General features: G+C 39.6%; 2 protein-coding genes across 2 annotated transcripts; one reads left to right on the top strand and one right to left on the bottom strand.

Annotated features, from left to right (window-relative positions):
* Nucleotides 1-26,685: 26,685 nt before the first annotated feature.
* PDZK1 (PDZ domain containing 1) lies at nt 26,686-46,509 on the top strand (the record flags this gene model as incomplete). Its single annotated transcript, XM_081952483.1, has 8 exons — nt 26,686-26,892; nt 27,832-28,078; nt 35,119-35,255; nt 35,905-36,100; nt 36,524-36,720; nt 40,670-40,855; nt 43,197-43,499; nt 43,869-46,509. The coding sequence occupies 8 exons, from the start codon at nt 26,686-26,688 to the stop codon at nt 43,905-43,907; spliced, it is 1,512 nt and encodes a 503-aa protein (XP_081808609.1). The 3' UTR covers nt 43,908-46,509.
* A 141-nt stretch (nt 46,510-46,650) lies between these two features.
* Nucleotides 46,651-65,335, bottom strand: GPR89B (G protein-coupled receptor 89B). Its single transcript, XM_081952484.1, has 14 exons — nt 65,180-65,335; nt 61,297-61,356; nt 60,516-60,619; nt 59,551-59,657; nt 59,342-59,443; nt 54,821-54,941; nt 54,283-54,363; nt 53,490-53,599; nt 50,660-50,748; nt 50,089-50,181; nt 49,705-49,800; nt 48,818-48,907; nt 47,298-47,363; nt 46,651-47,197 (listed from the first exon to the last, which is right to left on the bottom strand). The coding sequence occupies exons 1-14, from the start codon at nt 65,219-65,221 to the stop codon at nt 46,991-46,993; spliced, it is 1,368 nt and encodes a 455-aa protein (XP_081808610.1). The 5' UTR covers nt 65,222-65,335; the 3' UTR covers nt 46,651-46,990.
* Nucleotides 65,336-72,089: the final 6,754 nt, after the last annotated feature.

Genomic DNA, 72,089 nt, shown 5'->3' with positions numbered 1-72,089 from the left:
AACCGACACTGCCATTGGATTCAGAGCCCATTGGTATGGTTAGGAGGGGGGACGCCTTTTGAGCCTGCCTTATGTACATTTCCTTGCAAAATACATGGGAAAATCCCATTGGGGAAGATTCCACTTAGGGTTAGGGTTAGCTCCCCATGAATTCGTAGAGCAAAACCGACACTGCCATTAGATTCAGAGCCCATTGGTATGGTTATGAGGGGGGATGGCTTTTGAGCCTGCTTTATGTACATTTCCTGGCAAAATACATGGGAAAATCCCATTGGGGAAAATTCCACTTAGGGTTAGGGTTAGCTCCCCATGAATTCGTAGAGCAAAACCGACACTGCCATTGGATTCAGAGCCCATCGGTATGGTTAGGAGGGGGGACGCCTTTTGAGCCTGCCTTATGTACATTTCCTGGCAAAATACATGGGAAAATCCCATTGGGGAAAATTCCACTTAGGGTTAGGGTTAGCTCCACATGAATTCGTAGAGCAAAACCGACACTGCCATTGGATTCAGAGCCCATCGGTATGGTTATGAGGGGGGATGGCTTTTGAGCCTGCCTTATGTACATTTCCTGGCAAAATACATGGGAAAATCCCATTGGGGAAAATTCCACTAAGGGTTAGGGTTAGCTCCCCATGAATTCGTAGAGCAAAACCGACACTGCCATTGGATTCAGAGGCCATCGGTATGGTTAGGAGGGGGGACACCTTTTGAGCCTGCCTTATGTACATTTCCTGGCAAAATACATGGGAAAATCCCATTGGGGAAAATTCCACTTAGGGTTAGGGTTAGCTCCCCATGAATTCACAGAGCAAAACCGACACTGCCATTGGATTCAGAGCCCATCGGTATGGTTAGGAGGGGGGACTCCTTTTGAGCCTGCCTTATGTACATTTCCTGGCAAAATACATGGGAAAATCCCATTGGGGAAAATTCCACTTAGGGTTAGGGTTAGCTCCCCATGAATTCACAGAGCAAAACCGACACTGCCATTGGATTCAGAGCCCATCGGTATGGTTAGGAGGGGGAACGCCTTTTGAGCCTGCCTTATGTACATTTCCTGGCAAAATACATGGGAAAATCCCATTGGGGAAAATTCCACTTAGGGTTAGGGTTAGCTCCCCATGAATTCACAGAGCAAAACCGACACTGCCATTGGATTCAGAGCCCATCGGTATGGTTAGGAGGGGGGACTCCTTTTGAGCCGGCCTTATGTACAATTTCTGGCAAAATACATGGGAAAATCCCATTGGGGAAAATTCCACTAAGGGTTAGGGTTAGCTCCCCATGAATTCGTAGAGCAAAACCGACACTGCCATTGGATTCAGAGCCCATTAGTATGGTTAGGAGGGGGGACGCCTTTTAAGCCTGCCTTATGTACATTTCCTGGCAAAATACAATGGAAAATCCCATTGGGGAAAATTCCACTTAGGGTTAGGGTTAGCTCCCCATGAATTCACAGAGCAAAACCGACACTGCCATTGGATTCAGAGCCCATCGGTATGGTTAGGAGTGGGAACGCCTTTTGAGCCGGCCTTATGTACATTTCCTGGCAAAATACATGGGAAAATCCCATTGGGGAAAATTCCACTAAGGGTTAGGGTTAGCTCCCCATGAATTCGTAGAGCAAAACCGACACTGCCATTGGATTCAGAGCCCATCGGTATGGTTAGGAGGGGGGACGCCTTTTGAGCCTGCCTTATGTACATTTCCTGGCAAAATACATGGGAAAATCCCATTGGGGAAAATTCCACTTAGGGTTAGGGTTAGCTCCCCATGAATTCGTAGAGCAAAACCGACACTGCCATTGGATTCAGAGCCCATCGGTATGGTTAGGAGGGGGGACGCCTTTTGAGCCTGCCTTATGTACATTTCCTGGCAAAATACATGGGAAAATCCCATTGGGGAAAATTCCACTTAGGGTTAGGGTTAGCTCCCCATGAATTCACAGAGGAAAACCGACACTGCCATTGGATTCAGAGCCCATCGGTATGGTTAGGAGGGGGAACGCCTTTTGAGCCGGCCTTATGTACATTTCCTGGCAAAATACATGGGAAAATCCCATTGGGGAAAATTCCACTAAGGGTTAGGGTTAGCTCCCCATGAATTCATAGAGCAAAACCGACACTGCCATTGGATTCAGAGCCCATTGGTATGGTTAGGAGGGGGGACGCCTTTTGAGCCTGCCTTATGTACATTTCCTGGCAAAATAAATGGGAAAATCCCATTGCGCAAAATTCCACTAAGGGTTAGGGTTAGCTCCCCATGAATTCGTAGAGCAAAACCGACACTGCCATTGGATTCAGAGCCCATTGGTATGGTTAGGAGGGGGGACGCCTTTTGAGCCTGCCTTATGTACATTTCCTTGCAAAATACATAGGAAAATCCCATTGGGGAAAATTCCACTTAGGGTTAGGGTTAGCTCCCCATGAATTCACAGAGTAAAACCGACACTGCCATTGGATTCAGAGCCCATCGGTATGGTTAGGAGGGGGAACGCCTTTTGAGCTGGCCTTATGTACATTTCCTGGCAAAATACATGGGAAAATCCCATTGGGGAAAATTCCACTAAGGGTTAGGGTTAGCTCCCCATGAATTCACACTGCAAAACCGACACTGCCATTGGATTTAGAGCCCATCGGTATGGTTAGGAGGGGGGACGCCTTTGGAGCCTGCCTTATGTACATTTCCTGGCAAAATACATGGGAAAATCCCATTGGGGAAAATTCCACTAAGGGTTAGGGTTAGCTCCCCATGAATTCGTAGAGCAAAGCCGAGACTGCCATTGGATTCAGAGCCCATCGGTATGGTTAGGAGGGGGGATGCCTTTTGAGCCTGCCTTATGTACATTTCCTGGCAAGATACATGAGAAAATCCCATTGGGGAAAATTCCACTTAGGGTTAGGGTTAGCTCCCCATGAATTTACAGAGCAAAACCGACACTGCCATTGGATTTAGAGCCCATCGGTATGGTTAGGAGGGGGGACGCCTTTTGAGCCTGCCTTATGTACATTTCCTGGCAAAATACATGGGAAAATCCCATTGGGGAAAATTCCACTAAGGGTTAGGGTTAGCTCCCCATGAATTCGTAGAGCAAAACCGAGACTGCCATTGGATTCAGAGGCCATCGGTATGGTTAGGAGGGGGGACGTCTTTTGAGCCTGCCTTATGTACATTTCCTGGCAAGATACATGGGAAAATCCTATTGGGGAAAATTCCACTTAGGTTTAGGGTTAGGTCCACATGAATTCATAGAGCAAAACCGACACTGCCATTGGATTCAGAGCCCATCGGTATGATTAGGAGGGGGGATGGCTTTTGAGCCTGCCTTATGTACATTTCCTGGCAAAATACATGAGAAAATCCCATTGGGGAAAATTCCCCTAAGGGTAAGGGTTAGCTCCCCATGAATTCACAGAGCAAAACCGACACTGCCATTGGATTCAGAGCCCATCGGTATGGTTAGGAGGGGGAACGCCTTTTGAGCCTGCCTTATGTACATTTCCTGGCAAAATACATGAGAAAATCCCATTGGGGAAAATTCCCCTAAGGGTAAGGGTTAGCTCCCCATGAATTCACAGAGCCAAACCGACACTGCCATTGGATTCAGAGCCCATCGGTATGGTTAGGAGGGGGGACGCCTTTTGAGCCTGCCTTATGTACATTTCCTGGCAAAATACATGGGAAAATCCCATTGGGGAAAATTCCACTAAGGGTTAGGGTTAGCTCCCCATGAATTCGTAGAGCAAAACCGACACTGCCATTGGATTCAGAGGCCATCGGTATGGTTAGGAGGGGGGACGCCTTTTGAGCCTGCCTTATGTACATTTCCTGGCAAAATACATGGGAAAATCCCATTGGGGAAAATTCCACTTAGGATTAGGGCAGTGCTTCTCAAATAGTGGGGCGGGCCCCCCAGGGGGGGCGCGAGGCTCCGTAAAGGGGGGCTCAGCTCAAATTATTTTATATATTTTTGTTTTGCAGGTTAAAGTTTTTTTTTAATATTGTGTTCCTTTAAATCCTGTGCTCCTTTAAATCTTTTCTGCTATAGTTAATAAAGCTATTCTTTGTTGTAAATTGATCCACATTTCTTTCTTTTTTTATTCTCTTATACGTTAATAAGGATACAGTGTTATGCAGAGGTGTACTTATAACAATTTTATAGACAAATGATACTATTTACAGTTGCGCGGGGCGCGTGAAATGTTTTCTTCTTCCTAGGGGGGGCATGACAGAAAATAATTGAGAAGCACTGCTTTAAAGACAGCTGCTTTGCAAATAATATACCATATCTTTTCAAACAAGCCAAACAAGCATTCATAATCCTATTTCAGAATCAAATAAAAGAGCTTCTAACAATGGTAAAAGTCTCTTCTGTTGATCTAAATAACTAGGCTGGTCCATGCCAGGTGAGTAGAACCTTCAACAGACAACACCTAAACTTCAAAAGTCAACACTAGAACCTTAAATTTTGCCAACCGGTAGACGTTTTTTGGTCCAAGCACCTTTCATTTTGCACTTGATAGCAACCTGACCGCTACCATTTTTCGCCAATTGATTTTGGTAAAAATATTCAAATTGACTGAAATATGTCTTCAATGTGAGGCTGAGTTATAGAAAAGTCATTTAGAGTATGTTTTGGCTATGTTTGGCCATGTTTTATTCATAGAGAACTACCTGCATAGAGTTCCCTAAATTAGGCAGTAGCCAGAGGCTTTCGAATCTGGCACAAATATTGCAAGCCTAAAGTCCTTGAAATAAAAAAAATAAAAAAACCTTCCCCTACAACCTTAACAACCCACAGATTTAGGTGGAGGAAAAAGGCAAGTGCTTCTGGTATTTGTTGGCAGAAATAGCTGGTCCATATGACTACATTATGAATTACCGTGGTACATTTCAGCAATAGATTGGACCAGAGTATTTCACTCTACTATCAGCATACAGCAGGGATGCAGAATCTTTAAGACATCGCTAGCTGGCTGTGTCATTGATCTGGATCCTGTTTCTCATAATTATTAAGGAAGCTGGAGCTTTCGGTAGTTGTAGCACAACTGGATCAGTACAGCAGTCAAGCTTTAAGTGGCGTACTAATTCTATGATAATGTTCTCCTTCACACCTGATATGAAATTCCTAAGGTATGCTTCTTATTATCTCACGCAGATAATTTACCATAGTCACTGATACTGGCATATTAGATATGAACTTGTGACTAGCTGCATATCAGCAAATTTTTTATTATTGAAAATTGAGTCACATATCATGCTAATAATGGCTTGCTTATCCATGATTTATTAAACGCATTATAACTAGCTGAGTTCATACAACGTACTAATCCATAAACCAAAAGTTACAAATCACAATAGGTTTATTCACGAAAGTAAGAAACTACATTACAGTTAAGTATTATATGTGAACCTGACTAGAAATTAGGGATAAGATCCTAAACTTCTTTAATTCTTTAATGGGACACAACAATTATTACTAGGATTACAACATTTATGTTAATTTTGCCTAAACTATTTGCTCGTGAACCAGGATGACTACAGATAAAATGTCCAGAAGTAAATGTGACTGGATTAAAATAGGATCTATGGTTAGCAAATGTTGACAGTTTAATAAGTTACTTGACAGTGCTAATTCATGCATTTATCTCTTTATGTCTAATTAAGGAGTTTGTGGCTGATTTGCATTGGTTAAGGATGGCTATAATTTAAAAGCTTTAATTTCCTTCTGCTTTTTGACCTTGTAGTGGCACTGTTCTAAAATTAACTGTATTTTAAGAATGTCATTAATAGAAGGGCCATAGTTTGAAACAAGTTCTGATAATTAAAGTATAAAGTATATTTTCCAAGGCACCTGAGGGTAGAACAAGAAGCAATGGGTGGAAACTAATCAAGGAGAGAAGCAACTTAGAACTGAGGAGAAACTTCCTGACAGTTAGAACAATTAATCAGTGGAACAGCTTGCCTCCAGAAGTTGTGAATGCCCCAACACTGGAAGTCTTTAAGAAGATGTTGGATAGCCATTTGTCTGAAACGGTATAGGGTTTCCTGCCTAGGCAGGGGGTTGGACTAGACGACCTCCAAGGCCCCTTTCAACTCTGCTATTGTATTGTATTGTATTGTATATTCACTAATGACAAGTGTTTTAATGTGGAAAGTAAGTTAAGCTAAGCTTTTGTGACCTGCATCACACTATCAATTCATGAAAGAGTATGCCTTTTAATAGCTTTTGCTAGCCAGAAAAGGAGCTAATAAAATGGACTAACACAGCTCTCCTCACAGATGAGAACAGCTCTGTATCTATTAATTGTATGCTCCACTTGAGGGTCAAATTACAGCAGCCTATCCCAACTTGGTACCATCCAACATGCTGACCTACAATTCCCACAACTGCAATCCGCTCAAGAATTCTCTCGTCTTCATTATTGCTATGACAACTGGTCTCGACTTCTTTCTGTTAATAAAAAGCTTTGGAAACAAGTGTCCAATGAGAAAAAGCACAGTGCCTAAAATATTGGCCAGTGAGTAATGTCTGCAGCCTCCCTAAGCAATCTATTTCCATCTTCATTGGCCATTATAAAAAATGATGAAACTATAAACTTGAAAATTTCTTAATGACTTGGGGCTTTTTTTTCTTTTCCCAACTTTTTTGCTTCTACCCTGAGCTTTTTAGACTGAAATCCCAAATTCAGGGACTGCCTGCTTTTCATATTTTACAAACCATTCTGGAAGCCCTGCATCTTTGTACAAATGTTTTTAATAGATCTGTCTGCAGAAGGCTAAGGAAGGCTAAATGTTGTGTTGTATTAATGATACAGAATGTAGTTCCATACATTCATTACCTTATTCTTGGGTCCAAACAGCTGATGTGTCTGCTGCGTGGAACAGGTACTCCTCGACTTACAATAGTTCATTTAGTGACCATTTAAAGTTACAATGACAATGAAAAAAGTGACTTCTGATCATTTTTCACACGTTTTTGCAGCAGCATCCTTTTTTGCAGCATCCCCATGATTATGTGATCCAAATTCAGATTTTGTATTTTTTCTTGGTTTTTTTTCTATTTTTTTTTCTTTTCTTACTTGTGGTTTTTTAAACTTTAAAATGTTCAATACATTTTTTAAAAAAAAAAATTCAGATGCTTGGCAATAGGTTCATATTTATGACCATTGCTGTGTCCCAATTTCATGTGATCACCTTTTGCGACCTTCTGACAAGCAAAGTCAATGGGGAAGCCAGATTCACTTAACAACCGGGTTATTAACTTATCAACTGCAGTGATTCACTTAACAATGCTGGTAAGAAAGGCCATACAATGAGGCAAAACTCACTTGACAATTGTCTCACTTAATAACAGAGGTTTTGGGCTCAATTGTGGTCATAAGTCAAGGACTACCTGTAATCATTTTCATTGCTGCGTCCATAAGTTATATCAAAACCATGAAATTAATAGCATTTTTTGAAGCATCTCATTTTTTTTCCAAGGAAGAAGCAGTGAGGTAGAGTGGGGGGAAATTAAAAATTTTAAGTGCTGTAGCCCAATCTGGACAGGGGCCTCGTTCAGTTTTAAGGAATAAAAAATCTCTAGAGTATAGTACATTTTGCATTGAGTGCACCTAATGTAATAAAATTGACCCTGATTGAATCAGCTGGTCTATTCATCTTTACACAGACTTTGGACACTTTGTTTATATCATCTCCAACAGGGAACAAGGAGCAGTCATTTACCATTAACAGGAAAATCTGATAAGCAATCTTTGCTGATTTTCCACTTTATGTAAGCTAATTAGTTGCAAGATCTGTAACCAATATTGCATTCCTCTAGGCTCTTCAGATGAATCTCAGAAGTCTATTGGTTAAATTAATTTAACAGGCTCCATTCTTACCATTACTGAGGGAATAGAAATCCAAATAGTAATGAAACGCAACCTCATAATACTGTTACATATTTTTGAGGGATGTCTCTTTAGTATCTATGGGAATTTGTGATAAGTAAATGACCCTATGTGGTTTCTGAGGCTGAATATGTTCTGTAACTCTTGTATGGCAGCTCTTGCATAGCTCTCCCTCTTTTTAAAAATATAATGAATACAGTTAGATATTATATTTTAAAACATAGAGGGAGCATTCATTTATTTCACCACATAACAGCATAGAACAATATTAAGCATCTTAAGCATGTTCAAAACCTTGCATTACTTTAAATACATTGTCTAAACATTTAGAGTATAGTTTGGCATACCTATGATCCTTCAGATCTCCACTTCCTATTGATCACAAAATGAAGCTCTTATTCAAGAATATCTCAGAGCAAAGTGGCTCATGAGGTTAGAGTGCTGGGCTGATGATTTGCAAGCTTGCATTGCACCCTGTTACTATGGCAGGGTGGCATGGGCTCCTATCACATGCTTTAGCTCTTGCCAACCCAGCAGTTCAAAAGGAGGTGACCATGAGTAGATAAATGGGTATCGCTTTGGTGGACAATTTAACAGAAACATAAAGGAGCCCACAAATGGATGTCCTCTGGGCAACAGTGATGCCACTGCTCAATTCTTTCAACTCAGAAGTGCTTCAGTGCTCCTGACATGAATGTAGTAGTATTCAAGAATATAAGAAGCAGAATGAGTTTCCCAAACTTACTTTTTAAACATTTTTATAATGTTTTCGATAATCTTCCCATCTGCAATCAGAGAATAATAGTACTAAACTATTACTGATAGATACTCATTTCATACACACTGGATATAGTTCAGCAAATTAATGATAGATCCTCCAGTAGCTTGTATAGTAAAATGGCAAAAATATATAAAAAAACACAAGGCACGACTATGGGATCACCTATATCTGGCCTTATAGCAGAAGCAATAATGCAGAAATGTGAACGCACAGTCCTGCCAACCATCCAGCCAAAATTTTGGGTGCATTACATGAATGACACTTTTGCCATCATGAAACGCACCAGACTAGAAGAAACACACCATCTCCTCAACAACATATTTACTGGGATCAATTTTACACGTGAGGAATAAAAAGAACAATGATTCCCCTTCCTGGATATTGACATAAGAAGGCAACATAATGGCAAACTTACAGTCTGCATATACCTAAAATCCACACGCAAAGACCAAACTCTAAATTTCACAAGCAACCACTCCACTGCACACAAGAGGAGCTGCATCCAGACCCTTTTCAAAAGAGTCAAAACACACTGCAGTCATTAAGAAAAGCAGAAGAGAAACACCTTTTCAATGTTTTCCTCCGCAATGGCTATCCAAACAATTTCATAATATGATGCTTGTCATCCAAACCCCGATAAAATACACAGCCAACCACAAAACAAAAGCAAGTCCTGCCATACATCAAAGGAAGATCCGAAATGGCTGCCAGAATACTGCAACCCCTAGGAATAATGATAGCTCAAAAACTCACATTTACACTCAGAAAAGAGCTATCTATAATCAAAGACAAAATACAGAAGAAGACAACCTGGTATAACAATAACAATTGCAACAATTGTAAACAGTTCTACGGGGGACAAACAGGAAAGCAATTGAGAACAAAGGTTTGTAAACATCAACCAGCAGAAAAACGGCACAACCAAAAATCTCTGATCTTAAACCACATTGATAACGAACAACACCAGTTTGATTGGGACTGGGGGGAAAAAACATTGGCCTGGTAGCACCCATCATGCATGTGAATCTATTGAGGTCTGGTATTTTACCAAAGGAGCAATTAACAAGCATATTGACCTAGATCCAGCATATGGATATATAAGAAACCAGACCATTCAAACAACCTATCAATAAAAGAACCAATCAGCTGCTCAGAATTTAATTATCGCTCCAAACGAACAACCAATCAAACGACCAACTGACCACACTGGTACAGAAGACCTTTATAAGCTAAGAAGAATAGGACAAGACAATCCTGCTGATGATGGTACATAGTCTGGTAACAAAATGTTCAGAAACTAAATTGAAAAAACTTAGAGAGCAAACCACTGCTAAAAGCTTGTATAGTATCTATAAATGTGTTCAGTGAAGAAATAGTGCCTGTGCTCATTTTAAAAAAAATACTTCTATATTTCTAAAGAATGTATAATGAAATAGTGATGTTATCTCTTTTTCATTTCCTTTTATTTCTGTCCTTTGCTCTGCTCTTCAGCAAAGAAATCATTTTTTTAACAGCATGATTTGACAAGAGGCCTTCCAAGTTTCTCCTCCTAGTTCAAGTGACAGGAGGAACCTAAGAATGTTGTGGAGTTCTTAAACATTATTTTTTAGTAGTCCTCAGAATAGAAATTAAATGGGCCTTGACGTCATGACATGGTAGGATAGGAAAAAAGAATCAGAGGAATTGACTAATGAAAGCTATGTTGTCTGCAATGGACTAAGGGAAGGAAGATACTGAAATCCAGAAAAGGATAGCTTAAGCCAACTTCATTACACCAGAACGTAGATACTAACATTTGAAGGCCACAGAGAGGAATGTATTATTGCTTAGAAATGAGCTTCAGTGATTTTCATGCAATTTGCGGTCCCTTACATAATTGTGTATTGCTGGCTATCTTGTTAATAGTGTAAAGAGTGAACATCTTTGTGGCATCCATGGATAAAAACAAAAAGGAAACGTGGTGGTAGGTTGGCTTTAGCTTCTGTTACAATGAAACAGGGGACGGAGTCCTTTAAACATTCTCAAGGAAATAAATGTTACACGTGTCTACAATAAATGCAAGAAAATCTCTTTCCACTAAGATAATGACCGCCTTAGCTGGACTGCTAAATATCCAGATGACTACTAAATGGCAATATAGTTTTATAAATTTCAGTGTCTCTCTGCTCCCATCTACCGGTCATCCAGATTTTTGAAGCCAAGATATGACTGCTCTGAGCATGCAATTTTATTTTCATTTTTCTGGGGAAGAAAAACAACATTTGGCTGCAAAGGCCACATAGGAATCAACAAAGGCAACCAAATTGTGTGATTAACCTATACTCTAAAAGTATTGGAACTTTCAATAGTAAAGGCACTTTAGTTATAGAATCAAACTTAGCTACAATCTGATCATAACTATTTCATAATTATCATCTCAGTAGGCAGAATTGTTCTCCGGGTGATGGCGCAGAAGGGTCCAGAAGCAGGAGTTCAAACCTTATTTGCCCAAGAGACTGAGTCAGAATTGAAGCCACGCCTCCAGCTTCCCCTGCTGACTTCCCATTCCGACTCAGTCTTGCCCAAGAAGAGATGTATTTTTTCATTGCTGTGAGTTAGTATTTTAGTTTTAGTGTTATTTTCCTTTAAGTTACCTTTTCTCTGTTGCTTTAACTGCTGGATGGTGAGGGACTTGGATCACAAGTTCTTTTTCACCATATTTGGTTTGTCTCTGAGACAATTCAAGCCGGGAGCCTATGGGAGGCTTTTACTCCAAGGCTTTTACTGTTTCTTACTGAGGTGCTGCTGGTTGCGCCGGCTATCGGGACTTTGTTGCAGCGTTCTTTTACATTTTCCCATTGTGGTTGCCTATTTGTGGGCTCCCTCAGAGGCTCTGACTTGCCACTGGCTCTCAGAGGCAATGGTGGGCTGCTGGTGATGCGACAGGCGAAGGGGGAGCGCGGTCAGAGAGCTGGCACTTCTGCGGGGCTTGTGGCGAAGCTGCATCACCGATCCGGAGCTCTCGGGGCTGTTTTTCCTTGCCAGGAACACCAGAGTTGGTTGCATGGCTTTCCACGTGAGTACAGGGCCCTGGCGATGGCCATTTTGGGGAGAACCTCATGGTGGTGGCCATTTTGAGGAGGACCTCATGGCGGCAGCCATTTTGGGGAGAACCTCATGGCAGCGGCCATTTTGGGAAGTCCTCTGCTGAGTCAAGAGGGTGGTGGTCATTTTGTTTGCACCTTTTTCAGCCGGAGGTAGATGCCCCCGTGGCTTCCTTGGCATCCCCTATGCCTATGGTGGCGAGTGATGTGGCAGACAACTTGAAGGCTGGGGATCATAGGACTGAACTGGCATTAGTAAGACTTTCCTAGCTGCAACGTGGGCGATAAAGGCTGCCTCTTCAGCTTCCTTCTTCAACTGGGCCACACTGATGTGGCTTGAACAGATGCAAGAGTGTGTGCTGGCGCACATCATAAGGTTGCTTCAGGACATCAGCAATGTCATGGCTGTAACCCAGTTTTCGGCTGATGCGACCTTGAACGCCGCTAAGTTTGCTTCCAGGATGCTTTCCTCCTCTGTTTCAGCTAGGTGGATGGTGTGGCTCCAGAATTGGCAGGCGGATGCCAAGGTGAAGTGGAAGCTGGCAGCGGGCCCATATGCAGGAAAGAAGCTGTTTGGCGAGGTCCTGGACCCTATTCTTATCAAAGATAAGAACAAACATAAGGTTTGGCCTCCCATGACTAAGAAGCAGAAACACAAGTATACATCTTACACACATAGGCCCCCTTACAGGGGCTCTGACACTGACTATCATTACCAGACTGAGAATTTTCACATCAGGATAGGGGACAGGACAGGTCTTCCTACAGGGATAGATCCCATTTTCAGTCCCATGGTAAATGGCCCTTTTGCGGGGGGGGCGACGCCCCTTCCGCAGAAATAAATGAACGGGCTTTGGGAGCTCCCATAGGTGGCAGGTTGGCATTGTTTGCCCACCGTTGGGAGAGTATTACATCAGACTTCTGGGTCCTGAATACAGTGAGATTTGGCCTATGGCTGGAATTCCTCTCCATTCCCCCGAATGTTTTTTGAACCTTCACGTCCTCCAAAACTGAAGCCAAGAGGTGCTTATGCACCAGGCCATCAACCATTTAGTGGAGATCCAGGCGGTTGAATTGGTTCCAAGGGAGTACTGGGGCAAGTGGTTCTATTCGAACCTTTTTGTGGTTCCAACGTCATCTGCGGGATTGAGGGTGATTCTTGACCTTAAAAGACTGAACCATTTCCTAATATACAAACGGTTTAAGATGGCTTCCCTTCGATCCATCCTGGAGGGTGGCAATTATTTGACTTCTATTGATTTAACGGAAGCCTATCTTCACGTATTAATTTTTCCCAAACACAGGAAGTTCCTTCAATTTTCCTATGCTGTACCCATTACCAGCACAGGACTCTTCCTTTTGGGCTGTTTTCGGCTCCCAGAACCTTTACGAAGGTCCTGGCGGCTCTTGCTGCTCATCTAAGAATAGTGCCCATCAGTCTTCATTGTTATTTAGATGACATCCTCCTCCAGGTGGAGCTCCAGAACAGTCCCTTCAGGATCTGCCTTACGGTGGAAACCCTGCAAAGGTATGGGTTATCTGTGAATTTCCAGAAAATCCATATACGGCCTTCTACCAGGCTGTTGCATTTGGGGGCGGTCATTGATTCCACCACCGGCATGGTTTTCCTTTCCCAGGATCACAAGGCTAGTCTAGTCAAACTTATTCGGCAGGTACAAAAAGAGAGGCAGGTGACTATTGTCACCTTGTCCCAGCTGTTAGGGAAGATGATATCATGTATTAATTTGATCCCCTGGGCGAGGCTCCATGCTAGGCCCCTCCAGTGGTTCCTCCTCCCATACCAAAGGAGTAAACATAGTGCCTCCCCTTTTCAGGTTCAGGTACCCCTTCAGGTGTGGCTTTCCTTGGAATGGTGGGTTTCTTCTGCCTTGGCTAAGGGGTGTATGTTCAGGGAGCCAGAAAGGCTCACCCTGACCATGGATGTGAGCCTTTATGGTTGGGGGGCATTGCTGGGTACACAATTGGCACAGGGCCACTGGTCCCCTTCGGACCTTACTCATAACATAAATTGGCTGGAATTGCGGGCGGCTCACCTGGCCCTTTGATGCTTTCAGGCCCTTATAGAGCACAACCACATCCTACTATTGACAGACAACATAGTTGCAAAGGCGCATGTAAACAGGCAGGGAGGCACGCAGTCCAGGGCCCTCTGGGCAGAGTCTCAAAGTCTCGGATTGTGGGCGGAGAGACACCTGCTGTCCATCAAGGTGGAACACATCTCCAGGGAAGCAAATCACCAAGTGGATTGGCTGGGCAGGGCCACAGTGGACCAGATGGAGTAGCAGCTGGATCCGGAGCTGTTCGAAGAGATCTGCCAGAGATTTGGATGGCCAGAGGTGGACCTCTTCACTTCTCCAGAAAATGCCCAACTCCCCAGGTTTTTACAAGGTTCCCAACTCAGGGAGCAGAGAGGAGCAGTGCCTTGCTCAGCAAGTGGCCCCGGGGGTTGCTTTATGCTTTCCCCGCACTCCTGTTGATTCTGGGGGTGCTGGGGAAGATTATGACAGAGGGGGCAGAGGTAATCATGGTCACCCCGTATTGGCCATGCAGACCGTGGTTCACGGACCTCATAGGTCTCTCCATTGCCAAACCCTGGAGGATCCCGCAAGAGAGGATCTCCCTTCGCCAGGGGGTCCTGGTTCATCCAGAGCCATAGTGGCTCTGGTTGACCACCTGGTATTTGAAAGGGAGATCCTGAAGGAGGTGAAGTTCTCCTCACCGGTGATTCAAACCATAGTAGCCTCTAGTCACTCTTCCACGACCAGAATTTATGACGCCACATGGTCTACCTTTTGTAGTTGGTGCCGCTTGACACGGGTGGATCCCAAGCGCCCATCTCTACCTGCTGTCCTGGAATTTCTCTAGGACAGGCTGGAGAGGGGCCTGTCACATAATACCCTTCGTAGGCAGGTTTTGGCCCTGTCCACCATTCTGGTGCTGGACGGTCGGGAGGGTCTGAGCTGCCATCCTGTGGTGAAGAGGTTTTTGAAGGGGGCAGCAAATCTCCATCCCCGGTAGTTCACAGATTCCCATCATAGGATTTGTCCACAGTTCTTCTGGCTCTCGTGGATCCCCCTTTGAGCCCCTGAAAATCTGTCTCCCTGCAGGTTCTTACCCTGAAGGTGGCCTTCTTCGTCGCCATCACATTTGCAAGGAGGATCTCCAAGCTGCGGGCTCTATCTGTCAGAGAGGAACTCTGTATTTTCCATCCTAACACAGTCATTTTGAGACTCGACCCCGTGTTCATCCCCAAAATTAATTCATACTTTCATAGGGCTCAGGAGTTAGTTCTCCCGGAATTTTGTCCCAATCCCACACATAAAAAGGAGAAGACTTGGCACAAGTTGGATGTACGGAGGGCTCTCCAGAGGACAGAGCCTTCCAGGAAGACTGAGGCATTGTTTGTCTCGTTCCAGCCATCAGCGATAGGATCTAGGGTGTCCCCTTCTACCATTGGGCAGTGGTTACGGGCTTGCATTGCCCGGGCCTATGAGGGCCAGGGTAAGCCGGTGCCTCAAGGGATAATGGCCCATTCCACTTGGAGCATGGCCACCATGGCTGCATGGAGCACTTAGGCTCCGATTGGGGATATTTGTAGGGCAGCAACATGGGCTTCCCCATCATGTTCTATCAAGCACTATCAGCTCGATGTCTTTGCATCTGCTGAAGCGTCATTTGGTCATACGGTGCTTCAGGGGGTTCATACTCCCTCGGATACCACGGACCAATGAGTTCCCGCCCTAGGGACTGCCGCTTTGGTATGTCCCACTTTTGGACCCTCCTGCGCTATTAGCGTTGGTTCTACCTGAACGTTCCTCTCAGCGTGGCACAGGATGGTCCAGATCCCCCCCCCCTTGTTTGATGTGTTAGGTCCGTGTCCCTGGGGCTATTAATGCTGCGGGCAGGGCCTGTTCGTCTTGTGTTTCCCTAGTTGGAGCTGCACCTCATCAGAATGGGAAGTCAGCAGGGGAAGCTGGAGGCGCGGCTTCAATTCCGACTCAGTCTCTTGGGCAAATAAGGATTGAACTCCCACTTCTGGACTGTCCTGCGCCATGCTGAGAAGGACGTTCAGGTAGGACCAATGTTCCCTTTATTTTTGCTTATTTTCTTTTTTGATAGAGATACGAAAAAGAAAAAGGGAATATACCTAAAGTAAATAGGCTTTTTCCTTTTTTTTCTTGTAGCCTTTGTTCTCTCACAAAACATTGCAAAAATGCTTATGAAATATTACTTTTAATAATAAAATATAATTTTAAAAGTGCCATTATTTCAGGAAAAATAAAAATGATTCAAAGCACCACCATAAAATCGGGATATTCAATCTCTGAGGTTTCAAGAGCCACTAACATTTCAAATAAGCTTGACTATCCTCATCCTTGAATATCACACATTCAGAAAATGACTCTTAATTAATGCTGAATTGAATTAAGGTTTCTTAATTTTATATAGTAAAGATCTAACATATAAACTCAGTGATATCCCGCCTGAATGGACATCTGGAAGAGCCAGAACACATGCTACCAGGGCAGTAACAATTTGTACTTCTTAAATTTGTACACATCAAAATAATTTTAATGTTCTAACATCATTATTGTCTAAGCTTTTAGGAAGAATGGATCATATTAAAATTAAATAAATCTTTTAATCTTGGGTTCCACTTATAAATACTACCCAATAAAAGTTAAAGCATTAAATCACTGATGTAGTACAATAATTTTATGGCTTTAACTCAAATAGCACAAGCAACTCTAAATTATAAATATGAGCAACATGAAAGCTACACCTAGCCAAAACTTTGAAACAAACTGGGATTGAAGTTTTGCTTCAAGATAAGGAAATTAATGTCTTTTCACTAAGCAGTACCAGGCTCTCCTTCATCAGCAAGTAAAGCTATCCTTCTCCCATAAGTGAAGCTAATATATTTTGGCTAATATCCTGGGTTAGCATACCTCACAAACGGCAAAAAATAAATTACAGAGAATTTTTAAGTCTTATTTGGAAAACAGATATCTCAGAGGTTGATCAGACAATGCTAGCATATATATTCAGTGTGGGCTGGGCTCCATCACAAATTGGAAAACTCAGAAGACAAAACCTCTGATGCTGGTGACTGACCCAGGTTGGATCCTGACATATTTTCAGTTTATAAGCCTTAAAGATTGGCTTCCTTTTTTAAGGAACAAAGTGTGGCTCATTTCTAGTCTCATTGTTAGTATAGTTTCATAGATTCAACCTCACATATTTAGTTTTGCTGATAACAGAACTCCAATATTTGGATTAGAAATGAATCAGTAAATCAATAGCCTTCTATTTTTCATTGTATAGAAATCAGTTGTAATTGAGGAACCTCAGGAGAGAGAAAGAGAGAGAAACCTCAGGAGAGAGAGAGAAAGAGAAAGAGAGAAAGTTTGTAAGATAGAAGGAATTTTAAAATCACATGAAAAGTCATTGTAATATTTTACTTTTTCCTACGTTTTTAATTTTTTTTTGTTTAATTTATTTTTTATTTTTTATTTTCATAACATATACAATACAATACAATACAATAGTAGAGTTGGAAGGGACCTTGTAGGTCTTCTAGTCCAACTCCCTGCCTAGGCAGGAAACCCTATACCGTATATAATATAATTATATGTATACTATTACATAGCCCGCATTGTTTATTATTAAATGTTTACATCGATTCATCTTACCATCAACTCCCAAAATATTAGCTCTTCTGCCCTCCATACACCGTATTTGTCCTTATCCCTCACTTTCTTCTCCCTCTCTCTCCTCCCCCACTCATCTTCCTTTCTTCCCTCTGTCATCCTTCCCAGTCTACTTCCCCTTCCTCTCTCCTTCTCCTCTCCCCCCTTTCTACTCCTTGTTTCTCTCCTCCTCTTCCTCCCTCCTTGCCCTTTCTCCTATTCCTCTCTTCTTCCCTTACCTCTCTCCTTTTCTTCCCACACTTCATCTCATTTACTTGGTGTATTTCAGCTTCTGAGCAAACTCCATTTTATGTTGATGGTCTGTGTAGTTCCTTTTCGATATACATATTTAATTTTAACATATATTTTCCTCCTTTCTTAAAAGAAAAAAAAATAGAACAAAAAAGTATACATATATAGTCATTGTACTTTTAAAAACCTCTCCCTCCCCCAGCCTAATTTTGGTCGAAATGTAGACCTGGTTATAATTCCCAGATATTCTCATCATTATTTTTATATAAGTATACATCCTTACGCACCCCCAATTTGTGATTCTGTCTTTAAATCGCAATAGTTTTCCATTGTAGATATATTCCATGTTCCCTCTCCATTTTTCCATATCTTGAGATAAATTACCCTTAAGTTGTCTATAAATGACAAACCTCACTGTTCAATGTTCATTACAATTTTCTTAATCTATTATGTAAAGTAACAAGTAGTAAACATCTCACTTTATTCATCATCTTAAAAGTCCTATATATATTCATGTTTCATATATTTTAACCCATGTTTAGTTGTCCTTCTGTTGTCATTTTCAGTCAATTCACAGCTCAGTTTAATTATCATGTATAAAAGTGAAACACAAACCTCTGCTTTACAACCTCCCCATATCAGTTTCATATTTATCCATATTCCATATATTTTAGCCATTTTTAGTTATCTTTCCATTATTATATTCAACTAGTTAACAACTCCATTTTATTGTCATATTTAGGGATAAAACCCTTATCTTGCTTTTTATTTTCCCATATCTAAATATCTGATTTTTTTCCTAGTAAATCTTTTGTCCCACTTCTTTGTTCCTGTCTTCTCCCTTTTCTTTGTTTTAACACCTCCACTCCCATCAATTTTCCCCAGGCCACCCTCACAAGCGTATTTTATATTTCTCTTTCTTGAGGCATAGCCTCCTATTTCAATTTTCCTTATGGTGCTAAGAACCTGCAAAACCACTTTTTTTCTGCTTTTTATTCCCTTTTGTTGGGACACCTCCTCTTTTTGCAGTTTTTACAGTTTTTCCTATACCATTGCCAAGACTGATGAAGTTTTTTGTCTGCTTTTTATTTCCCTCCATTTATCCCCCTTCGTGCACACCCCCTTCTTCTTCTTTAAATTCTTCTTTAGATCTCTGCTTCCCTAGGTTCAGAATTCTATTTAGACTTAATTTTAATGATCTATGCATATTTTTTATAATTTCATGTAGTTCTTCTAATTCCCAGTTTTCCATGATGTCCAGTTCCAAAGTTATAGTTAGTTATACAATTCTTGTTTCAGAGTTCTAATCCACCTTAAATTTATCTACTTCATCTGCTGTCAGGAAGAGCCATGGGAGCCATCTTAGTCTTTTGTTCTTCCTTAATATCCAGTTCCAAGATTGCCATTAGTTATACAAATCTTATTTCAAAATTCTGGTCCACCTTAATTAATCCAACTACTTTGAAACCAGAAGAGAAGTTGACGCCATCTTAATCTTTTGCAGAAGAAAAAAGAAGAGAGAGGAGGGGGAAAAACCCTTCGCATTTCCCAGGTCTGAGACTGATATTTATTCTTTCCTTTAATAACTGCTCAAAATAAATCACTTGTGAGAAGCTTGTAATCAGCCAAAAGTTTTTCTTTGCCTCCTGCTTTTCCAAATTCTGATTTATGGCAGTTAGTTAATTAAAACTTCCTACACAGTCAAGGTTAAGTTATCTGTTATCAGTAAAAAGATGCGCTTTTTTCTTGATTATGTTAATTGGGAGAAATTCAAACAAAGTGAAAGTAAATTTTTTGGGATATTGGTTTCTATTTCAAATTCAAAACCAAATGTAAAGTTTATGATTGAGTGGGTTTGTCACTTCTCTGCTTTCTATTCTTCTGTCCGAAAGCATTTCAACAAAGAACTTCGGGGGGGGGGGGTGTTACAACCTCCTCTTTCCTTTCTTCTTTTTCTTTTGGAAAAAGAAAGTCTCGATCTGACCATCAATATTATTTATGTTTTCGAGATTTCTTTGCCTTTTCCAGGTTTAATTTATAGTTGTGGGTTAGATAAATTTTCTTACCCAGTCTTTTATCTCTTCCACTCCCCTCCTGTTCCATTCGCCTTGACCAAAAATCAGCATCTTGTCAGCCATGTTGAAGGCTGCTGCCTTGACTCGGATTCATAGGCAAATCTCTGACCTGCGAAGGACTGTTGCTTCCCTCTGGGTCTGATGAGATGCTGTCCTTCTTCACCCTCACCTCCAGTGGGGGTTCTGATCCAGAAAAGGATCCCCGAAGTTGGTTTGTCAGACAGGGCTCATGTGAGGCTCTTCAGAGCTCACATCCTCCACGTCTGTCCAGCTGGAGAAACTCCTGTCAAATCCCTTCTTTTTCCTACCTTAAGTAGTGTAATAAAATGAAAAAAGAGATGGGCAAACTTGGAAAGCTTACAAATGGGAGGTAAGAAGATCTCAACGGTGATAAGCAAGCAATGCATTGTTTGTTTTGTGGGTTAGTTTGTACAAAACACAAACACATTGTTTATTATAGAAAATAGAAAGAAAAGAATGTAAAAGTTCCCCAGTTACAATTAGATCTTGCCCAATCCAGCATCATTTGCTCACATTGGTCAACTAGATACTTTAGGCTTGCAAACAAGATTTCAATTCCTAGGTATTCCTCACTGTTAGATCCTAGCAACTAATAATTGATGTCCTTATTGTGTCTGAATTTCAAGATTCAGTCCCCATCAATGACAATTTTTCCATTTTCAACTGCATTATGTATGTATGTATGTATGTATGTATGTATGTATGTATGTATGTATGTTACAACACCTGGTATGCCCAAATATGGGAGGGAGCTCACTACTCCCCCTTTCTGTCCTTCGGCTCATTACAGAAGACCATCCAGGCAGAAAACCATATTTTTATTTTTAATGTTGCCCTTTTATATTTGTGTTGTATTTGTGCTGATAAATAAATAAAGGGAAACTAGTATAGATCTATTTCAAGCTATTTAGCTCTCAGCTGGCTAGCTGATGAGAGCTAAATAGCTTGAAATAGATCATATATATATATATATATATATATATATATATATATATATATATATATATATATATATATATATATATATATATATATATATATATACATACATACATACATACATACATACATACATACATACATACATACATACATATATATATATATATATATATATATATATATTTGTGTTACAACCCCTGGTATGCCTATATATATTTGTTTTCGTAGATTTTCACGTGTGTAGGTATGCTGGTTTTGTTGTATTCGGGTCTTCTCCCATGTAAGATTGAGATTGTCTTTGCAACGTTTCGGCAAGATCTAACCTGCCATCTTCAGGCTCAGGCTTAAAATGGGAGCGGAGCTGCCGTCTTTCTGTAAATCTTGGTGGGAGGGGATGGGGTGCTGGCTTTGTTTCAGTAAGTGGAATGATTGGTCGTGTGGTTGTATCATGATTGGTAGATTGGTGCTGATTGGTGCTGGCTGTGTGTGCATTGTTGTTTTGTATTGTAACGGCTTGGGTGGTGGGTGGTGTTCGTTTGTTGGCTAGGGCTGGTTTCCAGATGTTTGATAGGCGGGAGATATCATCACGTTTATTCATGTTGTGGGGGTGTTTCTCTATTTCGATGGCTTCCATAATTATTCTCTTGTTGAGTTGTTCTGTTTTGGAGATTAACCTGGCTCCTTCAAAGTTGATTTCATGTCCTGTAGCTTTAAGGTGCTGGAAAAGGGAGGAAGTTTTTTCTTTTTTTCTTACTGCGTTCTTGTGTTCTGTGATGCGTGCATTTATCCTCCTGTTTGTTTGTCCTATATATATTGCCGGGCAGATTTTGCATGGTATTTCATAGACTCCTTGGTTTTCTAGCTGGATTTTGTCTTTAGGGTTTCTTAAGATGTTGGCTATTTTGGGGTCAGTGGTGAAGGCTGTCCTGATATTGTGCTTCTGGAGAATTTTGCTGATTTTATCTGTGGTGCCTTTGATGTAAGGGAGGAGGGCGATGCCATTTTCCTGTTCTGTGTCTTGGTTTTTTGGGGGAGTCTCCTTTTGGATTAGGTTGGAAGACAATCTCAATCTTATACGGGAAAAGACCCGAATACAACAAAACCAGCGTAGATAGATAGATGATAGATAGATAAGTTCTTCTACAGCCAGAATGGGGACTTACCAAATGAAGAACTCTAAATCCTTAACAAAATAACATGTTACACATATCATTAAATTTAGAAGAATGATCTAAATGTATGGAATTTTTTTTTTGTTTTTATATACAAATTAATTATTCAATGGACTCCATTCAGACATCACAAACACAACTAAGTCATTTTAAGATTAACGTGAATTAATGTTGCCGTTATAATCAACTGATTTAAAAAGTGCTCATCATCAAAAGCTTAAACTTAATTCTATCCCATCATAATTATATCATAATTTAATAAGAAGAAGAAATAAAATTTTTGACTCATGATGTGAAAACAGATGGCATGTTTTTTCTCTTCTGGTGTGGATCTCTAAAGCCAAAAAAAAGGGAACCAAACTGTGTTTCTCTATTAACTAGTAAAAAAAAAACCACATTAAATTTAGAACCTAAATAAGGATTATTTATTTGAAATATGGAATGAATGGCAAGCTTACAGACATACAATTGTTTCCGTTCAAGATTATACACACACACATGTATTTGTGTTACAACCCCTGGTATGCCCAAATACACACACACACACACACACACACACAGTGAGATTTTTATCTAATAGTGCAAGTAATCATACCACTACAATATTTATGGCCATTTTAGAACAACTACAAAATTACTTGAATTATTTTAAATGTTAATATAACAGATGAAATTAATGAATTCAGAGAAGAGAGTTCAATACAAAACAACTTGCCACTTTCTATTTTCAAAATAAACACAAATTCTTGGAAACTATATAGTGTTTCTTCACTATCTAGTGTGGTGTGTGAATGCCAGTAATTCACAGGAGATAAATAAAGGGGGGGGGGGCGGGTCAGGACAAGGACAAAAGAAGGTTATGGGGGAAGACAGGAAAATGGTGAGCTAACTTAACCTGGAAGTTGAATGCTGTATGTTAATCTAATTATTATGTGGTTAGCAATTCATTCCAAGACTTTTATTTCCCAGAGTTCTTTGTGGAGAAGTTATCCTATTAATTTCTTTTGAATCTGGTCTATATAAGCTTTAAATATTGACAGGTACTTCATGAGATTTAAGTCAATGGCTTTGATTGAAAGCAAGTGAAGCGATTGAGGGAAGATGTAGATTTATCTGGCAGCAATATGCCCTCGAAACTAAATGGAAGCTTTCCAGCTGAGATATTTGCAGGGTGCCTTGGACTTGCAAGGTACAGAATATCTCTTTTTAGAATGAGTATTTTTAAAAGTTACTGGAAGTGCTAATTAAACAATAATTGCTTTTTTAAATTTATATGTGTCTCATCTTTCAAAATCCAATTTTTTCAATAATGAAACCATTTGTGCGTGTGCACATGCATGCTCCAAATCATAATATTTAAATATTCAAAGTTAAGGATATATCTATTTATCTTCCCATTTTTCCCATCTATCCTTTCATCTTAATTTTGTAGGGTCTCCTTTGGACATACTCTATTTCAATCTCACAAGCTATGACAAGAAGACAGATTGACGCTTGGATCATCATAAATATGTGGGAAAGGTATTTGATGAGCAAGCCAAAGACTCAGAATTGATGAGTATTTTGTGTTGATGTTAAATTTTTATTGCATATCTTTAAGATGCTTTTCATTTTTTTACTCCAATCTAACACAAGTTCTTCATCTGGTTATTTTAGGGTTTTTTTTTTATTTACTGTGTCTATTTTAGGGGTTTAAAACTTATATTTATATTAGCTTTGTACAGTTCTTTTAATTGCATTTTAACCTCCTCCATGCCAACTGTACATATTTAACTTTTTTATTGTATTTTGTTATATTCTGTATGGACTGTACACCGCCCCGAGTCCCTTTTGGGAGAGGGGGCGGTCTAGAAGCATCAAATATAAATATAAATATAAATATAAATAAATCTACTCACTCTATCTGCCTGCCTATCTACCTACCTACCTACCTACCTACCTACCTATCTATCTATCTATCTATCTATCCTGGAGAGCTGACTGATGGTCAGGTATTTCTTAGAAGAAATCAGTGTAAGAATGGAAATATCTGTAATGATCTCTGAACTACTAGGGAGGGATCCAAGTTGCCAAGAAGAGGTCAGTACTGCTTAGCTAAAAGTAATGAAAAACTGGTTATCAAGGAATGTGTGCAGTGAAGCCCTGTTAAATAAATCATCTTTTAATTCAACCTTTGTTCATTCAAAGTGCAACTGTGCTTACCTTTAGCAGTTCAGAGCATGAGATACTAGAGATCATTCTGAGGACTGTGCACTATATATGCAGGTAAGACTCTTGTTACCTTTTTTTCCCAATTCTGAGGGGGAAGAACAGGAAGGGAAAGGAAGCTGAAAGTACTTTTTTCCTCCAAATATTAAATATAGTTTTGCATAAAGTCAAATTATTGTCAATAATTACCAAATATGCTTTTAATGTATGAAGGTTTGAAAGATACTTGTTGGCTCTAATACTCATATTTGGAAGACCATTGGGTATATCTATGTACAGAATAGGATTATGCTTCCCTGCACAGAGGTCTTTCATAGTCATATATTCATTCTTTCTTATTCTGCCTTTATAAATTCAAGGAAGCCTAATTATGAATCTCGCCTCATTTTATAATCATAACAGCAAACCTGTTGCATAGCTAGAAAAAAATTGATAGTGATTGTCCAAAAGTCACCAGTGAGATAATAGTAAACATATTTAGAGGGTAGATCTTTAGAAAAAAAATCTACTCCTACCTGTATAAATATTCAGCATAATGTTTCAGGGTTTGATAGAAAATGCTCCCAAGAAGTCTAGGGATCTTTTAGAAGGCTCGGATGAGTGGACAGGGCTTTTATAAAGGAGTCAATTTATTTTTTTTAACAATCTTTTAAGGAGACTAAAAGCATCAGCTATCTTATCCATTGTTCAAATGGAAAGAAAAATAGTGAAGAAAATCTGAATGCTACCTAGTCAATTCAGTTCAATTTATTTGTGGCCAAAAGTCATTCGATCAAACAGTTCAACAAACATTCATAATAGTCTAATATTCTGATTCTTGTTAACCTCACTTCTTGATCTAAGAAAAATCTTCCACATATTAACCATAATTCTTAATATATTAACTAAGTCAACAAGATTATCGTGCATCCGGAGCAAAGGAAGAGTGAGCAAAGTACATATTGTTGCAAAACACTAAATTAGCAGTATGATTACTAGCAATAGAGTTTTAGAAGACAACAGTGTAAACAGCAACACATTAAGCTTTCTATTGCCCTTGAAAGATGCTGTACTTGATCTTTCACTTCACACTGTACTTTAAAAATAAACAAAAATGGTTTAAGAGAATCACTTTGGCTTTGGCTTGACCTCAGAAAAATTATAAACAAAAAAAAAACATGTTCCACTCAGTTCTCTGTAGGTCTTGGGTATTCACATGGCTATCTTAGGTGAAGTTGAAGAAATCCTAAGGTATAAAGTTAATAATATGCCTTGCTCTCTAGAAGTCATAAATAACAATATAAGAACTAATGGGATGTATAATAAATTATGCCTTCATGCTTCCTAAAGACTGAAAAATGTTGACTTAGAAACTAAGGACTATAATTTTAACCTACCTGAAGTAGAGAAGACTCTACTTCAGCATTTCTCAGTTCAGTTCACTGCATAATATCTAAGTAGTTCATCTTACTTAGTAAGATGCTATCTTCATCTTACTACTTTCATCCCCTTATCGAAGTGTAGAATTAAGACAGGCACTGAATTGATTATCTATATTTTCATATTAACATTTCCTTTGAGCCAAGCTTGATTCCTAGTAATTTCATGGGCAAGTATCATAGCTTTCTCTGCAACAATGCAGCAATTATTTGCCACTGGGGTCTGCCCTGGATTGTTGGCAGCACAAGGAAACAACAGCCAATGACCTAATGGCTGGCCATTGGGGTTCCATCAACATCCCAATCAACAACTAAAAAGCCACAAACAACCAGGTACCATATAAATACCGCACACAGAATAGCCCAAAGCCCAGACTCTGCTAGGGAGAAGTTTCCTGAGGATGGGCTCCAGCACAAATTTGAAAACTTGAAAGGCTAAATCTTTGGTCTGGTGACCAATTCAAATTGGATTCTGCCCTGGATTGTTTTCCATTTTCCATTTCCTAATCTGGTTTATAGTCCTAGCATTTCCAGTTTGCTTCTCTTTCAACTACTAATTACGTCCAAACCCGTTTAGCTTCATGAGATCAGCCAATATTGTAAAATATTGTGCAATACAGTACAAATAAAAATTAAAAGAAGGTATGTACTAGCCATTATAAAAATGTTAGATGAGAAAGAAATTCAAGATTGCCCTGCCTGGATTTGTGTGTGTGTGTGTCTGTATATGTGTGTGTGTATGTGTGTAGAAATAAATTCTAGTGTTGTACCCTGTGACAATATAGTTACAATAAGTCTGAGCTGACCTACTTTGAAGAGCTGACAAATACAGGCTCTGTACTGCAATACAAACAAAATATTATTGGGTTTAAATTATATTGAACTCATTCAAATCTCCTTCTAAGAAAATATCTGTAAAATGTTATGATAAATTCATTATATGAGATGACCCCATCAGCAGTACTTGATACATTTTTCCCATGTCAAAATGCTTTCTTTTCTCCCTCTCACTCCCTTTTATGAGTAGCTCGTTTGATTCATTTTATTTGAGCAATTTCCTTGAATACTTTCTTTCTTCACATGCATGTTCTGGAAGATTTTTTTATATACTTGTTTTGACAGAAATGATGTCACTTCATCCCAGAGAATGCACACTGATCAAAGAAGAGGGTGAAAGCTATGGATTCTGCCTGCGCATTGAGAAATTCAAAACAGGGCATCTTATCCGAAATGTAGAAAAGGATAGTCCAGCTGAGAAGGCAGGACTAAAAGATGGAGATAGAGTCCTGAAGATTAATGGAGTGTTTATAGATAAGGAAGATCATGGCAAGGTGGGAGATATTTCACTTTGGGTTTTTTTCCTAATGCAAAGCACATATTTTCACGCACCTCAACAACCAATTTGATCGTTGTATGCATTTATTCAAAATATTTCTTCTTCCAAAGATGAATACTTCCAGAATCTTCTGCCAGCACCCAAATCATGCAAAGCTTAAAAAAAAAAGCCTCTGCAAAGCAAATCTTTTCTTCTTTCAGAGAAAAGCAGGGAATAGTTGTTTTCATTCTCCATATGAGCAAAAGAATTCTGTTTCACTTTCCCCTTAACCTTTCCACCCAGTCAGTAATGATAGGGGAACTTAAATGCCAACCAACTTCTAAGCACTTTGAAGAGACTTATGGCTGATTTAATGTCATGGTGTTTTCATCCTTGCACAATAGAAAAGATGAGAATGCGGTGAAGTCCTGAGAGCCCCCATCTGAGAGCATTTGCAGGAGCCTGTAATGACTGATCTTAGCTAAACCAACTAAGTTCAACTTTCGTATTTTCTAAAACATCAGATATGAAATCACTACTCAAACTTCGGTCACATAAGTGCAATTTCAAGAGAATCAATCCTATTGTTAGGATTATAAAACAGTGATTGCTATTTTGAACTAATTCTCAGGGTCATAATTTTCCCTCTCCATTTTAGCAATCAACTTTATGAAAATTCTGCTTTTTCATTATTTTTATGTCTGCCATAAGCTTTAGGGCAAGGTAGATGTGCAAATAAAGCCAAGTTGTATGCATGTCAAAAAGAGGTGGGATTTTGATTGCATAGTCATAACAGCTATTCTGACTTTTTAATCCTCTCTGTAAGAAACAACTGTATAACACAGCTCTGTGGCCTAGCTATCCTCTCCTGGATTTTTTCTTTTCTAATTCATATTCTATGCCATTTAACTATTTCTTTTAGTTACCTCTTAGTCTCTCATTACATCAATTATAGGTGGCTGAGTTAATTAGAAAAAGTGTAATTCCTGTATTATTCCTTGTTTTGGATGACCATTCTTATGAAAGTGCGTTAAAAGAAGGGATCAGTCTTGAAGAGTTGGCTAAAAAGTCACCAAACCAAGAACAGACAGAAGAACCCCAACTTGTGCAATCTGGAGAATCGGGTTCAGCTCCACAACCCCGTCTTTGTTATCTGACTAAGGAAAAAAATAGCTATGGTTTCTCTTTGAAGTCTTCAGAAGGTAAGGACATTAAATAAAAATAGGATGTAAACCTCTTGTGTAGGAAAGCTACCTTCTATAACTGTGACATAATTTTGAAGCCCAGATTTCTAAACCATCTATTAAAGGACATTATTAGGATGATCAATTGTTAAACTAATTAAAATAGGTCTTTGAGTGAAGCACTCCTAAAATTATAGAACTAATGAGTCAAAGCATCTATAAATGCCAAATTTCTGGACATAGTAGACATATTTGTATGTATTACCGTATTTACATACATAAGAAATATTTGAATGCTTTTTCATTCAATGTCTGGGTGCTCTTTCACTGAAAAGAATTGTCGTTTTTAGAGATACAAAGCAAATAACTCTGGCATGGCCCTCTCAGTCATTCTGGCTATAAATCCTGGGAAGTGCACTCACAATTATATGGAAATGACAGTTTGCAGAATTCTGTTTGTTAGATATTAACATATATCGGGATAAGTCTTCCCTCTGGTCCGCTCCTACAGCGGGAAACAGGTATCCCTCTGATTGGTCGAGGGGCGTGCCCAATCCCTATAAAAGGGGAACCCTCCGACTACCAAACAAGCTGGATCACTATTACTACTAATAAAGAGCTGTTAAGTCACTTCGTGTCCGCAGTCTGTCTCTCGTTGCCCAGATTCAACATTGGCGACGAAGGTGGGATTGAGAGACAGATAGGACGAAGAACGCTACCTCCAGAATCTCCGGATTTGATCCAGCCCAGGAATTCGGCAGCAATTCCGACAGCCATCTCAGATCACCGCAGCGCGGCAAATTCAAACAGAGAAGATGGCGATGCATGCTCCCCCCGCTCCTTTCGACCCAGAAAACGACGAATGGGAAGCCTTCATGATTCGTTTCGAGTGTTTCCTCGAAGCGAACGAATACACGGGGATCACCGATGCGAGGAAGAAAAACATCTTCCTCGGCTACTGCGGAAAAGAAGTCTTCAATACGGCCAGAGACCTCACCGCGCCTACTCCAATACAAGCAGTATCGTGGACAACGTTGCAACAGACTCTGCAAACCCATTACGCGCCAAAACCTTCCCGCCATGTCTGCCGCAAGGAATTCAACATGAGGACTCAGAAGGCGGGAGAATCCGTTAATCAATATGTTGCAGCCCTACGAAAAGCAGCAGCTCACTGCGAATACAGGGATCTGGAAGAACACATCTTAGAGCGGCTCATCTGTGGGATAAGAGACATTTCGTTGCAAAAGAAGCTGTTGGCAAACCCGAGTTTAACCCTACAGACAGCGTTAAACGAAGCAAGAGCGTCAGAATCAGCGGAGAAATCATCGGTGACCATACAACGAGGGGCCAGCGTAAACCAGCCAGCACCGAGGCAAACCAGAGTTCACTACGAGGACACAAGCCCCGACTACGAGAATCCCGAGTTCGAGGACAGTCACCTAATGCAGAGCAGTCACGTGAGGCCTGGGGGGAGACCCGGATCCCGTTTGCCGCCCTGCGCAAGCTGCGGAGGGAATCACCCCAGGTCTACTTGTAGGTTCAGGAACGTTGTTTGTTCGCATTGCAACAAACTTGGGCACATCGCACGAGTGTGCCGGAGCGGAGTCCCTGCCTCACGGCAGCCACCCATGTACCGCCAACAGAAGCCCAACCCAGGGGCTTGGCGAAATCAAAAAGGGCGCCCAGAGAGAAATCCACAAGTGTTTACCCAGAGAGAAAATTTCCAAAGAGCTGAACGAGCGTATTCCCAGAGAGACTACTCACAAGGAAGTGAGCGAGCGTATCCCCAGAGAGAATACACACAGAGAGCTGAAAGAGCGTTCTATCAAGACGCTCAACAAGAGTATTTTCAGGATGTTGACGATGAGATAGAGTTGACCCAGAGAGAGGAGTTGCGAACGTATCTCACCACGATACATCAGGTCCGCCCTAAGCGGCCCAAAAGGCTGAAAGTCACAGTCCTCTTGGAGGGCTCACCCTGCGAGCTAGAAGTTGACACAGGATCAACCCTGACGATCATTTCATGGGCATCCATGAAACAGGCTATCCCTAGCCTCAGAAAGAGCCAACTGCGTGCTCCAGACGTCCTGCTACGAGACTACCAGGGGAACCAAGTCCCCATCGTGGGCCAAGGCACATTCCGCATCCGTTTCAAGGACATCGAAGCCCAGCTGCCCGTGACCATCGCCAGCGCGCCATTGCAGAACCTTCTGGGGCTTGATTGGTTTGAAGCCCTGGGATTAGAAGTCACCGGAATCAACGCCGTGAGAAACAGCAGCGCTGAAAAGATTTTTAAGGAGTTCGAGGATGTGTTCAGCCCCGGTCTTGGTAAGTATGTGGGCAAACCAATATCATTTAATTTAGACCCAAATGTGGCGCCAATCCGACTTAAACCGAGACGAGTGCCTTTTGCACTCCGCCCAAAAATAGATAAGGAGATAGATAAGTTAGTGGAACAAGGGATCCTTGAGCCGGTAGATCACGCGCGCTGGGAAACACCTATCGTGACCCCAGTCAAACCAGACGGATCAGTCCGCGTCTGCGCGGACTATAAGTGCACAATTAATGTCGCGCTACAACAGAGCGCATATCCTGTGCCAGTAGTACAGCACTTATTGCACTCGTTGGGGCCAGGAAAGGTATTTGCAAAGTTAGACATGGCACAAGCTTACCAGCAACTGCCAGTTGATAGCGCCACAGCGGAGGCCCAAACGATAGTGACGCATAGAGGAGCATTCAAATGCAACCGGCTACAATTCGGCGTTAGCATTGCCCCAGGATTGTTCCAGAGCGTCATGGAACGACTGTTGCAAGGGATACCAGGAGTCGTCCCCTATTTTGACGACATCTTGGTGTCAGCTGCAAACGAGGAGCAATTAAACAAAAGAGTCAGATCTGTTTTGGCCAGAATCAGAGAAAAGGGTCTCCGCCTTAAAAAAGAAAAATTCCAAATTAATGTGCCTAGCGTAGAATTCCTGGGTTATAGAATCGATGGTCAGGGAATACACCCCACTTCAAAGAAAATTAAGGCGATCCAGGACGCCCCCACACCACGAAATCAGACCGAGTTGCAGGCCTTCCTCGGATTACTTAACTTCTACAGCGTTTTTCTGAGACAGAAGGCGACCGTTGCTGAGCCACTACACCGTCTACTCCAGAGGAACGCACCATGGAAATGGGGACGATCCGAAGCTGCAGCTTTCGCCGGAGTAAAGCGTCTACTCACCACTGACTCATTGCTTGTTCAATACAGCCAGACCCTACCGCTGGTATTGACCTGCGACGCATCACCTTTCGGAGTTGGAGCAGTCCTCAGCCACAGGATGCCCGACGGAAAAGAAGCACCCATCGCGTTCTACTCCAGAACTCTTTCATCGGCCGAAAGAAATTACAGCCAAATGGACAGGGAAGCGCTGGCTGCCGTCGCGGGAGTAAAGCGTTTCCACGAATACCTCTACGGCCGCGATTTTGAACTGATCACAGATCATAAACCGCTGTTGGGACTTTTGGCGGGAAACCGCCCCACTCCGGTCTCCCTTTCTCCTCGCATGACCAGGTGGACTGTTTTCCTGGCTGCATATTCATACAAATTGATACATCGACCGGGCTCCACTCTTGGACACGCAGACGCACTCAGCCGTTGCCCATTACCTGACATTCTGCCAGACCCCACTCCAGAAGTACCGGTATTGCTCATTGACTGTTTGGATTCGGGACCGGTTTCTTCCTACGATGTTGCAAGGTTCTCCTCTAAAGACAATGTAATAAAGCAAGTTCAAACTTGGGTTTGGAGGGGGTGGCCAAAGGGAAATGTGGGCCCGGAATTCAAAATGTTTTGGTCGAAACGAGACGAGCTCTCAGTACTACAAGGATGTTTGTTGTGGGGGGATCGAGTTGTTATTCCGTATGCTTTACGTAAAAATGTATTAGATGCTTTACATATGGGTCATCCGGGGATTGTTAGAATGAAGGCGTTAGCAAGAAGTTACGTGTGGTGGCCAAACATGGACAGAGAAATAGAGGAGTGGGTGGCCACTTGTGACCCATGCCAGGAATCGAGACCAGCACCCCCGGAAGCGCCCGCCACAGAATGGGAGAAACCCAAAGCACCCTGGTCGCGAATACACATCGACTTCGCAGGGCCATTCCAAGGTCAGACTTTCCTTATAGTTGTGGATGCATACTCAAAGTGGCTAGATGTAGTCCTAATGACTTCAACCACGGCAGAGGCAGTCATAAAGTTTCTACGGCGACTCTTCGCCACCCATGGCCTGCCAGATCTCCTCGTATCCGATAACGGGCCCCAATTCACGGCCATGCACTTTGAAACATTTTTAGCAGGGTTGGGAATCCGGCATGCCCTCATCGCGCCATTCCATCCAGCATCAAACGGACAGGCGGAGAGAATGGTGCGATTCGCAAAAGAGGCCCTCGCCAGGATGGGTCCAGGTGATTGGCAAACACGCATTGACCATTACCTCCTCATTCAACACATTACCCCGAGCGCAACGACGGGTAGGAGCCCCGCTGAACTACTCATGGGCCGTCGCCTACGGTCTCACCTAGACCGGCTCCACCCGAATTACACTGCCACGGCTCCCCCAGACTCTACAAGTAAGGTCCGGTCTTTCAGAGTAGGGGATTCAGTATACGCTCACAACTACACGGGGGGAACATTATGGATGCCGGCAAAGGTCATAGGCATCACGGGTCCACGATCATATTTGCTAGAGCTAGAAGATGGGCGAAATTGGAAAAGGCACATCGATCAACTGCGGGGTCGCCTAACACACTCCAACCTTAGAAATGAAGACGAAAGTTTCCTGTCTACGGAAAGTCAGCCACAAGAAAACCCCAGCATAGGAAACAACGACGCCGGCGAGCCAAACGTGGAACAAGACTACACACACGTAGCAGAGCAACCCCCAGACAGCGCAGCTGAACAAAATCCTGAACACCCGAGCAACGAAGGCACAAGACCTCCAGAACGGGAAATAGAAAAAGCACCCGATCCTGCAACTACTTCAAACCAACCCGCACCCAGTCCTGCAACCACTTCAAGCCAACCCGAACTACGACGTTCCTCCCGAGCAAGACAAACACCCACCTACCTAAAGGATTATGTTACCTACCGCAACGTCCCATCTAGGAGGGGAGGGGTGTTAGATATTAACATATATCGGGATAAGTCTTCCCTCTGGTCCGCTCCTACAGCGGGAAACAGGTATCCCTCTGATTGGTCGAGGGGCGTGCCCAATCCCTATAAAAGGGGAACCCTCCGACTACCAAACAAGCTGGATCACTATTACTACTAATAAAGAGCTGTTAAGTCACTTCGTGTCCGCAGTCTGTCTCTCGTTGCCCAGATTCAACACTGTTTATATTCTACTTGACAAACCCATGCCCTATTATTGAGTCATCTTTTCAGATATACTTAATATCTCCTTACTTAAGCAAAGAAACTATTACCACAGGTGAGCAAAATGTAGTGGGAACGGGACTTCCGTCCCTGTCTTCCTCCCTCACTCCTCCTTTCTTCTCTCCCTATTCTTTCCTTCCTTCCTTCCTCCCTTTCTAGCAGACAAGTAAGTGGCAACTGCTGGGTGGGGAAGGAACAAGGGATTGAGGATTCGCTGAGAAATTGTCACATAATATTGAAAGTGAAAATCAGCAACTTGCAGCAGCTGCTGGCAATCACAACTTACCCATATATTTTTTTTTGCCTCAGGAGAATGAGTTCCAGATTTTGGACACATCTTTTAATTAGTCTGTTTCAGGTATCTTGGTTGAAAAATTGTTCCCCCATGGTGCATCATTTCAACCAGTTAAAGATCATGACAAAAAAGTTTAATAGTTTTTAGATAAGAATTGCCCCCATTTTAAGTGTTAGAATTTCTCACATTAATGATTCTTTTGTTGCTATGACATCAATGTATAAATCATAGGGAACAGGAAAATGCCTTTTTCTTCAAGACAGTTGGGAGTCAGTCATCACACGAGCAATGCAAAGTCTAGAAATTTTGATTGGGTTTTGTCAGCTATATAAATAGGCTGCTTTAGATCATTCACAGCCTATGTTGCCATGACCTTCTGATATAAGAATCCGGACTTTTGTTATATTGTTAAACCTCTATAAGGAAGTCATTCTATGACAATGTGAACAAAAGAAGTGACCAGAATACTGCGTTATTATATCCACATTTGAGAATATACCGTACAAAAGATATCTCTTCAGGTAGTTTTATTTTGCATGCCAGAAGTAGCTAGTGTATTGGGGAGAAGGGGGGAAGAGACAGAGAGAGGGAGAGAAAGGGAGAGAGAGAAAGGGAAATTTGGTACTTAAAAGTAGGTGTAAAATAATAAATCAAGTTCAATGAACACTGGAAAAACCAGTAGTAGTTAATAAGTAATTAACTACTACTTATCAGTAACTTAAGGGATGTGGTGGCTCAGTGGCTAAGATGCTGAGCTTGTTGATCAGAAAGGTTGGCAGAACAGCAGTTCGAATCCCTAGCGCCGCATAATGGAGTAAGCTCCCATTACTTGTCCAGCTTCTGCCAACCTAGCAGTTCGAAACCATGTAAAATGCAAGTAAAAAAATAGGAACCACTTTGGTGGAAAGGTAATAGTGTTCCATGCACCTTCAGTGTTTAGTCATGCCGGCCACATGACCATGGGGAAGTCTTCAGACAGCGCTGGCTCTTTGGCTTTGAAACGGAGATGAGAACTGCCCCATAAAGTCAGGAACAACTAGCACATATGTGCAAGGGGAACCTTTACCTTTACCTAATCAGTCACTTACACCACTATCATTGCAGCCTCCCCCCCCAAAAAGCATCTGACAAAGCATAAACTGGGTTACAGCAAAGTAAGTTTTTTTTCCAATTTCTGAGGCACTGAATGGCATAAATTTTATTGCCACATTTCTGCTGCCATATTAGTGTTGTTTGAACTAGACTGGATATGCTGCTAACCATGTTCTGTTTACCATGAGCAAAATGAACATATTAACAAGTAAAGAATTATTTCTGTTTCTCCCATTTGCTTCTCATTTCCAGGACAGAAAGGTTTATTCATTGTAGATTTGATTCCACTGGGTGCAGCTGTAAAAGCTGGAGTGCAGCCAAATGATCGCCTTATAGAAATCAACGGGGAGAATGTGGAAAACAATACACATGAAGAAGTAGTTGAGAAGGTACTTTAAGCCTTAACCTTATGGGTCAGCCAGTTCTTGTAGATAATTCAGATCAAATTAGAATGGTAATTTGATGGAATATAGATAATTATTGCTCCAGTTGCACCTTGCCACAGCATGCGCAAGTAGATCGCCTTAGACAAAGACTGGCATGCACAGATGGAAAATAAAGTTGCATGCAATAAATGGGGGGGGGGAGAGTGTTTGAATTAACTCTTTCATATTAAGCAAGGTAATTTAATACATCCCTAAAGTTAAATACAACCTCCTCCTAATTGTGTTTCATCCTTCCAAATTAGATCAAGTCATATCTATCTCTGTGCTTTGTATTTTCCATTATAAAAATTTATTTCCAAGTTGAATAATAATTCTGAGTACTAATAGTATTACTTGGTATATTAAGTGGTTAGTTTCAAAATAGCTAAAAAAACTGTGCACACCTGAAATATATAAATATGAGAATGAGGAAATGCTGTAAATATCAATTTCAGAAATGCAGGATTTATAATGATGGTACAGAACAATTCTAGCTTCACCATTTAAAATATCATCAAAAAAAGGATTCTGTTACGCACTAGTTGTATGTAGGTGAGACTGTTTCAGCCTGCAAACAGGGCAAAAAATATAAACTCTATGTCTATGTCCTCAGGTAAAAAAGTCTGGGAATCGGGTTGTATTTCTACTGTCAGATACAGAAACTGACCAGTATTACTACAGATGGAATCTGCAGCTGATAAGGGGAAAGGCCAATCTGAAATTATTACCTCACAAGCCCCGAAATCTTGAGCTCCAAAAAGGGAATAATGGTTATGGATTTTACCTGAGAATGGAACAAAATGGCAAAGGTAAGAATTAGGCTACAGGATAGTATAACTATGCAGTATGGACTTACTTCTTTAACAGATGTGTAGTAAATTCCCAAGCCATATAATAATTAATAGGAGAAATAGCATTTTAAAAACTCCATTATTTCCTTCCACGTTTAGTCAGTTATCTCCCTTTGTAGTTTTGCATAATAATTGTTGAAGAGAAAATCTCCTATTCCAGTTTTATGGACCTGGCCTGGCCTCTGCTTTCTGATGTATAATCTTCTATTAGAATGTCCACAACAGAGGGCATATATCAAAATGAAAGCGCCATGGTCAAGCTTATTATCTGCCTTAATACTATAGTTTGAAAACTAAAGTACATAATTAAACATTGGCTATGGGCCTATGCTTTGCTATATTAGACTTTTCTGATTTTTAAAAAAAATTGTTTTGGGGCAGGTCACTTGATTAAGGACATCGATTCAGACAGCCCCGCAGATAAAGCAGGACTCAGGGACAATGATATCTTGGTCGCCGTAAATGGAGAACCAATTGAAGCACTGGACCATGAAGCTGTGGTAGAGAAAATCAGACAATCTGGTGAAAACACAACCTTACTAGTGGTGGATGAAGAGACTGATATCATGTATAAAATGGTAAGGTACAAAGCTTCAATGCAAGAATGAGTTAATTTGGAAATTATGTAATGAGCTGTGACATGGTTGGAAGGGGAAAAGAGCTGTAGCTGTTGTAAGGTTGTCCTGTGCAAAGTGTGTATACCAGGGGTGGGTTCCTGCCAGTTCTAACCTCTTCTATAGAAGAGATTCCACAAATCTACAGTGCCATTTAGAACCAGTTCCAGCTCCCTCCCCCAGCCCGTCCGCACATCATAAAGATGAAGAGCAAGAGGAGGAATTCTGGGAGTTGAAGTCCACAAGTCTTAAAGCTATCAAGTTTGAACACCCCTGGGGTTTTTTTCTAAAGAGTTAGGGGTACAAGGGTCTTGTAACTTGACAGCTTTAAGACTTGCGTGCTTCAAATGCCAGAGTTTTTGAGCCAACATTTTGGTTGCTAAGCAAAAGCGTTGTTAAGTGAGTTTCACCACATTTTATAAGTTAGCCACGCCCACCCAGTCACATGGCTGGCAAGCCACTCCCCCAGTCACATGGCCGGCAAGCCACTCCCACAAAGCAGGCCACACCTACAGAAGAGATTCTAAAAAAAATTGAAACCCACCACCGGTGTATACCTAACATTCTGAGAATATCACCTTTAAATCTTTATATATACATGTTCTTCTACCTTTCTGGTTACAGGACAAGTTTGTGTTTGCAGCACTTGAGCATTAAAAACCAAAAAATAGTTCTGGTAGCTTTACAGAACCGGATTTGTCTGCATTGTTTTCTCTTGCCATGACAAATGAAGCCATGGCACTTAGTTATGCTTTTCTAGAAGTTGAATTCTGTTCTCATAATAAAAAGAATACCCATCCTGGAATATTTCAAGGTCAATTTCCAGGCTTTTTTACAATAGCAGTCATAGCTACCAGAGTACTTCTATAAAGTCAGAATTAGTTAAGTCAAAAGCCAGGATTCTGAAATATGGTTACTAAGGAAAAGATGTTCAATGCAGCTAAAAATTGAAATTTCACTGCAGCAATTTTTGACATTGTAATCCTGCTTCCATTTTAAGGATGAGGAAAGGACAACACAGCAGCCTTCAGGCTGTCCAGTTGTTAAAATAATATTTGCTTTCCGGGGTGCCCAATATGTTGTCATAGCAAAATTATAGGCTAAGTAATCTCATGGGGAAATCAAGCATTATGTTCGACTCTTTTTATTTAAATAAAATCTAGAAGAGCATGTATTAGATACATTACATACATAGTAAATTCCAAGTTCTTGCAAACTTCACATTAAGAGTGTTGTTAAGGAGGCAATTTCAATATTTAAATGGCATGGTAGCTATCTGCCTTGTAATCTGGATACTGAACACAATGTTTGCACATTATATTTTGGATTGTGAAGTGAATGGGGACTGAACAAATCAGTTCTTTTATATTATTTGGCCCCTAAGAGAAGTTATGTTGAAGTGACCTTGATTTCTCCTGTATTTAATTTTCTTGGGAACAATATGGATGTGATTTGCTATTGTCTTCTTTCAGGTATGTTCTTTTAACTTTCCATTGATTTCCAGGTGATCTTTTATTCAAGTAATAATCAGGTCTGAACATGCTTAATGACTCAGCCCTGGTTGATTAGGTGTTATTTCTTGCTGTAATGGAGGAAATGCAAAAAAGGACTAAAAGAGCTGAAGACATACAGGACATGACATTTATAAGGATTATACTATTAAATCGCTATCTGCCAGTTATCTTTTTCCTAGTTAATCTGATTTCCAGTCTCCATGAGTTTGAAGAGAAAGAGTTTAGCATAAATGCCATGCCACTTTGCTGCACGAGATTATATTATCTTGATTTTAAACTTTTCTATACAATTCACATTTAAAATACAGTTGTCCTTATAAACCCTGTTTCCACTCTGTCATAATTAATTTATGAGGACTTCTAAACAAATCATGTCATATTAGAGACATACAACATGTACAGCTTTAATACGATATAGCTTATATTTAATAAAGGGTTTGATGTAAATCAGAAAAATCAGATAAAATAGCAACAGTGGGAATTGTATAAACTGCTCTCAATTGTGTAATCCTACTTCAGCCATAAGGGCATATTTCAATTTGCTATCAATCTTAGATTGAAACAATGAGAGTTGATGGAGATTTATTTATGGTACTCTCTTCCTCTTGAAACTATTGATTCCTTTCAAGATAATTGCCTTAATTTTTCATATTACAGGTAGACCTTGACTTACGACCACAATTGAGCCCAAAATGTATGTTGTTAAGTGAGACATTTGTTAAGTGGAATTTGCCCCATTTTATGACCTTTCTTGCCACAGTTGTTAAGTGAATCACCACAGTTGCTATGTTAGCAACAAGGTTATTAATTATTCTGGCTTTCCCATTGATTTTGCTTGTCAAAAAGTTGCAAAAGGTGATCATGTGACCTTAAGACACAGCAACAGCCATAAGTATGAACCAGTTAGCAAACATTTGGATTTTGATCATATGAGCATGGGGATGCTACAAAGATGATAAGTGTAATTGTACCTTTGACAGTCACTAAATAAACTGCTGTAAGTTGAAGACTACCTACATTATGGTTGGTTGTATAGTCAGTCAGATATTTAGACTGAATTTAGCATTTTTGTCTACCTATTGAGTCCTTCCCAAGGACCTGGAGTAGGCAGATATTATTGTTTGATAGTGTTAAGGGTGTCATCACAGGGTATAAGCTGTTCCAAGTAAAGATGCCTAGATTCAAAGTGAAATGTAAGTACATAAGCAATGATACCGTATTTCCCCGAAAATAACACAGGGTCTTATTTTCTTTTGACCCTCAAAATAAGTGCTTGGCCTTATTTTCTGGGAGGTCGTATTATGTTTTAGGTGCAGGAGACGATGAGCATGGTCACCTCCTGGCTGCTGCTGTGTTGCAATATTTTCGGGGAGGACTTATTTTGGGGGGAGGGCTTATTTTAGTGCATGTGTTCAAAAGCCCGATTGGGCTTATTATCTGGAGAGGGCTTATTTTGGGGGAAACAGGATAGGATCTTAAAGTGACAAAATTACCATATCAATCAAGAGTTTCAGAACTATTTTTGCTTTATTTTCTCTAATTTTTGCTATTTTCACAGGATGTAGGAACAAGAGTAATTGAAGATGTGATCTACTGATAGGCAGGAGAAATTATATACTGTAGTTTGAGATTGCCTCTGCTTATTTTGCAGATCTGACCTGTAAAAGTCTAGCTACGCCTCAAGTTTCCAGTGTCCTGACATCTGAATTTGTTTTAGTCCTATTCAGATTTTAATTTAATTCACTTTTAGTTGTATATTCCACCTTTCCTTTAGGAGCTAATGGCAGCATTCATAGTACTCCATTTATTTTTCATATCCACTCTCTGAAACTTGAATTCTGTTAGAGCAGCTGCCTGAGCCTCTTAGCACATTACGTCCCAAACTGCATTCCTTCCAGGAAAGGGGTCAGAAGTTACACAGTGGTGGTGGAAAGGGGCAAAATAACAAAGGGTAATGTTTAGGCCAGAAGTGGCCAAGACAGATAATTTTTTTTTAGGCTTTATAATTTAAAATATACTCCATAAAGCATTTGGGCATGAGTAATTCTCTTTCCTATTTAGCTTCTCTCAACAATGGGGAAGTGCTTCAACTTGTCAATGCTATTATCCACCTCCCCCAGACCCACACAAAGTCCCTCAGTTGATTGTCAAAATATGCCAGCAGGAGTCACAGTGGAGTCATTGCTGAACTCCAAGAATCTGTCACCAAACTATCCTTTCTTACAACTTAGCTGCCTCCAGCAATTTAAACCTCCTTCCTTCTGGATTGTAAAAAACTGTAAAGAGCTGATGGACAGGAGACATCCATGGCATCCATGGCAACATGAAGAATTGTGCATCATCATGCTCCAGCTCATATTCATTATGTTTCAATTCATGTTTCTTTGTTCTTGGTTAAGGCTAAAATATCTCCTTGTCTCTACTACTATGCAAGACTGGAGCCACATCTGAGCATTGCGAAGATACCCAAGCATACTGAGGAAGAAAATTACAAGCCTAGACTCTGTAAGCTCACAAAAAGTACCACCGGATTCGGCTTTCAATTGAATGCCATTAACAATATACCTGGAGTGTTCATCAAAGAGGTATTACTCCAGAATCTTAGAATCTTTTCATTGGCAAACAAAACAAGTCACCATTGATCAGGCAAAAAAGCACAGCCTTCTATCCTGTAGGGCAGTGATGGCGAACCTTTTTTGGCTCGCGTGCCACAAGTGGGGGGAGCGCAGGGGGGTTGAGTGTGGGCGTGCCACACCCATAATGCAATGCGCGACCCCCCAGTGCGCATGCGCGCACAACGCGCAACCCCCCCATTTTTACATGCTTTTTTCGCCCTCCCCAGGCTCCAGGGGCTTTATAGGAGCCTGGGGAGGGCGAAAGGAGCCTCCCCCGACCCCCCGGAGGCCCTCCGGAGGCTTCAGGGACTGTCCGGAGGCTTCCCTGAAGCCTTCGGAGCGCTTAAAACCACCCTCCGAGCAAACCGGAAGTAACTTCCAGTTTGCTCGGAGGGTGGTTTTAAGCGTTCCGAAGGCTTCAGGGACGGTCCCTGAAGCCTCCGGTTGGGCGGGGGAGGCTCTTTTCACCCTCCCCAGGCTCCTATAAAGCCTCTGGAGCCTGGGGAAGGCGAAAAATAGCTTTTAAAAAGGTGAACTCAGCTGGCCAGCACGCGCATGCACGCTGGCCAGCTGACAGGGCAGCGCCTCGCGTGCCCTGACAAATGGCTCCGCGTGCCACTTGTGGCACGCGTGCCATAGGTTTGCCATCACTGCTGTAGGGTGAATGTACTCAGCAGAATATATATAGAAGTATATCTTTGTTCTCTGTCTTACCAAGATACAATAGCTGCTGAATAAAAGCAATTTGAAACTGACACAGTAAAATATGTTCCAGAACCAAATACACTAATTTATTGATGCTCATTCTGGAAACATATTTTGGGGGTTTAATATTAAAGCAATATAATACACCTTTATTCTCATATTTTGATTCCATCTAATTTTTTTTCAATCCTTCTCTGCTAACTTTTTTTGGCAAAAGCATTCTTAAAATGTGATTGAATTAATGTTGATTGAATTGGCATTTTATGCACTTTAAATAAATTGTCATCTTGTAAATAAACAAAAAAATTAAAATAGTATCAGGTAATCAGATTCAGACTAATAATTATTTTTTTAAAGTGTTAGTCTACAGTAAATGATAAATATATTTGCAGTTTTTTTCCTAAAGTCCAAGTAATAAAATTTTCCACCAATTTTATTTCCCACATTGATAGGAGTGTACAAATAGAGAGAGTCAATATAAAAAATTCAATCTCAATTATTTTCAGAAAAAGTAACAGGAATTGATATAAATTCTGAATTTAGCTTAAGAGGTGACTTTGTGTTTTCTATTTTCATCCAAGTAAACTGTCTTCATAATCTCTTGCCATAAATTATGATAAATGATGGGGAAAATAATATAGAGCCATTACTTACAGAGACAGTGAATGTTTCCCTATTCATGGAAACTGGAGTTTTGTTTTTGAGACACTTTGTTACTTTAAAAGCAGTCATTTAAAAAAAAAATGTTGATTTGTAAGTACCTATAATGATAACAAACTTATCTTGTCATTACTATTTCACTAAAGAACAGAAAATATAAAATATAGCTGCAGTCAGGTTAGGAGCGTCCCTATTTATCTGGAGCAAGGGATAAAGTTTGTGTGTAGTTCATTTTTTTAGAAATTGCAAGCCCCTCTCCATATTGGTGTTTTTTCACGTTGGGGAGAGGACATTATTGGACAAAATAGTTATCTTAAGTTTCTGCAAGCATTTGAGACCTTAATTCAAATGTGAGTCTTAAGCGCTCACTTGTGGCACTCGCCCCCAAAGGAGCCAATAGCAGGTTCTCTATCCCTCTGCTCAGATGACCAGCCTGTCTGGTCCAAATATAGCAACACACCTTATGGGATTTGTGAGGATTTAATTAAGATAATAGTCCTCTCCAGTCAAAGGTGATAAATCCAGAAACTCTGGCTGGATCAAAAATGCGGCCACTTCTGAGTTTTACCCTCGACTAGGATTGTCACCTATCTTATGGCAGCAGGAATGTAGTCCACAACTCAGAACGCCCAATGGCTCTGAATCTGTCAAATGGAAGTCAAGGAACATTGCAACTGACCGCATACCATTTTTGCACAAAACAAATGGGCTCCAATTATAATACCACACTGCCATCTTGCAGGCACTCTCTCTATGCACGTCCCCCTCACCAAATAGTCATGTCTTTATCCAAAAGAGCAGCACCTGGCTACAACCAGCCCTCAGACCCTTGAATAAAAAGTTAATTTGTATTTGTATGTACGCCACTTACCACGGACTGCCTTCTGCTCTCAATCAAGCAGAACAGCAGCTTCTATTACAGTAATTTCAGACAATCTAATTGCAGGTAAAGAAGGATGGACCTGCCAATATAGCTGGGCTGCAAGATGATGACATTGTGATAGAAGTGAATGGTACCAATGTAGAGAATGAAGAGTATGAAGATGTAGTAGCAAGAATCCAAGACAGTGGTAACAGCCTAACACTATTGGTGTGCGAAGAAAAGGCTTATCAGCACTTCTGCTCCCAGAATAAGGCTGTTACAGCCTCAATGGCTGACCCATTAAATGGTGACCAGGGTGAGCCTCCTGCTTATGCAGAGATACAAGCAACAAAGCCAAAAAATGAACTGGCAGAACCACGAGAAAGGGTGAGTTTCATTGAACTAACTTCAGAAAAATATCACAAGAATCTGTGGCACCTGGTTATCAAACCAATATGACACACTGCAAATGATTGAATGATCTATCCTAAAGAATTGGCTTAGGGAGCTAAGGTGAGCCTTGGCTCAAGCTGTGCTTAAATCACAGAATGACTAAACATTTGTAATTAACCAGCTAGATTTGGTTTTTAAAAGACTTTTATTATAAAATTTTAAGCATTCATAATCAGATCAATTCATCTCACAGCTCAATCTATAAATCTATGAAGTTTATGATATACTGTAACTGATTCCCCTTAACGGTGCTATAAATCTGTTTGCAGTCTTTCTAACAGAGTTACTGCTTTCTTTCATTAGGCAAGCTCATCTTCCTCTGAAGAAGACAGTGCATTGTGAAGATAGCAGAATCCAAGTCTTTTTCCACATTGTACCTGAAAGGGGCTGCTATTCTGAAGCAAATGTGCCAATACTGCCAAAAAATATTAACTGTAATCCTATAATACTTACTTAAAACCAAGTCACACTGAGAATTACTTTCAAATGAATGTACTAAAAATAATAAAGCTAAGCTGTTCTCAAGAGCACAGTCCACCATACCACACTGGATGCAAAAACATCACAGGGTTAATTTCAGGCCAAAGATGGTATTAGAGTACAGTACTAAGTCAGTACATGATACTGAGTTCCTGTCCTTCATTCCTCAGTGTGCAGGTGTTTAAAATGGGGGCAGAGATGTGATTTGGATATACAAATAGATGGTGTGAACCAAGTTTTTTTCCCCAACGTTAATTTGAACACGAGTAAAATCTCTGCAACCGGAGTTTTTTGGCAGAAACTACGATCATGCTAAATTAAATCACAATGAGAATTCAATTATATGAGACTTATTATGTCAATTAAAACTAAGATATATTGAATTTATTCTGTGGTATTTTTGTCAACTACAATGGAACCTCCGGTCACACCTATAATCCATTCCAGGACTTGGGTCAGCACCCAATTTGGTTGTGACTGGAAGCAAGACTGACTGCGCATGCGCGCGCACACACGCAAAAAAGGCACGGAAGGGAAAGTCACTGCGGTTCTAACTGATCGCCACCGGAGGATGTGTTCATGAACAGTGTGAAACATTTTTGGTCAGCACCTGATTTGTTTGTGGTCAGAAGCATTCATGACCTGAGGTTCCACTGTACATCCAATTTTAATTAAGTGCAGAATTAACTTTAGGTCTCTTCGCTGAGCATTAGGTTCTGCAAAGAAACCAAAGAATACTACGGTAGCTACTTATTAGGTCTAGTTTCTGATAGATACCGAGTTTAAAAATAAATTGTTTCATTTTATCTCACTTAAAATGTTGAGAGTGAAAATAGGGGGAGGGAATACTGGATTAGGTATGTTCTCCACCTTGAGTTATACAAATAATAAAGATGGCAAATAAATAAATCAGTTTGTCTTTCACATACAGCTTCTGACTTACCAACTAACATGTCAGAGCATATTATTCCAATTGCATTCACTTGTTCCACCTATGAGCAGACTGCTCTAACTTATGTAATGCAAGGGATGCCAATCCTGCCCCTTAATATCACAAGACTGGGGCATTGAATTTTTGTAGCAAATGATCAAACTTCAGCAGCATAATTTCCCTCTCATCCCCAGCTCCTTCCACCTCAAATTCAAGGTAAAAATTAGAATTAGAAATTCTTTCCTTCCAGTAATGTTGCCCTATTATGCATTTCCTGCTGTAGGAACAGAATAGTCCTATAAAAGAAGCCAAGAACCAACCAATGCTGTATAGGCTTTTGTTGTGAATTTGAGTGTAACGTTCACACAGTTGTCTTTTTTGTGAAAGAATAATGAAGACAAGAGGCTCTTTCAAAGTAAATATTTTTTTTAAAAAAATCAAGATTTTTCCTATGGTTAAGATGTATGTTCACAGTCTCGGTTGGTGTTTCATTATTATTCTTTCAGCATATTCCTTTCATTCCTTTTTATCATCTTTAAAAGGACAGAAAATGTTCCCAATCCCACAAAGCTTTTTTGAGCTTTGTAATGCCAACAATGTAGATCGCAAACTTTGTTTTCCTCATGACCCTTTCCCATTTTGAAATTATGTGGGACTCTATATTCACTTTTGTTTATATGTTTTTATATTTATTGGATATTGGTGTCTTCCCGTCAATTGATTCCTGACAACTGCCAGGACAAGCCTCTTAAATTTACTTGGTGAGATATTAGAAGTGGTTTGCCACTGTTTGATTTCTAAGTTGTGAGAGAATTACTGGCCCCAGGTCACCCCATTGGCTTTCATGCCTAAGGTAGGACCAGAACTCAGTAATCTCTGTTTCTGGCCTGGTGCCTTAACCACTACAACTAAACTGGATGTCAATATTTATATTAAATTTGACAATTTGCTGCTACTGCTTCTTCTAACATTTGTTCGGTAGAATTTTAATATTGTATTACTTTTCAATAAAGGCTGGCAAGTAATTTTAATTTTGTGGACCAAGAGGAACTGGGAGGAAACCTTGAGTCCTTAGGATCACAATTTAAGAAACATTGATCTAGATGTTGAAGCCAGTATCAAGTCCTAGCAATATTTCCTTACCAACAAACCAAAAGATATTACTGATAATCTGAACGTTGATAGATTCTCTTCAGTGCCCCTATATTAAATTATTATCAAGATATTTAACTACTCTACATTCTTCATTTTACATATTAAACTTCCATTTTTGCACAAGGTTTTTCAGCAAAATTGTAGTTACATGGGATTTACTGGGGTAAGTTCCTGGTTTCTAAGTAGCATGAGAAGAGCCCATCAAAAAATGTGTTAAGTTTTCCATTGTATTACATTAAGAGTTATAACTAAGAAATAACATTTGGAGGAGTTCTGAGAGCCAGATTAAGTTTTGAAGATGACCACTTTTAATGCTTAGACCTGACATTGTGAATGCTAATTCAATGGAATGAAAGGGGGGGAGTGATTAGCAGTGCTAGACACCGTGTGTTATTTTTGAGTTCCAAGAAGATAGGGATTTTTTTCCACTTCAGTCAGAAATTAGTAATTCATCAAACTTCGTTCCACTTCAAAGAAGAAACTTTACAAAACTATAAACTGTAAGAAAATTATTGGGAATTATTATAAATATTGTTTTATTTAGTCTTTAGAATCATTATCTTCAAGGTAAAGACAATGAAGCAAATATTTTGCCAACTCCATTGAATAAAAATTGCAGAACGGTGTCATCATATTCAGCCTTTTGAGAGGTCTCTAATATTCCCTTTTATTTTTTATTTTTCTCTTTTTTATGGAGCTGGAGGCTGTCCTTGTGAGACTGCTTGTCAGTCCTTGTCTATAGTGAAGCATCTGATTTGAACCAAAGAAATGAGTATCCATCATTGAAGAGTCATCTTAAAATGGTGATATGCCAATTTCATAATTGCGAATAACTGCAGGCTGTAGAATTAAAATAAATTCAGAGTGTCATATGTTTCTCAGGAGCCTGCTTATGTGCCAGATAGAGAAACAGGATGCTGGAGAGAGCACTGACAAGAAATATAACATCAAACCATCGGTGGTAGAAGTTAAACTGTAATTCTCCTAAAACTTCGGTGATGATAGTACGATACTCTAAAGGCATACTCATTCGAATCAGAAGCACAGAAGACACAAAATACATTCCCTGCAGAGAAGATAAAGGAAACATTAGACTTCGCATTTTCCCCCACTGCTGACATAGTTGAGAGAGCAAAGTTGCTACTCAAACGGGTTAAAATACTCACCATAATCTGTGCCAGCAACAGAACAATAACATTAGAAGACTTGCTGCTTGAGATAGCATAGAAAAACTAAGAAAGATAAACACAGAAAATCAGCTCATAGGCTGCGATAACAATAACAATACGGCAAACATGATTTAATAAATGTTTTAGAGCTAAATTAAAAAGAAGTTACATTTATAGTAATGAAAGATCTTCATGCTTAATGTGATCACCATCATTAGAACTGCTTGTTAGAAACAATGTAAGGTATGGTAAAACTCCTATTTTTCCATTACACATGTTTCAGCGTACTTTACATTCCACTCCACATTCACCCCGAATCACCTATACAAAAATAATAATAATTTGTCCTACATGCAAGCAGTCCTGATAATCTTCAGACATGCATTTAAGTGAACACTTAGGTTAACACCCAAGGAACTGCAGAATTTAGATGAAAAATGCTATCATGGTTACAAAAATAGCAATCTACATTTTTGCAAATCCAACACAAATGGCATAGCCCAGGGATAAAGGGGACTGTATAAGTAATAATTATAACATTTCATGTAATTCAACTATAAATAGTGGCACTTGAGCAGTGTGCAACTAAGCAAATTGCTGATGTGGCAAGATTGGCCAATGATAACTAACTCCTTGAGATGTTTTCTAGTGTGCAAAAAAACAGCAGCATTTCACTAAGAGCATAATTATCATTATATAACAGAACTATTATGTATATAAAAAGCACCTTTATATCAGCCCTGTACGGTTAAAACTTATCTAAATGAAAATGGTAATTTAAAGTCAAGCAAATTTCTTTCACTTCTTAATAAAATTAAGATCAATGTTTTATTTTGACTTATTAAGCAATCATATATTAGAATCATATAGGGCAGGGGTGTCAAACTCAAGGCCTTGGGGCTGGATTCAGCCTGTGGGGTGCTTAGATCTGGCCCGTGGGGCTGCCCTGGAAACAGCAAAGGATCAGTCCGTGGTGCTTCTGCCTGTGAAAATGGAGCTCTGTTTTTGCTGGCAGAGGATTGCAGAAGCATCACAGCCGAAAATGGAGCTCAGGAGCCCATTTTCGCTGGCAGAGTGCTCACAGGTGCCCCCCAACATGAGTGCTGTCGAGCTGGCCACACCCACCCTGGCCATGCCCTCCATGACCCCCCAAAAGGTCAAATACAACTCTGATGTGGCCCTCAATGAAATCAAGTTTGACACCCCTGATATAGGGAAACCTTGTTCCCCACCTCTGCCCTTAAAAACTGTAAAGTGATGCAGAAAACACATCTGCCCATATCTGAAGTAATTTGGGTCTTAATACTGCACATCTCTATAAGGCTGTAGACCAAAAGTTAGGAACTTCTCAGAATAACAATATTAAAACAAACTCAATTTAGAGTTGCTACTTCCTGCAGTGATTCCATATTTTTGAAGTTTACAATTCAGTCATAACACTTTTAAAAGAGATATATTAATATGCTCTCTTCTTTACTTCAACACAGTTCATATACTAAGATTGCACTCGGGCTTACCTTTGTGAGTGTTATTAATAAGCCCCTGATAGAGGTGACAATAATTATTCCAACAAGAATAAATGAAATATGCTGGGACCAGAATTTTACCTGTAGTAATAAAGACAGCAAATGGTTAAACTCTCAGATACAGATAATTACACTGACCATGTAGGACATGAAAGGCTATTTAAACTTCAACTGCTATTTATGTACACAGAACCTTTTGAAGAGTGCAAATAGTCCTTGTTTAACAACCATGATGATGAAAAGGTAACTTGTAAACCAAGACTGTCAAACTCCCAGCCCGCGGGCTAGAAGCATCACATTCTGGCCACATACATGCCAGGTTTAGCAAAGGGGGGGGGGGAGTCCTGATACTTCACATGACGCTGCCGTGACGTAAGTTTGACATCCCTATTGTAACCAGTCCTCAATTTCCAACCTTTACTGGTCTGTAAAGCAAATAAGACTATAAGCACAGTCACAGCTTCACTTAGCGACCAAGGTGCCATCCTAACTGTGGGTGTTAAACAAGAACTTCCTGTATCAGGAAGAATACTTTCAGAAAAAAAAAACTGTTAGAACGGTATACAGAAACAGTGCAGAATTAATGCTGAGCTGATTAGAACTGTCTCTTGCAACTTAGAACTTTCCAAGTACTCTAGAATCTTTAATTGTCTTCAAAACATAAGTTCCAATAGAAATGGCTTTTAAGAATTATACAGAAAAATGAATAAATCATTGTCTTCTCACAATATAATCTTAGCAGCAGCTATAGACAAATAAATTACCCAAGACTATACTTTCAACAAAAGTTTAGTATTACATTACCAAGCTCTCTATAAAACAGAAATTAAGAATGATGGGGATTAGTGGGTAGGATTAAAATCTAAAAGAGCTCTTACATCAAACTGTATCCCCAAATAATTCACGGTAATCTCAATTCCTCTCGTTACTGGATCTGTTTTTCCAACTCGGTCAAATACAATATTGATTGTTGCCTGAAGAGATGAAAAAGAGAAATATAATGGATATTTTTACTAAAACAAGATACACAAAGACACAATATACTAGATGTGTATATTGTAAGATATACACATTTATCTTTTATAGATGTTTCTGTATGAGGAAAAAAAACTCCATTCTTGCTTAAAATGTGATTGTATTTATAATCAACAAAACACTTTTAAAAAGAGAGAAGGGGGTTAGAAAGCATTTTTTTTAAATTAAGCACATATTTTGTCACACTACAAATTATAAATGATTGTACGAACAGCAGCCTTACATACCATAAAAGTTTTCCAGACACAGTAAATGGAGAAAAAATAACCCAGAAAGTTGAAATATTTCCCTTGGAATGTTTTAGAATATTCTATTCTTTCCTGCAAATAGATTTTTTTTCAGAGAGAAAATATTTAGATTTATTATTTTAAACTAGCATATGGTTTTAAATTCAGTACAGATCATTTCTACAGATAGTTTAGCTTCTTAGTAGATAATGAATCTATGGAATTGCAAAATCAACATTTGTCCAAGATAAATGAACAAAATTACAGAATATATGAATAAAACCAAATTTCTGGTGTTCTAGGCCTGCCTTTTGAGTCACAAAACATATTTATTTCTGGAAAGTTTCAATATGCAAACATTCATGATGATTTTTTAATAAACAGACTTTAAAAAAAAAAGTTGTACAAGCTTTTGACATTTTTTAAAAAAAGAGACCAGTATCATAACGTCATAACATTTCTCTGGGCTCATTTAATCTGTATTTTCCAGGTTTTTTTTTCACATTTTCCCTCATATATCAATCCCAGTTACCCACCCATCAGACTTGGGAACAATGCCCTTAGTTTGCACCTTGGTAGCATGCAAATCAACGGTTTCCAAGAAAAGTTGCCGACTAAGTTCTTCTAAAGCATCAATTTCTTGCTGGATGAGTGTCAAATCTTAAACCAAGATAGTCAAGCTCAAAATCATAAATAATTTTGAAAAACGTATTTCTTTTTTAAGTGTGAGACTTTATTCCCCAAACCAAAAAAAATCAATAGAAAAGCAATACTATACCTTTTAAGATTTTTTAAAGTTAAAAAAAAGGGGGGGAGGACAAAAGCATTTTATACTGTACATCTATCAAATCTTGCCTGTACAAAAAATATTAGTGCATCCATTGTGATGAAGAACAGATTAAAAAAACAGAGGAAAATATATTTCAATTTTTATTTTATTCTTTAGCACGTAATAAATATAAAATGATATTTGAAATATTTGAATTTGTGCAATTTTTAAAACTCTGAAGCAAGGCACACTGTTTTAAAGGTTTGTTTAAATGTCTGTACAATAACTATTAAATTGGAAGTTATTCATTATTTCCACCTGCAGGAATAGAACAAAGGGTGTAATTGAATACTATAAAATATTCTAAGACTACAGGACTAATTGCAGATCATTTTTTAACATCTCTTTTGGGATAGAAAGTACTTATTTGCAGACTTAATCCAGACACTTTGAAACGCAGGTGATTTTCGAGATCCATTTCAATTTGAGTAAGCATCCAAAGTGGGTCAGATCTTACCTCAATCATGCTACAGAATGATCTTTCCTGAGCAATAGGAAACAGGACAATGCAATCTTGCTGATTTCCTGGCTTTCTAATTACCTTTTGAAACAATTAACTATGGTATCCTTATGGAATAAGCTTTTGAATAGGAGTTTTATTATATAGTGATTATGTTCCTATTTGATAGGCTGTTGCCAGAAAACATTATAAGGGAATAATTATTACAAAAATAAGTAGGGGTTTCATTTAATCCCTGATTTTATTTAATGCATACCTGAAATAACCATAAAAGATTATCCAGGGAACGGACACTGAAATGACATGTAGATTTATTTTTATTTTTTGCCTGGATGAAGACCAGTAAATTGAAATGTATCCAAAATAATTGCTACATTACTACATTAAAGAAATCATGTGAACAATATAGCATGTAGTTAATTTCAGGATATTATTTAAAGTATGGCAATCATTTAATGTCCTGAAATAGCAATTTAGCAATAGCACTTAGACTTATACACTGCTTCACAGTTCTTCACAGCCCTCTCTAAGCGGTTTCCAGAATCACCATATTGCCGCCAACAACCTGGGTCCTCATTTTACCAACCTCGGAAGGATGGAAGGCTGAGTCAACCTTGAGCCAGTGAGACTCCAACTGCCAAACTGCAGGCAGCTGGCAGTCAGCGGAAGTATCGTAGCTTGCAGTGCTGTATTCTAACTACTGCTCCATCACAGCTCATGTTGAAATAAGAATGTTTAAAAGAAAGTCTATTTCTATATATACATATCTGCTTGATTTGGATCATTTCTTTTGAACAATAAAGTTAAACAGCTGGCTACAAGTGACTATAAGGAAAACAAAAGTTCTTTCTTAGTTATTAAGTACCACTCTGCAGTACCTTCCTAGGGAGGTGCACATGGTATTCATATTGCAGCAGGTATTTTATCCCCAGACATTTTATACATTGGCTTCAGTGGCGTGCGGTGAGGTTTATGGCTGGTGAGGCTGGTGACGTCATCAGCGCAAGCCATGGTCCCCTTCATGTTGACTCAGGAAGGCGGGGAATGGGACCACGTGTGCAGGAGGCTGAGGCAGCTTCAGCCTCCTGCACACGTGGTCCCATTCCCCTCCTAACTGACTCCTGAGTCAACATGAAGGGGACCGCGGCTCGTGCTCTGTGGTCCCGCGGCTTGCGCTCCGCGGTCCCCTTCATGTTGACTCAGGAAGGTGGGGAATGGGACCATGTGTGCAGGAGGCAGGCTGAGGCTAGAGGAGCCTCCTGCACACGTGGTCCCATTCCCAGACCATGTGTGCAGAAGGCTCCTCAGCGTCTTTTCCCTTTTCCCCTTTTTTTAATTTTCATGATGAGAGCAGTGAGGCTCTGCCTCCCCTGACCGCACGTCCCTGATTGGCTTTAATTTGAAGTGCCCAAATGACACAGGAAGAATGACTACCGGGGATGTCATTATTTAAACATCTAATTTTTTAAAAAAAATCTGTGGCAACTTTTTTAGTACCTTATGCCTTTCATTAGGAAACAGAAAATGCCAAATCACCGTGTGACCAGACCCACCGTGTGACCAGACTCCAGATGTTAAGCATACAATGTGGTTAAATGAAACCACTGTTCACAATGGGCCATTTTTGCCTGGAAACCGGAAGTAAATGCCACAATGGGCCATTTTTGCCTGGAAACCGGAAGTAAATGCCAGTTTTTAAGCTAATCAGTTAAATGGCAGTCACATGACTACATTGCACTCCAAATGAACCTAAATATGGGCCAGTTACTGAGCACCCTAAATGAAGTCACATGACTGCAAGGAAAGGCACATAAGAATTTCTAAACTGGATTGTAAATCCCACTTGTGGGATTAATTGGCTTTCCATTTTTGCATGCTGTCAGTTATATAAATTACTACTTAATGTCCAAGTGGCCATGAAAGTGTCCTAGCAGATTAGATGTCAGTGCTTAACACTTACAAATTTGGATTGATATAGTTCTCTTCAAGTATATGATCTCCAAAAGCTGAAAATAAGATCATTTACTACCGTCCATTAATAAAACACTTTTTCTTTTTATTGTACAAGGAAGCAAGCTGACTTTTGAGCCTCCTTCTGCAAGTAAAGGATACTTTCACTGCCTGGTGAAGATGTTGTGACACTTTTTATAATTCCCCAGAAACCAGTGGTTTTTTTGTGCACTTCCCCTCTCTGGAACATGTTTCTGTGAACCATTGCTATCCTGGTTGGGAGACAAAGTTAGGAATGTAAAATCATGAAATATCAACTAGAGTAAAATCACGTAATATAACTAAGCTAATTTTTAAATATTTGTATTTTTATGTTTCATAAAATCTAGCATTCAAAATTTAATGGAATTCAGAATTCCATTCAGAAAGAAATCAAACAGGTATTATGATTTCCATTTGGTGTAGAACTGTGCGACTGCTCATGCTATTATGTCAAAGTATAAAGTGCTTCCAATTAATAATAAACTACATTAAATTCTATGAATTACATCTACATGTTCATTACTGGAGGTGATTCATTTAAATCAGGGATATTCTAATGAATTATTCTTAAATTAGATGTAACCTTTAACCTTACCAGCTGGTAAGGAAGAAAGTTGCAACTTTTTAAAGTATTAGTCAAGAGAAGATCCATATTGTTCTTCAAAATGTATTACATTAAGTAACACAGTTTAACTGAGGTTTAATACTATATTATAAATCTTACATTAATTTTAAATTCTAAACATACTAGTCCCAGATAAATATACCAAGTACACAAATTGAGATAAAATTTGGATCTGTATTTCACTCAAATTTCATCCACACTTATATCGCTATCTTATGATATAAATTATTGTTCAATAGCAAATAATTTCTTGTTGGAGATTAATATGCTCTAATGTCTTTATCTTACCTTTTCTTTTTGCTGATGATCATGTCCATTGTCTGGAGGAGTCGACGTTCTAGAGATAGAATATCAGCATCTGTGACATTCCTGTAATAGATGTATACATCTAGAATTATTCCTATGGTTTCTAAAACAGTCTCTTCCCAATTCTAGCTATTCTCTGATTCTTCTCCACTAACTGGAGTGTAACAAAAACTCCAATTGATGATGATGCAAAGCAATGATATATTTAAATCTAGAACCTGTATTATTGAGGTAAAGAAGATAGGGACAATTATGGAGAAATCTGACCTGAAAGCAGAATAGATCAACAAGAATGAAGATTAAAATGACATGATAGAGGATAGACATAGAGACAGACAGACATAGAGACATAGAGACAGACAGACAGACAGACAGGGAAAAGAGAGAGAGAGAGAGAGAGAGAGAGAGAGAGGGAGGGAGGGAGGGAGGGAGGGAGGGAGGGAGAGAGAGAGAGAGAGAGAGAGAGAGAGAGAGAGATTTTAAAACTACTTTGAATCTCTTTTAATGAAGGGAGATTTACCTGAGAAAATAGGACATATAGGTATATGGACAATTCACTGCACCAAAGCCAGAGAGCAAGGCCATGAGGGTCACCCCAATCACTCCCACCCTGCTGATGAGTTGTTCTATGGATAAAATTCCTGATAAAAAAAATACCACAAGGTTAATTTCATCATTACATTTACTGAAAACAATAGAAAAGCAGAATCTCACTACCATATTATACCTACACCATTTTGACTTAATTGTTTAGACAATCCTTCCTAAGAACTCTCAAGTGTGCTTGCAGTGGGGCAAAACATATATGTATTTAACAGACTACTTTGCCCCCCCCCAAAAAAAGGTAATAATTAGGAAAAAATGAACCATAACTTTTAATATAGCTGTCATAATCTTGGAATTTTATTCTGAATTAAGTGAAAAGCTTCTTAAACTAAAAAGGAGTACTCACAAATAGTGTCCAACTTTCCCTAGTCAACAATGCTTCTTTTTAAGAGAGGAGAGGGAAGGAGAGGGAAAGAAGAAAGAGGAAAATAGAGGAAGATTGGGAGGGATAGGAAGAAGAGGAGACAGAGTACAAAGGGGAAGAAGTAGAGAGGAGTAGGGGAGAGGAAGAGGAAGAAGGAAAGGAAAAGGAGAGGAGGAAAGAAGAAAGTAGAGAAGGAGGGAGGGAGAAAAGGAAAGGAAAGAAAAGTAGGTTGGTGGCAAAACAAAATAGGTGTATGGAATGGTAAGCAAAGCAATCCCAATTATATACCGTGCTTCCCTGAAAATACGACAGGGTCTTATTTTCTTTTGCCCCACGAAATATGGCCTTGGGCTTATTATCAGGGAGGGCTTATTGTTTTGGGGTTGCTTGGCGGCTGCTCCCTTGTGACCGGGCAAGCCTCAAGGGCAAAGCAGCCATGAGGTGACCATGCTCACGAGCAGCCGCCCGGCAAATCCCCTCTCTAGCCAGTCACTGACCTAGGGGGTATCACTAAGGTGCCAAGCCACATGTCGCTCTGTCCACCCCCCCAACTCCCGTGGCTTGGTACATTCAGGATATCCCCTAGGTCAGTGCATGGAGCTCTGCCTGGCTGGAGAGGGGGGTTGCGCGAGCGCCTGTTCCGTCCCCAGCCTCACCAAGCCCTTGCACAGCTCTCCCAGGGCATCGCCGCCACCACCTGCTGCCCGCCACCACTGTCACGCTCCGAGCATAACTTCCAAACTCCAAAACTCGGCTGCCGAGTCTTCCAGCATCGGCCGCTCTAGGAGTGCTCTCTATGGTGTTGGACAGAGAGTCTTCCAGCAGCCGGCCCACCAGAGAGTACTCCTAAGCGGTCGATGCTGGAAGACTCGGCAGCCTTGTTTTGGAGTTTGGAAGTTATGCTCGGAGCTTGGCAGCAGCGGGGGGCAGCAGTGCCCTGGGAGAGCTGCGCAAGGACTTGGTGAGGTTGGGTGCGGAACAGGCGCTCGCGGAATCCCCCTCTCCAGCCTGCCAGAGCTCCATGCACTGACCTAGGGGGTATCCCGAATGTGCCAAGCCGTGGGAACTGGGGGGGGGCAAAGCGCCACGTGGCTTGGCGCCTTAGTGATATCCCCTAGGTCAGTGGTGGGCAACCTTTTTTTTCAACTGAGCCAAATCTCGCCAAAACCACGATTGAAATTTATTTTGAGAGCCACATTTTTAAAACCGAAAATACATAGGATGGTACACTGTTTTTAGTTTCAATAAACTCTGGCATTTGAAGCACGCAAGTCTTAAAGCTGTCAAGTTACAAGATCCTTGCACCCCTAACCCTTTAGGAAAAAAACCCCAAGGGGTCTTCAAACCTGACAGCTTGAAGACTTGTGGACTTCAACTCCCAGAATTCTGAGAATTGAAGTCCACCAAGGGCATCAATCATATTAGCCCAGGGATCTGCAAAATTGGCTCTTAAGACTGGTGGACTTCAACTCCCAGAATTCTGAGAATTGAAGTCCACCAGTCTTAAAACAGCCAACTTTTCAGACCTCTGTGTTAGCCCAAAGCCTGGCGCTGGGCGGGCCTTGCTCCCCCATTGGTGGAGCCCCAAGAAGCGAGGAGGGAGAAAAAGAAACAGAGGCTAAAGAGCTTCCCCCGCCCCCTCCCAGCAAAAATCTAACCAGGGGAGCCGGGTGGGCAGTAGCAAATTAGCCGATCACGCTGCGTGATCGGTTAATTTGCTACTGCCTGCCCGGCTCCCCGGTTAGATTTTTGCTGGGAGGGGGCGGGGGGAAGCTCCTTAGCCTCCGTTTCTTTTTCTCCCTCCTCGCTTCTCGTCCCCGCCCGACTTCAGGATCCTCCCTAATCATTGTGGGTCAAAAAGAAAAAAGGGAAAGGGGCGCTTGTTTTGAAGTGCCCGAGAGGAGGGAGGGGAGCGGGCGCCCGGCACACAGAAGAGCCGCATTAAAATGTGCAAAGAGCCGCGTGTGGCTCGCGAGCCGCGGCTTGCCGACCACTGCCCTAGGTCAGTGAATGGCGCTCTGCCCGGTTGGAGAGGGGATCTGCCGGGCAGCTGCTCGTGAGCATGGTCACCTCATGGCTGCTTCGCCCCTGAGGCTGTGCCCGGCTCTTCGGAAGTCCGCTCTCAAGGGAGCAGCTGCCGAGCAACTCCCCCCTCCGACCAGGCAGAACGCCACTCCCCAACCTAGTGGTATCCCGAAGGCGGCAAGCAACATGAGTGCCTTTCCCCCCCCCCCCGGCTCCCGCGGCTTGGCGCCTTCGGGATACCGCTAGGTCGGTGAGTGGTGCTCTGCCTGGCCGGAGGGGGGGTTGTCCAGGGAGTTTATTTTTGGGGGTGGGCTTATATTTTTGCCCACGTGAAAAATGTGGCAAGGCGTTAGTTTCGGGACAGGTCATATTTTCGGGAAAACACGGTATTTTAATTTTTTATATGGAAAAATGAATGTTTAAAAGTATTAAAATGTGATAAGAATAATAACTATAAGAATGTATACTTGTAAATGTGTATATGAGACTAAAAAATAAAAAAAAATCCCCCAAAAACAAAGCTTCCTTTTGTTTTATGCCAAACTAAAATACATAGTAAACTGAATGAAAGCATATAAAGAATCAGGTTGTTGTGGCTTGCAATCTCATTATGAATGAAAGAGACATAATACCTTGTAAGCCGCACTTGAAAACTGGCAAAAAGCAATATAGTTCAGTTCACTGTAGCACATCTCACTGAGTCTGAGTAAAGCTTATTGATAACTTTGTTACCTCAAATGGCAATTGGCATATATGAAAGTGAAACTAACTCCACAAGGTCTATACTTAATCCTTTTTACAGATTCCATGTGACATTTTTAGATAGCTGTATACAGTTAACTACGTTAATAGTGTACAGTTGTAATGTGGAAAAAAAGCTCTGATAGCCTATCAGATTATTCCTATTTAAATTTGCACTCCAGAATAAAATAACCCCAGAATTATTTGGCTATGAGGAAAAAAATTGCTATTTTGACAAGGAAGTAGAATAATATGTTATTATGGAGAACATAATTATCATTATACTCTTTTATGATCTCCTCAATTCTAAATAATAAATAAATGAGTCTATATGAATAAGAGTCATTGAAACTATTCTTCAATTCATTCCTTTTTCCATGGATTTGCTAAATATATTCAGTAGATAATCAAAGAAAAGCTTTGTTAGGAGCTTAAGTATTCATAATGTATAAAGTCAAGGCATTCAAAGTCAGAGTCCTTAAATCTGGGAAGACAAATCTAATTCTGTTCTCAATCATTTGTTCAGAAGTAGTTCATAAAATCGGCCACAGAATTCATCATCCAAGCAAGGGAACAGTGACCTCCGCAGGTTACTTGGAGCAAAGATATTATTTATATAGATTCAATGCCACTGTCTATGTTTCAAAAACAGATTTACTTGAGATAAAAGCCTCATTCTCAAGCAAAGAATGTGCAGTCTTATCTTGTGGACAAAAAATGAAATTTGCAAGTAGTATGAATCTACAATTTGGGTGTAACAGTGTAGCAAACAATGTCTAGTTATGTGATGTAACTTTGAATTGTAATTCTTTGAATACCTGAGTTGGTCCCAGTACTGACAATATTTTAATCTCAATCTTGCTTGTTCTGTGCTACTAAAACACTTATTTTAAAACTTAATTCTGCTTCGGGAGCTCACACCCAGTTGGGGGCTCCTTTCATATTCCCAGTAGGAGCTGGAATGAAGGACGAGAGCTTAACCCTGTCCCACGGCAGCTCTTGGATCTTGAACGCCAGCTTGCTAACCTCCTATCCAGCATTCCAACCACTCGAGCCACTGTGCACCCTGCAAGAAGAGCTTATCCAAGCTCTTATCCAACCATAGTCCAATGGTTGGAAGAGAGCCAGAGTTTCAAAGCCTTATGGAAAACTAACAGGGTCAGGACCATCAATTTTAGGATGTATTCTGTTTCAAAAGGCAGTCACAGCAACAGAGAAAGCACGTGAAGTTCCCATCTAGAACTGCACAGATTAAAAAAGAACAGTCAGATGTGCATTTAAAGTTAGTGAAATAATAAAACTTACCATGTTTTGGACTAAGGATAGGAAATGGATCTCCCAGTTTCCAGAAGAAATACATAAATATTAGCCAGACAACACAGGCAAAAAGAAGTCTTTGTCTGTGTACTGAAAGTGATACAAAAATTAAGATTTTATGTTAATTGCATTGAAAAATATCATTTAAACATTATTGTGCCAGTGTAATTTTTATTTTCAAGATTCATGATACTTACACAATCGAATGTTGCTCACAACGAAGTAACCAATATAAAAGGGCACCATGAACACCAGAACAAGCAAAATCACGCAAAGATTTAATTTCCAATGGAAATACCGAGAGCTAGAAGTAATAGAAGGACTGATCACTAATCATCATCACAAAATAAGTCTAGCTTTATTTTTTGTCTATTTTCATATAGTATCTGCATAAAATAATCTGAAAGGTTTACACTTATAATCAAATATAGTTTTAGAAATATGCACAGTAATAGACAGTATACAAAGTTATTCATTAAATGTTCTTGTCAAAATTCTGTAAATTATTGCTACAGTTATATTTGATCTCTTTTCTATCAGTCAACTTTTTAAAAAATCAAAGTTATATAGTTTTCCTTTAGTGTAATTTCAGGAGAAGACTCATTTTTGGATATATGTTATTTGTCTAAAAGCATGCATTTTAAGCTTTAAACTCAAAAAAAAGCATGTAAAGATTTTAATCAATGCACTTCAGAGGGCAAGTGTTCATTAACAAGCAAAGATACTTTAGTAAATAATACATAAATTATTGAGAAAATTATATCTTCACTGAACTGAATTATACAAATAGAATTATGTGTATTTGGGGACCATACATATTTTGGCATTTGCTGCTTGGAAAGCTTAGTAATTTTAGATCAGAAAACCAATAACATATTATAGCATTTGTGGCAATTTCTTTAATGTGTCTTTGCCATTAGGAATGTTGCCAATACCTAACACCAAATATTTTTGAAAAGAAACAAATTAAAAAACAGCCTAGCCATCATCTTTCTACTTTTTTTTAACATCCAGCTGCACATTAATATTGTATAAATTCACTTATGTTTTAAAGCTACTAAAACATTAAACGGTCATGAAGCTACAAATAAACAAGCAAATCTATCAATTATACTAAGATCTCAGTGCTATGTTATGCAGCTGGATGTTAGTGTCATCTTACCTGCTGCTTAGGATGCCTAGAATCTCAAAAATGATAAGTTCAAACATGGTGCATGAAAAAGCAAAGGTTACAGAGAAGACAACCTGTACAACATACTGCCGAACCTGTAATAAAGAAAACAAACATTTTAATGTAATTATTTTGGAGGTAATGGACATTAATAACAAAAATAAAAGGTCAGACTATCCAAAAATTAATTATATACAGGCTGATATATCTAACCACGTATTTGCTGAGATAAAATCTGCACTAATAATATTTACATTCCCAATCTGAATCTTTTTATGTTCAAAAAGAAAAAAAGATTTTTTAAAATAAATGTATTTAACTAAGACTTATTTCCTTAGTATTAATTTCTCTTGATGACTGTTTTCAAATGGCAGAATTTTTAAAAATCTTAAGCATGTCTATTTTAATTTTTTTAACAATTCTCAAATGCCTTGTTCTATTAAATGTCTACTTCTGGGCAAGTGCAGAGTTTGTGCATTCTTACAAGGCGTGTAATTTTTTTACATAGTCTATATTAGTGGTTTTACTTTTAAATCACAAAGTAGTTTCAATTAGAAGTCAGTGTTCTGATTAATTCCTAATAGTCCAGTTGCTGTTAGCCTTGTGCACGGCACCAAAGATCTAACTGTTCCAATCATAAAAATTCCAACTTACAATAAAACCCATTGTTTTTACTATTGATTTCAACTGTTTAACTGTTGTTGTAACTATTGGCTTTTAATGTCTATGTTGCCCAGATAACTGCTATTAATTTATAATTTAATTTTCTCACCTCATAGTCTTTGAAGAGCCGGCGCATGAAGAACAACCATCCAAATCCAAAAAACAGCACCTGCAGAAGCAAATAAAAGGAATATCATCAGTAATTCAGTGCTTGGGATAAACACGTCTATCATCTGACAAAATTTAAAATATTATATAATTTATATATACTTTATAAAATATAAAAATAAATTAAAAAGAAAACAAAAAAGCAAATAAACTCAGTGGACAGACCACTCGGTATTTTTCTGCCATCAGTTTTGTATGTTTCTAATAGGTAATGGCTAGAATGCTATTTCCAAAATGTGGAAATCTCAAAGCATATTAGCTAGCATATGAAAGATACTGTTTTTTGTTGTTATGAAGGTAAGATAACCTGATAAACTGAAACATGTGTGTGTGTGTGTGTGTGTGTGTGTGTGTGTGTTTGTTAGATAAATGAATTATTTGCTTTAACCACAAGCATTTTAAAACAATCATTGTACAAAAATATAACTACATTTTCCTATTTAAAAGCCCATTCTGAACCTCAGGAAAATTAAGTGTTTTGGTCATGAAAAATATTTAATAAACAAAATAAAAAAGATAAAATACAACAAAATTTCACACAAGGTTCATATCTCATTGTTATTTGCATAGCATTTATAAAAAGTAAAGTTGCATAAAGCCATCTTGGTTCTCGAAACTATTTCCAATTCTAGTATGGATGCTGGATTTTTTACAACATTCTGTATGTCCTGGAGAATATTAAATTTAATCATTTAATTTTAAAAATGCACCATGCAAAGAGAGATATTAGTGATAAGTATATAGGTAATGCTTGATTTACAATTAGCTTCTTAGTGACTGTTCAGTTACGATGAACATTCCTGGGAGTATTTACAAACCTCTTCTAAATTTCTGATGGCTGTGCCCCCCTCCCCCATTTAATGTTATCCATATATTTTTATTTATTAAAGAAATGAGATCTCAGGAGGCAGGTTCCCCCCCCCCCCCCCGCAAATGGGAGATACCGTGTATATTTTCTAAAATGAAGAATTAATCATTCTTTACTTTTGTTTCTTCATTCTAGCAGTCCTTGAAAGACATTTAAATCTAGCTATCCCAAAATCTTACAGAATCAGTATTTGGGATTTTTTTCCTTTATCGGTTTTGTTCTGAAGAATTCAGAATCTTGAGTTTCATAATCTTAAAATTATTGGAGAGATATCAGTGTAAAGTTTAATATTGACTCCTTGGGAGAGAGATAAACGTCTAAACAGTTTCACAGACTTAAATTGCATCAGTGTAGAGCTCACAATCCCAACCTGTTCCAATAGCAGAGTTGGAACGGACCTTGGAGGTCTTCTAGTCCAACCCCCTGCCTAGGCAGGAAACCCTATACCGTTTCAGACAAATGGCTATCCAACATCTTCATAAAGACTTCCAATGTTTGAGCATTCACAACATCTGGAGGCAAGCTGTTCCACTGATTAATTGGTCTGTCAGGAAATTTCTCCTCAGTTCTAAGTTGCTTCTCTCCTTGATTAGTTTCCACCCATTGCTTCTTGTTCTAGCCTCAGGTGCCTTGGAGAATAGTTTGACTCCCTCTTCTTTGTGGCAACCCAGACATATTGGAACACTGCTATAATGTCCCCTAGTCCTTCTTTTCATTAAACTAGACATACCCAGTTTCTGCAACCGTTCCTCATATGTTTTAGTCTCCAGTCCCCTAATCATCTTTGTTGCTCTTCTCTGCAATGTTTCTAGAGTCTCCACATCTTTTCTACATCGTGGTGGCCAAAACTGAATGCAGTATTCCAAGTGTGGCCTTACCAAGGCATTATAAAGTGGTATTAACACTTGTATTAACATTTGAATGTAACTCATAAAGATCTCTAAGAATTGCTGCTACTCAATTCTAATTGTTAATATTTCAACAGATCTAAATGTAAATGTATTAGAATTGTGCATAATTTATTAAACTACATGTATTAATTTAATTGAAATTTATATTAAATGATATATGCTTAATAAGAGTTCTTGAAAGGCAGCCCTTCATATCCAGGAATGAACAAACTGCTCACCGTTGGTACAGAATATCTGATCTCAATATATACTATTACACGGGGTTACTGACCAATGTTCTGCTACATGTTTGCCTTAAACCAGGGGTCCCCAACTGCCGGTCCATGAACAGGCACTAGGCCGCACAAACAAGCAAAGCCTTATCTGCCAGATAAAGACAGCATGCAAAACCACACCCCTCCAGTCCACCGAAAAACCTCTCTCCATGGAACTGAACCCTGGTGCCCAAAAGGTTGGGGGCCACTCTCTTAAACCATTCCTACAAATAACATTTAAAACATACTTTGCTGTCCCTGCATTTGTAGCACATATTTTTTACAATAAACCGGGTACTGTTATGTATAGAAGTTTTAGACTGCACCAAGGTTTTTATTTATGTATGTAATTTAGAGAATGTTGTCTATGAATACCTATTTGAAGAGCTTATAGAGAGACAATACTTTTGATTATTCGGTAAACTTTCAAAAATCCTGCTTCAACAGGGCTCTTGGATTATTTCCTTCAACCAAAGTGAAAGTTCAGTCGCTCAACCGCTTTCACTTTTTAAGGGCAGCAGATAAATTACAAGCATATCAAGCATCTGTTCCAAAGATCACTTTTATTGAAGCAAACTGGATTAAATGGGATAGTTTGCTACTTAACTTCCTTGCGCAATGCATTATACTGCCCCTTAGCCAATAGGCATATACAACCAGGCTCAAATTATCCTACTTACTAACATTCTAATTTTCTAGAAAAGGCATAAATGTTTGAAAAGGTAGAAGGACAGAGAAGAGGATGACAAGCATCTAGGTGGGTGGACTTGGTGACACTAATGATGAGTGCACCATTGGAAGATTTGATAAAGGCTTGCCTAGGCATAGATGATCACAGAGAAAAAAATTATGTGGTTGCTAGGAGTCCAAAACGATTTGAGAGCACATAATCACTCTTGTGAGCCCAGATTTTACAGTTAATAATGGCTTAAGATGTTGTGTAACCAACCCTTCCAAATTGACCCAAGGGTGCTTTTTTTTCCAAGAGGCAACTGGACTTCGTTTTTCCTTGAAGACCTTTCACTTCTCATCCAAGAAGCTTCTTCAGCTCCGACTGGATGGTGCGGGATAGAAGAATTTCTACTCCTTGCAGACAGCTGGTCATTTGCATCCTTTTAGAGCAGGGGTGTCCAAACTTGGGAACTTTAAGACTTGTGGACTTCAACTCCCAGAATTCCCCAGCTGGCTGGAGCTGGAGTTGAAGTCCAGAAGTCTTAAAGTTCCCAAGTTTGGACACCCCTGTTTTAGAGAATCGCTGAGGCTACCTGGAGGTTTATCTGGGTGGTAAGCACCTCTGGGACAACCATGGCTTGGATGGCTGAGAATCTCCACAGACATCGCTCAAAACTGAGTACACCCATGGCTCACTTAATCACGGTTCACCACGTCACACTAACCCAGCCAGTGAAGAGGACTCCAGGCCTCCGCGCATTTTCCGAGGCCCAATTCGCAGGTGCAACCCCCGTCAGGCAGAAATTAATTCCAGGCAGGTTATTAATTCACCTGAACCCTCTGACGCGCGGTAACTCCTCTAAAAGAAAATGCTTTCTAAAGGAAGAGCCGAACTTTCCCCACGCCCCGCGATTAAGGCCCACACTTAAACAGGGGCCGTGCTCGCCTAGAGAGGAAGAGGGAAGCAACCAAATTGGTCATCCCACTCCCGGGTATCCCATGCAAGGCCAGGCTTTCCCCTATATACGGAAGCAGAGCCGTCCCTCCTGCCCGGCTTCTCCCGCCTTTCGCTGCTGCGCGCCTCAGCTTAGCCTGAGGTTGGACGGAGAAGCCCGGTACCTGGGAGATGACCATAATGCTGGAATCGATCAAGAAACTCATGGTGCAAACGCGTCCGAGAGGGGGGAGCGGGATGGCTCTCCCCCAACGCGCCCCTCAGCCGAGCTCGTGGCTTTCCTGCAGAACGGAGGCTCAGCCCCGCCCCCACCCCGCTTCCCCCCCCCCTCGCCTTCATTCGTTTCCTCGGTGAGGCTCAGCCCCGCCCCCCACTCGCTTCCTCGGTCCTGAGGCGAGAGCTTGGATGGGTTGCAGAGATAGGAAACTGGAAGAGCAGCCCGAGCCTTTTTCTCTGGGAGACTAAGAGAGCGAGCCCTGTCTTCTCTCTCCCCACTCCTCCATTTATTCCTCCCGGGAAGATTCAGGGAATTGATGAGGCCCAATCGGGAAGGTCCTTTTTTTGTTTCTAACAGGCAACTGGACTTTCTGATTTTTTTTCCCCTTTGAAGACGTTTCCCTCATTCAAAAAAGCTTCTTCAAAGAATATTCAGGGATGTTCAAAGAAATGAGTGGTAAAATGTAATTTGGAGTATGGCAACAAATGATAAATTAACAACAGAAATTAAACTTTAAAAAGGGATGATTAAAGTGAATCATTATAAGGAAATATGGGGGGATTTTATAAAATCAGTGTTGGTGGAAGGCAAAGAGAATAAACCTACTCAAAAATATATGTTGTTTTGGAGGGTATAAGGGCACAATTGGAATATATTGTAGATCTAAGAAATGTAGGGGGGAAGGTGTCCAGGAGGTGGGGGTGCACTGTAATATGTTTTTTTTCCCCTTTTCCTTTTGTCTTTCTTTTTTTGTATCCAGATGTATATGTACTGTTTGTATTATTTGTCTTTTAAAAAAATAAAAAAGCTTCTTCAGCTCTGACTGGATGGTGGGGAATGCATTTGTATTCCTTGCAGATGGCTTGGTCATTTGCATTCGATATAATTCAGTATAAATCCTTTCATTCCCCACCGTCCCGTCAGAGTTGAAGAAGCTTCTTGGATAAAAAGGGAAACGTCTTCAAATAAAAACAAGTAAGTGCAGTTGCCTCTTGGGGGGGGGGAGCATCTTTGGGACAACCATGACCTGGGATGACTGAGACTCTCCATAGACATGTAGGGAGAGGAAAGATACCTTCATCTTTTTTAAAAAAAAAATCTCCCCGCTATAAAAATTAATAAAGAGGAATGAACAGCAGCTCTTCTAACGCCAGTAATTATTTTATTTCTCATAGGACAGTGAAGGGGTAGGCAGAAAACGGGTTAGAATTAGAAGTGGGTTAGATTGAAGCACTTGGCCCGTTTTACAGTGGTCAATTTCATGGAACACCAAGAGTCGACCTCTACGACAGAGGTCTCCAATCTTGGCAACTTTAAGACTTGTGGACTTCAACTTTTAAGATTTGTGGACTTCAACTCTCAGCTGGCTGAGGAATTCTGGGAGTTGAAGTCCCCAAACTTAAAGTTGCCAAGGTTGGAGACCTCTGCTCTACGAGTTCTCCAGGACAATAGCTTTCACTTTCCTTTATATTGGAGTCTAAGACCTCTCAAGAGCCGCTAAAAAAGACGCAGAGATCATGTCATCGACTAAAGCGGAGCGGAAGGCAGACAAATTTATCCGCAGAGGCTTGAAAAGGGGATTCACGCGGCTCAGCCGCGCTTCCGGTAACTGGAATCTAAAGGCGGCGCTTTGGGATGGTAGGCGGGCCAATTTAAGCTGTCGAATTAGAGGTGGGGAAGTAGGGCCCTTGGAATTCTGGGAGTTGAAGTCCACAGGTCACAAACAGTCCGTAATTCCCCAACTTCTGAGTTATTAGGGGAAAGGGAGTAATGTTTTCATTGGCTGAAGCGTGGAAATGACGGAATAGGCCCGGTTTGAGGAGCTTCTGAAAGCATTTTTAGCGGGCGATTCCGGATTAAACATCCTGTGAAGAAGGGCGCCTCGACGATGACGTCAGTTTTACTAAATTAGAGCCCTTTAAACAGCTAATAAAGGAGCAGGTCCGAAATGTAAATAGTTGATGAATTATGGCACCTCGATGGTGATATTTTTTTTCTTTTGAACAGGAAGAATAAATGGCTGTCGGAGTCGAGAGTTTTAAGATTAAATAACTGCGTGGAGACCTACCTTAGTGGTGACTCTTGAACCCGGGATCATAACTTATTTATCCACCACTATGATGAAAATACTGTTAGACGTTGACACGAATATGACATCAGAAGTGGCAATATACCCAAGCTAGTGGGGCAGATATTCCAATTCTCTGGCAGATTTCACTAATCTCAAAGTGGCTATCTTTAAGATAATCAGTTACAGAGATTTCATCACTAAATAGTTGAGCTGGAATTCACTAGAAAAATTAATGCTGTGTCTCAGATTAGACAAAAGCTTCAATTAATGAAAGAATATGTCACTTCTAGCTCTTGTCTCTCATCTTTTTACCTCTCTGATTTGTCAAAAGTTGGCTCTGCAGTGCACTTACTCTCCATATCTGGTGAAATTTAATACATAATAGTTTATGTGATAATAAATTATCAATCTATGGTATCCATAGACATCTGTGGAGTTCTATAATCAAGTCCTTTCTCCATTTATCTTTAAATAAAGATTCCATACACATGGCAACCACTGGTAGAAAGTTTCTTCCTAAGGACTTGTTTTATATCTACGCAGTCCACAAAAGACACTTAAATTTATGTCAGCCTGTTTCTAAGCATCCAATTACATGCATTCTGACTGGCCAATTGTTATGAATACATACCATACCATACATGGCTTGAATAAATGCAATACATCTATGCTAATAATATAAATGAATTCCCCAGCATGTTGTAAGTGGATTTGCATGTTGTATCCATAAAAATAGCTGAAAAGTAAAATTGAAGAGTAACTGAACTAAATATGAAGATGTTCTAATATAAAGGTTTGGGGAATGTAAGTCTGAGAATTATTAGCCAGCCTCTGAATATATCTGATGACTGATTTTACAGGATGTGCTAAAACCTTGCCAAATACTTTTGTTTTATTTTGTAGCTGGTTTTGTTTATAGTATAGACTCTTATCAATAAAAACATCACTTTAAAATCCAACCTGAAATGTATTTTGCCTTTTCCTGTTTTTTTATGTAAAAATAAAAGTTGTTAATGCATTGCATAGCAAAGTTAATGTTGATGCCCATGGACAAAAGACTTCAGATTCATAGTAGAAAAAAAATCTATCAATGGAGAAAATGAACATATCATTATATTATTTACATCTATATAGAAACCATGGTGTGTATAGACTTTAAACATAAATGGAAAATGTATTCTGTCCTGAATAGTGTTTATAAGGAAAGGTGAGAAAGCAAAACAACTGGAAAACCACACAAATCATATTTCTGAATAATTTTCTAATCCGGACTCATTAACTAAAAGGCTACAATACAGTGAGGCCGGTTGGGCATGCTATTAAACAAACTTTATACTGCCTAGCTATTAGGATAACATTGTTTAAATATGCTATGCTTTACATTGATAAAACACAATTGAAAAATGAACTGATAAAAACACAAAATTTATAATTCAAAAAAAGAAGGTATAGGGATACTGTACTAAATATAATAATTATGTATCTGAACAAAATAACCATGATCTTAAATCTTATAACATTTTTGAATTTAGTATACATATGTGATTCCGCAGACTCCTTTGACTTGTAAATACATACCATTTTACCAATGAAAATGAAAGTAGCTGACTTTTGTGAGTTTTTATTTGCGTTATTGTTCTTTATTACAGTATAAATCTAGTTATGCTGTATTATTCCCATCTTAGACATAAAAACCAGCTGAGTTGGGTCAGTGACTCACTGTCAGCCCAACTCACCTCACAGGGTTATTTGTAGGGAAAAATAAGACAGAAAAAAGTGTTATGTTTATTAACCATCCTGAGTTATTTATTTAAAATAATAATGGCAGGTTATATAAATTGTGTATGTATGTGTGCGTATATATATATATATTTGTGTTACAACCCCTGGCTCAACTGATAAGGAAGAGAACCCGTGGCTTAGTGGCTAAGACTCCTGCCTAAGATGTATACAGCCCGGGTTCAAATCCCAGTAAGGGTATGGCTAGCTGATGAGAGCTAATTAGCTCGAAATAGATCTATACTAGTCTCCCTTTATTTATTTATCAGTACAAATACAACACACACACACACACACACACACACATATATATTCTTTCTTTCTTTCTTTCTTTCTATTTATCTATCTATCTATCTATCTATCTATCTACTATCTATCTATCTATCTATCTATCTATCTATCTATCTATCTATCTATCATCTATCTAAATATTTTATTCCAAGAAGGCAATTCAACTTGGCTATAAGCTAATACAGTTAAAAAAAAAAACAACCACACACACACATACACAATTTTGTATTATTTAGATCTAAATGGATCTGAATAAGTTAATGACACAATCCATTATATTAATTAAGTTGTAAATCCTATTTTTAATGGTGTTTCCCCAAGGTATTTTTACATAGAATTTAAGCTTAATTGGTTTGCAAGCCTGTAGGTTTGTCTGGACATTTCCTATCCTGATCTAGATTACTAAGGTGCCTTTTTCCTACTGGGGACTTTTATGTCATAATATTTATAAATTACAAATATTGTTTTCAGCACTACTAGGCCTAAATTCACATTGATCTATTTATTTAACATATCTTTTTTTCTGTATTACTATTACAGTTGAACATTACTTTGCCTAATTCTGGGCAGTAGAGTTGCTTAAGAAGCTAACATTTTGATTTCTATCACTATTTTTTATCATACAGCTCACATTAAAATTACTGTCCATCAAGACTGAAAAGTAGAGAACTTCCATTTGACGTTGCAGAGAGATGGTGTGGATTAGCAGGGCTCCGCAAAATCCAGCCGATTTCTATCGGCCAGGAGGTCGTTCAGGGCCAAAATCACTCTGTAGAGGTGACGAAGAGAGGAAGGACCCTTTGCTGATCACGAGGGGACGGTGATTCCCTCGCTCAATCCGAAGGAACATTCCTAACCAGCAGAAGAAAGGACAGCCATTATGGCCAGACTGAGGCTGTGACAACTGGAATGAAGAAGCTGGAAGTAATGATTTTACAACAGTGTATCTGATCTGGTGAGACTTTTTTTCTAATTTCTACCATGGAATTAAATCCCCAAGAAAGCACTTTTGAAAAGTGAGACTCTACAGAGTAGGAGGAAGGGAATGCTGTGAGTGAGATTTGGAACTGGTGACAGATCCAAATAAAAGAGAATCATAATGAGAAGGAAAATCTAAAAGTAATGGGAAAGACTGGCCATTTTCAAAATGTTTTAATCTGTTTAAGATTTTTTCTTTTTTACTTTTCTGTTTCTTGTAATTTTGAGCAACAAATTTTGAAGGAATAAAGTTTTGGATTTTTTAAAAGTTTGCTTTAAAAATGGAGAGAAAGAGCCAGGGTGACACTTAATGGCTGGAAAATATATTACACTAGTGGAAAGAATAGCAAAATATTTTGACTATTACTGATAAGAAGAGAACAGAGACAATAGAGAATAGAGACAAAAAAGCAGCTGTTTCAAAATTGTTTTTGTCTTGTGTCTGGAGAAAGATAGTGAATACATTGAAACCTTTGAAGCCTTGTGAATTATAAATACCCTTGATACTCTGAAACAGTGAAATACATTGGTTTTGCTTTAAAACCAAGTGAAGTGGCTTTTTGATTTATGAAATATTTTGGGCTGTTGGATTATTGAATTTTAGGAGACTTGGTGGTCCCTTTCGATTCTAAATATCAACTAACAGAAGATTTAAAAAAATAACCATAGTCACAAAATGGATTGATTTTGTAATCCACTGACCCTGTGGATTACAAATACAAATAACTCTGAGAAATGGTTGGTGATTGAGATAAATTGCCTTTTGATTGGTTTCCTAGCCTACTGGGTACATGGGACACTGGTGATTTGGGCTGTTTTGGACCATTGTATTCTTTTTTATTTCCCTTCTTTCTCTTTCCCTTTTAATAACTCAACTAAATTGTCTCTCTTAATATTAGATGCTGAATTGACAAGTATTCTAAATTAAACTAGAATAGGAAAAAAAGCATCATCTACACCATCATCAGCTTCCTCTAATCCATCAAGTCAAAGATCAATAGATACCATGCTACAACAAGAGAAAATGAATACTTCTCAAATACAAATAATGCTTCAGTCTGCACAGAAAACTATGACAAAAAATCACAATGAGATGAAAAATGACATGGGAGAGATGAAAGGAGGTATGGGAAAGATGAAGGAAAAATACACAATTTGGATGAAAGAACGGGATTTTCAGCAAATGATAACAAAAACTGAAAAAAGGATTCCAAAAATGGTGAAGAAATCAGAACAAGCAGGAAAAAAGGTGGATGCAATAAAGACTGACACAAGTGAATAAAGAGCTAGAAGACTCAGTGATAAAGCTCAAAATGGAGAAGGCGGCTTATTATTTACGATTTCACAATATTGAAGAAGAAAAAGGAGTTCTTCTAGACATGATGATAGAGTTGTTGGCAGAAGCTCTAAAATTAAATAAGGAGGAGATGAATAACAAGGTAGATGAAATATTTAGAATACATATGAGCTATGCAAAAAGACACAAGCTCCCAGAGAGGTGCATTTGAGGTTTGTTTAAAAACCAACAAAGGATGAAGTTCTTAACAAGACAAGAGATGAACCTCTGCAAGACTGTGAAAAGTAACTTTGCAACTAACTTTCTCAGTTAAAAGCTAAGGACTATTTTGAAATGCAAAATTGCATGTTTAGTAAATAAATAAAGAATGCAAGATAACACAAATCTTACATAATTTTTATAAAACTATTATACAATGTGTAAGGTTTCATACTGAAAATG

This window comes from Natrix helvetica, assembly GCF_964273705.1.
Source record: "Natrix helvetica genome assembly, chromosome: 4".
NCBI classification, from domain to species: domain Eukaryota; kingdom Metazoa; phylum Chordata; class Lepidosauria; order Squamata; family Natricidae; genus Natrix; species Natrix helvetica.
The sequence above is the reverse complement of the archived record's forward strand: the minus strand, read 5'-3'. Positions and strand labels throughout refer to the sequence as shown.

Bases quoted from the DNA above. Each gene is read 5' to 3' on its own strand.
- GPR89B (XM_081952484.1), bottom strand. From the start codon at position 65,221: ATGAGTTTCTTGATCGATTCCAGCATTATGGTCATCTCCCAG. The intron at 61,357-65,179 runs GTACCGGGCTTC...TTGCTTCTGCAG, and splicing joins GCATTATGGTCATCTCCCAG to GTGCTGTTTTTTGGATTTGG. The intron at 47,364-48,817 runs GTAAGCCCGAGT...TATCTTTCTTAG, and splicing joins TATTAATAACACTCACAAAG to TTTTTCTATGCTATCTCAAG.